Genomic DNA, 72089 nt, shown 5'->3' with positions numbered 1-72089 from the left:
GAGAGAGGACCCCTTTTTGCTTGTAGGAAAAGTGTCAGTTTAAAGGATATTCTTGTACATAATCGCATGGAAGACCCACATAGTAATTGGCTCAATTTGATGCCCCCGAAAGGTAATTATCGATGTGGGCAGTGTCCGTTTTGTTCTCATCACATTCTTGACCGTTGTTTACGTATAGGTGCGGAAACTCATTATGTCAATGATTTTATTTCATGCAAAACCACTCATGTTGTTTATGTATTATTTTGTCCTTGTAAATTTTTTATATAGGGAAAACTATACGCCCTCTTTATGTTAGGTTTAGGGAGCACTTCAATTCTATTTTGACGGGCAAAGTTGTCCCTAGACTTATTAATCATATAAGAGAAGCACACGGTGGCAATCCCGATGTATTATCATTTGCTGGCATAGAAAGGGTTACTCTATCCTCACGGGGAGGTGATGTGAATAGGAATTTACTGAAACGAGAGGCCAGGTGGATTATGCAAACCCGTGCTTTAGAGCGCACGGGACTCAATGAGAGGATTGATATGTCTGTTTTTTTGTGATATGAAAAATTTTTTTTGTGAAAAATCATTATTCTTTCGCCATTTTCTGGCTTGTGTTTTTTTCTCTTTCCTTTTCTATTTATGGTACTATTATATGTATTATATATATTTTTGTTTTCACTTATGTAAACTATGTATATATATATATTTTGTTGATTGACCAGCAGGTGAGCGGCACCGGTGGGAGGGGTCCTGACTTCTGGTTGTGGGTATTTCCTCCTTGGCCGGCTGCAGCTCACCATGTAACCTGTGGAAGCGCCTTTGCAGCGCGAAACGATCGTCGTTGCTATCTCCTTTTTGCACCCGTTCTCCCGCTGATATGCTTTTATAATAAAGCCTTGACTACACTACCCGGTGAGTGCCGTTCTTTTCCACTCTTTTTTGCTATATGAATTAGCTTATTTTCCCTGAATGTGCAACTAAGGGTAAAGCAGTTGTATTGCCGGCTGCGTCTCTTTTATACACGTATGTTGGTTCGGATGTGTGGACTATTGTGATGGTGCTCGCCTTCTATTTCTGGACTTTGTATCATTGTTATTAGTGATGAGCGAACGTGTTGGGATAAAGCGTTATCTGAGCATGCTTGGGTGCTATCCGAGTGTCTTCGGCGTGCTCAAAAAATATGGATGTGTCTTGTCGCTGTTCGACAGGCACAACACATGCAGGGATTCCCTGTTTGTTAGTCAATCCCTACATGTGTTGTGGCTATCAAACATCCACAAGACATGCAGCCACGGGGACTCAAACATATTATTCGAGCATGCCTGAGACACTTGGTTGGCACCCGAGTATGCTCAGATAACACCTTATCCCAGCACGTTCCCTCGTCGCTAATTGTTGTACAAATTTGTGATTGAGGATGATGTCACATTTACATGTAGCTGAAACGTGGGGCCCTAGAGTTGTTTTCTGGTGGGCCCTTAGCACCTCAATCCAAAACTGAACACAGATATTACTGACCTTCTCCATTCCAGTTGTTTTTTGCGCTTTGGCTGAGGTGGAGGGATCACAACTACAGCGCACATCACCTACCATCTATCTGTTATCTATCTAACGATCTATTATCTATCTAACGATCTATCTATAATCTATTTAACTATCTATGTATCCCTTATCTATCATCGATCTATTATCTATCTGTCGATCTATCTATCTCTATCTGTCTATACAGGCTCAATGTGAGTCGATATGTCATCATGATGGGCTATTAAACAGAAGCACTTCTATTTTTTTCACTTTGAATGGTGTGCTGCCTCCATTTTTTAATATCTATCTATTATCTATTTTCAATAAATTTACTCTCTATTATCTATCTATTTATTTGTCTTTCTATTATCTATCTATTAGCTATCTATTAGTCTATCTGTCTATCTATTATCTATCATCTATCTATCATCTATCTAGCTAACTAGCTCATATCTACTTCTTTACCAACCTGGGCAAAACTTGAATGGCCCCAATAAAAAAACTTCAACAGAATTTTGAACTAACAGGAGGTTTTTATTTGTACTGAACTTCTCAGTTGTGAAAAAGGGACCTTCTAGGCCCTCCCAGTCTCCAAAGCTCGGGTGTGACTGCAAACTGCCCCATTATAGTTATGGCCCAGCCGCCACGAACATGCAATAACTTCCTTCTATGACAGAATCACTGACTGAGTGGATCAGGGAAATGCTGTAGATATAGTATATCTTTACTTCAGCAAAGCATTTGACAAAGTATCTCACACAATCCTTATTGAAAAAATGACTAAGTATGGAATGGACAAGGCAACTGTAAGGTGGATTCATAACTGGCTTAGTGATCGGACTCAAAGAGTGGTCGTAAATGGCTGCACATCCAGTTGGAAGAATGTCTCAAGTGGGGTAACACAGGACACAGGCCCTGTATTGTTCAACATCTTTATCAATGATTTAGATGAAGGGATTGAGGGTAAACTGATTACATTTGCTGATGACACAAAGCTAGGAAGGATAGCCAATACTAGAGAAGAGAGACAGAGGATTCAAAAAGATATAAATAAACTGGAGCAGTTGGCAGCAACTAACAGAATTGATTTTAACAGGGAAAAATTTAAAGTACTACATCTGGGCAATAAAAATAAAAAAGCATATACAGAATGCGAGGAATAGGGTTAAATAACAGCACATGTGAAAAAGACTGAACATGAGTCAACAGTGTGATGCAGCAGCAAAAAGGCAAATGCAATTCTAGGATGTATTAACAGAAGCATACAGTCTAGATCATGTGAAGTCATTATTGCCCTCTACTCCTCTTTGGTCAGACCTCATCTGGAATACTGCGTCCAGTTTTGGGCGCCACATTTTAAAAAAGACATCAACAAACTGGAGCAAGTTCAGAGAAGACTGACCAGAATCGTGACCGGTCTGCAAACCCTGTCCTATGAGGAACAGTTGCAGGATTTGGGAATGTTTAGTTTGCAAAAGAGAAGACTGAGAGGAGACTTAATAGCTGTCTACAAATATCTGAGGTATCAACGTACTCAGGACAAATTGCACAATAACTTTTGCAGTCCAATTTCTCCTGTTACCCTTGGTAAAACAAAAAAAATTGGACCTGAAGTAATTTTTTTTGTGAAAAAAAGTTAAATGCTCTTTTTTTTTTTTTTTTTTTAAACATTCAAAAAATTCTTGTGAAGCACCTGAAGGGTTAATAAACTTCTTAAATATGGTTCTGAGCACCTTGAGGGGTGCAGTTTTTAGAATGGTGTCACTTTTCAGTATTTTCTATCATGTGGTACCTAAAAAAATGGTGTTCTAAAAATGAGAAATCGCTGGTCAAATTTTAACCCTTATAACGTCCTAAAAAAACCTATTTTGCTCCAAAATTGTGCTGATGTAAAGTAAACATGTGGGAAATGTTATTTATTAAGTTATTTGTGTGCCGTATCTCTGTGATTTAAGGGCATAAAAATTCAAAGTTGGAAAATTACTACATTTTCAAAATTTTTACCAAATTTCCGTTATTTTCACAAATAAACGCAAGCTACATGAATGAAATTTTACCACTAACATTAAGCACAATATGTCACGAGAAAACAATGTCAGAATCACCAGGATCCTTGGAAGCGATCGGCAGAGTTAGCGCTCCTGTGAATGGAGGAGTCAGGAGAAATATCTGCCGGCTGAACAGATCAGCTGAACCATGGGCCGACAGCTAGGTGTTGTGTATGTGTCCCCTTACTCATAGGAATGATCCTAGGTCTGGTTACATAAATGAGGTGCAAAATATAATGTCTATATTAGTAGCTCCAAATATCTGATGTCTATTCTTTTCTAGAATACTTCATTATGGTTATTCTACATCCTGCCATCTACTTCTTCCTTGGATTCTTCTCCGGTGTCGCCTGTACCATCATCTGTGGGTAAGTCTTATACTGATTTATGGGCTACACGGGAGTCTATAGAAGAAACATCCCATCTTCAGGTCATCACACGATTCAGGAAAGGGAATCATCTAGAGAAGATGTTTAGTGGGTCATAAACTGGCTCTGACCGGTCCGAGCACAATGGACTTTTCTGCATAATTGAAAAAAATGCTGATTGCCATAGATCACAAAAATGACTGCAGATCGGGAGAGACAAAATAGATGGCGAAAAATAAATGTCTTCATAACATTCTGCAGAACACAGATAGACTTCATTTTACAATTTGCTACATGACTTCTGTTTTATCATTTTATAGACTTCTGATAAAGAAATGCTGGAGAAAAGCTACAGAGAATAGGGCTGATCCTGACGGTATGTACAGCCTAACTAATCTGAGAGTAATGCATTTTGCAGCATTTTTTATGCTTTTTTGTGTGTTTCTGGCAGCGGTTTTGGCATGCTCGATTTATCTCTTGTGCATGCTGATAAAGTTTAGTGTTAAAAAAAGTCCTATTCCATAGAATCTGGTTTTAGAATAAAAAAATACAGCAAAACACGATACTTGCATTTTTGGTGCGGATTTTCTGGGGTTTTTCACCACCCATTGAAGTCAATGGATGAAAGAACACTAAAAGAAGTGACGTGCTGTACGTCCAAAGAAACATGCAAAGCACAAAATACCGATGACTAAAAAGAAATGTGTGTGCAGGAGATTTCTGAAATCTCATATGTTTTGCTAGTAATGTAAACCACAACTGAAAATTAGCATGAAAAAACACAAAAGCAACATTTTACACTAAACATAATCTCTTAATAGATCTTGACAGTGAATTTACTGTAGACAAAAAGTAAACAATCTAGAAGAAACATTGAAATCAGCATTTCAAAAGAAAAATATTCTATGTTTTGTGTCACAGGAAAACAGGATAACTCTTCATCTGAACCTGGTAATATGCTCTACACTATAGATTCAGATGAGGATGTGATTATCTTTGACAGTAAGTTCTCAGGCTTTTCATACTTTACAAATTAGCCGTTATGAAACCTGTAAAATGTTGATATTCTTTAACAAACATAGAAGCTTTTATTTTAGTAATGTTAATTTGAATGTTACACCTTACAGGAGAACATTTCGATAATATAAAGATTGTAAATGAAGAAGCTGCTCATGGACCCACTGCCGAAAACACCGACATCTCTACGTCTGGCCCCGATCATGTAACCATCTACATGCCAGATTAGACTGTGGTCGCCGCCTCGGACAGTAAGTTCCTTTTTTCTTCATGTTGATAAGAAGAATGCTTACTACCATAAATATAATCTGTTCTAATCTCCATAACTTGCATAAATTAAAAATCTGCCATCCTAAGCAATATATTATTGAACTGCAGTTCAAGCAATTTCTTAAAATTTCCTGGCCCTCAATCTCAGACTGACAGAGTAGAATCATTGTCCATTAATGAACAACTCATTAATTATACACTATCATTTACAAAACAAGAGGGCAGAGGACTTATTCCGCCTCCTCCTCTGACTCCTCCTTTGTCTACTCCTCCACCTCCTCAAAATTTTGAGAAACATCTTGTCCTGGACAAAGACAGAGAGAAATATTAAGTCGTCATGAAGTTTGTTTTTCAGGAACTTCTGGCTTATGCCAACAAAAACGAAATGTAAGGCTTTAGAGCTTCATAAATATGTTTTATGATCTATGTTATGTATTAGTCTTAACAGGCAATAGGCTAAATAATTAGGAATTGGGCACTAATGGCCTAAATATCAATGCGCTACTTTTCATTACGCAAGCTAAATCATCAGTTTGTGAGCCAAAATTGGCTGGACTACAGGAGAATGGGAGTTGTCATTCTCAAATCACAAATACAATAAAGAATAATATAAATCGTCTTTAACAAATCACAATACATAACAATATTGGATGAGTATATAACTATTGGATGAGCATATAACTACAAATAGAAAGCAAACTACAGTCGGTGGTCATGGCAAAAACAAACAGATAAATATTTAATCACGATCACATTTTATACATAGCAATACTGACTTAAAGTGCAAATGTGAAAAATCAAAAGAGCTGATGGCAGAGTAAAAAGTGTTCTATATCCAATGTACTACCAGATGCCATAAGCAAATACTTGTACAAATGCTAAGCCTTAGTAACACAGAAAACCAATAATAAAAACTAAAGTCAGTACTAAGTACAATTAAGCATGCTATAGTACCAAAACTGCCACTCCACCACTTAACCCTGACATTAGTTTCACCGTCAATCACAGCTTTTTCATGGGGATATAGGAACAAGGTGCAATGAGGTAGGGATTGCTAGTAAGCTGTAATCTAAATATAGAAGATCCTAAAATAATAGGCAGGGTGCTATTCATATCACAGCACTGATAGGATGTAGAACATACCTGAACATAGACATTAAATAATACCCATTATGTATTACATAGTACAGTATTATAACAGATAAAGAATGACATGTAAATGTCTTCTGTTGCCCCTCTCATTATAATCTGTCTGCTTGTACATATATTAATCTTTACTGTTTTACTAATTTTGTGACATTTATATTGCAGGTGAGGCAGAGCAGGGTCTCGCTGTGAACCCACAATGAACATGGGATCCAGCTGGAGATGACAACTTTACATCAGCAAAAAGAGGCAGATTCCAGGCTTGGTCTCTGTTCTCCACCACTGGATACGACATTATTGGACTTTCTGCAGCTAGATGCACTCACTGAACAAGGGGTGTCCTACTGCCCAACGAGGCAGATTCTGGGCTCGGTCTCTGTTCTCCACCATTGGATATGACATTACTGGACTTTCTGCAGCTAGATGCACTTACTGAACAAGTGGGTGTCCTACTGCACTACAAGGCAGATTCCGGGCTCGGTCTCTGTTCTCCACCACTGGATATGACATTACTGGATTTTCTGCAGCTAGATGCACTCACTGAACAAGGGGTGTCCTACTGCCCAACGAGGCAGATTCTGGGCTCGGTCTCTGTTCTCCACCATTGGATATGACATTACTGGACTTTCTGCAGCTAGACGCACTCAATGAACAAGTGGATGTCCTACTGCACAACGAGGCAGATTCTGGGCTCGGTCTCTGTTCTCCACCATTGGATATGACTAGTGTTGAGCTTTCCGATACCGCAAGTATCGGGTATCGGCCGATATTTGCCGTATCGGAATTCCTATACCGAGTACCGATACTTTTTTCGTATCGGATACCGGAATCGGAAGTCCAAAATGCAATGAGACACTTTTGTGGCTCTGATTGGCTGCCGAAATGATGTCATCATGATGCGCTGTCTGTGCGCATCATGATGCGCCATCAGTTCGGGCCTTCGGGGGGGCTGTGCCGACTGTCCTGGGGGCTGTGCCGGCCTGCCGGTGGTCTGTGCAGGCTCCGGTGGTCTGTGCCGGCCTGCCGGGGGGCTGTGCTGGCCTGCCGGTGGTCTGTGCAGGCTCCGGTGGTCTGTGCCGGCCTGCCGATGGTCTGTGCAGGCTCCGGTGGTCTGTGCCGGGGGCTGTGCCGGCCTGCTGGTGGTCTGTGCAGGCTCCGGTGGTCTGTGCCGGCCTGCCGGGGGGCTGTGCCGGCCTGCCGGTGGTCTGTGCAGGCTCCGGTGGTCTGTGCCGGGGGGCTGTGCCGGCCTGCCGGTGGTCTGTGCAGGCTCCGGTGGTCTATGCCGGCCTCCCGGGGGGCTGTGCAGGCTCCGGTGGTCTGTGCCGGCCTGCCGGGGGGCTGTGCCGGCCTGCCGGTGGTCTGTGCAGGCTCCGGGGGTCTGTGCAGGCATCGTCCGATGGGACTATAAGTCCCATCGGGCGATGCCTGCTACCATGACAGTGATTGACACATTAGCCAATGATGGGACAGTAGTAGTCCCATCATCCGGCTAATGTGTTGAATGTAAAAAAAAAAAAAAAAAAAAAAATTACATGCTACATACATGCTACATACATACAACATGCATACTACATGTAACATACATACTACATACATGCTACATACTACATACATACTACATATATACTACATGTATGCAACATACATACTACATATATACTACATGTAACATACATACTACATATATACTACATGTAACATACATACTACATACATGCTACATACTACATGCATGCTACATACTACATACATGCTACATACATACTACATACATAATACATATATACTACATGCATGCAACATACATACAACATATATACTACATGCATGCAACATGCATACTACATATATACTATATATACTACATGTAACATACATACTACATATATACTACATGCTACATACATGCAACATACACACTACATGCTACATGCATGCAACATACATACTACATACATGCTACATACATACACACTACATGCTACATACATACTACATACATTCTACATACATGCAACATACATACTACATACATACTACATACATTTTACATACATACCACATGCATGCAACATGCATACTACATATATACTGCATATATACTACATACATGCAACATACATATATACTACATACAATACATACATATAGACATACAGTACATATAACATAGAGTACATACTCACCGTCACTTGTCACTTTGACCCCCGAAGCCATTGTCACCTGAGGGATAAATATCAAAATAAAAAAACACCAATATACTTACCCCGATCCGCAGAAGTCCACGAGGGTCCCACGTCCATCTTGCGTGGAGAACAGCAGCATCAGCTGATGCTACCGTTCTCTACCAGCTCCAGGAATACAATGACGGGAGGTAGGTATCCTTCCACACTGTATTCCTCCACCACTTTAAAAAAAAAAGTCCCTAGTCTCACTTTATGCCATTGCTGCGTGGGAAATTCCCATGCAGCAATGGCATAAAGTGAGACTAGGGACTTTTTTTTTTACAGTGTTGGAGGAATACAGTGCGGAAGGATACCTACCTCCCGTGTAGCATGTATGTAGTATGTAGCATGTATGTAGCATGCATGTAGTATGTAGCATGTATGTAGTATGTATGTTACATGTAGTATATATGTAGTATGCATGTTGTATGTATGTAGCATGTATGTAGCATGTAATTTTTTTTTTTTTTTTTTTTTTACATTCAACACATTAGCCGGATGATGGGACTACTACTGTCCCATCATTGGCTAATGTGTCAATCACTGTCATGGTAGCAGGCATCGCCCGATGGGACTTGTAGTCCCATCGGACGATGCCTGCACAGACCACCAGAGCCTGCACAGACCACCGGCAGGCCGGCACAGCCCCCCGGCAGGCCGGCACAGACCACTGGAGCCTGCACAGACCACCGGCAGGCTGGCACAGCCCCCCCGGCAGGCCGGCACAGACCACCGGAGCCTGCACAGACCCCCCGGCAGGCCGGCACAGCCCCCTGAAAGGCCCATACAGACCCCAGAGAGGCTGTGCAAGGCAAAAATAGGGTTTTTCTTATTCCGATACCAGAAGTCCCATAGACTTGAATGGGACTTCCGGTATCGGAATCGGCGATACCCGATATTTTTTTTAGATCGGCCAATACCATCCGATCCGATACTTTTAAGTATCGGATGGTATCGCTCAACACTAGATATGACATTACTGGACTTTCTGCAGCTAGATGCACTCACTGAACAAGTGGGTGTCCTACTGCACATCGAGGCAGATTCCGGGCTCGGTCTCTGTTCTCATCAATGAACATCTACAGCTTAAGGGAAGTGCAGCCTTTCAGCCATGGTGCCCAAGAGGTTTCCTCCACTGGAGGTTTTTCCTCTCCTGAGTGCTGAAGGTCAAAAGCGGGACTAACTCCTAGCCGCGGACTACGGACCAAACATTGGGCATGGGCAGGGCCATGGGGGCAGATCCCAAGTGCGCTCAACCATGTGAAATAGCTTACGCTCAGGAACACTGAGGGATAGCGCTATCAGATAGCTCTACCCATTCATTTCCTTTAGGAATAGAGCTATGGGATAGCTCTACCTGTTCACTTTCTTCATGGATAGTGCTATCGGATAGCTCTACCCAAACAGTATTAACGACAGAGCTTTTTCATACACAAGGTAGGAATGGCAAGAGAGGTACACCAGGTATTTATGTTTGCTGTTAGTCTGCATATATGCCAGTCTGGTGCATGGTTATACCCCATTGCGAGGTCAGTCTGGTATGTGATGCAAATTGAGTCTTCAGAGAGGAGGAGGACTTAAACTTTAGCACCACCTATTGGAAGCAGCAATCCTAAAAGTCAATATCGACCCTTTATGAGTCTTGTCACATGACTTAGGACAAAAACCAATCCGCAATCTCTATTTGCAGACACATGTTTTGGTGTGTTGCCCCTCGTCAGTGCAAAGTATGAGATCTGATTTGGTTAAGTAGGAGGCTTAAGACTGGAATAGCTGCTAGTCCTGGCTCATCGTTCTCCACAAGTAGAAATGTTACAGCTTAGATCCCAGTCCTAAGCCTCTCATCTAGTCAAGTCTGCAAGATTTTTTGCAAATTCCTAAAAGAAACATTGTATTAAGTTTGCAAGGGACAGAGGAGCTTCCTGCAAATCTGATTTTGGGTAATTAAATAGTCAGTAACAGTTGAGTAATTTAGATTTTAAGTGTTGGACACCAACTGTCCTGTAGATGGGTCATAAATTTTGGAAGTCTGGACAACCCCTTTAAGTTCAGTGTATACACATTATATAGCATGCTCCCTTTAGTGGCAACTACAGGCATCAACTTTTTTTTTTTTTTTAAGGGAATCCGTCCCCTGATTTTTGCTACCCCATATAAGAGCAGCATGATGTAACGTCAGAGTATGATTCTAGCGATGTATCACTTACTGGGCTACTCGCTGCAGTTTTGATATCATCACTGTTTTATCTACTGCAGATCTAGCAGCTCTCTGAATGCTGAGATTTCTTGATATTTCTAAGCTCTGAGTGCAATATGACAAGATTGGATCAAAGTAGATCTGTCGCCAGATTTCACAATACAAACTGCATACAATATTAAAAAGATCTATTGGACCTGATAGATCTAGCAGGCTAAAGGACCAGTTCCTTCTGCCCACTGGGATTTAGCCTGCTCTCTGTGAGAAAGCTAAATTCCAGTCGCCTAAAGGACCATGTCCTTCTACCAACTTGGATTTAACCTGCTCTCTGTGAGAAAGCTAAATCCCAGTTGGCTAAAGGAGCAGGTGTCTGTGAGTGTTTTAATACTAGATCTAGCAGGCTAAAGGACCAGATACTTCTGCCAACTTGGATTTAGCCTGCTCTCTGTGAGAAAGCTAAATCCCAGTTGGCTAAAGGACCAGGTGCCTGTGAGTGTTTTAATACTAGATATAGCAGGCTAAAGAACCAGGTCCTTCTGCCCACTGGGATTTAGCCTGCTCTCTGTGAGAAAGATTAGCCAACTGGGATTTATCTTTCTCACAGAGAGCAGGCTAAATCCCAGTTGGCTAAAGGACCAGGTCCCTGTGAGTGTTTTAATACTAGATCTAGCAGACTATAGGACCAGGTCCTTCTGCCAACTTGGATTTAGCCTGCTCTCTGTGAGAAAGATAAATCTCAGTCACCTAAAGGACCAGGTCCATCTGCCAACTTGGATTTAGCCTGCTCTCTGTGAGAAAGCAAAATCCCAGTTGGCTAAAGACCAGGTCCTTTAGGGTAGTATAATACCAAACTTAGTAAGCCAAAAGACCTGGTCCTTCTGCCCACTTGGAAATAGCCGACCCTCACTGAGAAAGCTAAATCCAAGTGCCCAGAGGGACCTCTGGTCCTTCTGCCCACTTGGAAATAGCCGGCTCACACTGAGAAAACTAAATCCAAGTGGATTAAATGATTAGGTCCCTCTGTCCACTGGGAAATAGCCGGTTCTCACTGAGAAAGCTAAATCCAAGTGGTTTAAAGGACCAGGTCCCTCTGGCCACTTGGATTTAGCTTTCTCAGTGTGAGCCGGCTATTTCCAAGTGGGCAGAAGGACCATGTCACTCTGGCCACTTGGATTTAGTTTTCTTAGTGTGAGCCAGCTATTTTCAAGTGGGCAGAAGAACCTGGTCCTTTTGTCCACTAAGCACTAAGTCTGGTATTAAACCACTCCAAGGGACCTGGCTCTTTAAACCACTGGGATTTAGCTTTCTCAGTGTGAGTCGGCTATTTCCAAGTGAGCAGAAGGACCAGAGGTCCCTCTTGCCACTTGGAATTAGCTTTCTCATTGAGAGTCAGCTATTTCCAAGTGGGCAGAAGGACCAGGTCCCTCTGGCCACTTGGATTTAGCTTTCTCACAGTGAGCAGGCTAAATCCAAGTGGGCAGAAGGACCTGGTCTTTTAGCTTACTAAGTCTGGTATTAAACCTCTCCAAGGGACCTGGTCCTTTAACCCACTGGGATTTAGCTTTTCTCAGTGAGAAAGCTAAATCCAAGTGGGCAGAAGGTCCTGTTCCTTTCGTCCACTAAGTCTGGTGCTAAACCACTCCAAGGGACCTGGTCCTTTTGCCCACTTGGATTTAGCTTTCTCAGTGAGAGTCATCTATTTCCAAATGGGCAGAAGGACCAGGTCCCTCTGGCCACTTGGTTTTAGCCTGCTCACTGTGAAAAGCTAAATCTGAGGAAGGTGCCAGGAAGGGTGCCGAAACGCGTAGGAAATAAAGGAGTACACTGCTACAACATCTTGCATCCCAGTTGATTTGTGAATCTCCGTAGCGCGGACTGCAACACACCCTGCTTCCCACAACTTTCTGAAGGTTTTTCCACGTGCGAGTGGTTGGTGGAGGTCCTGCAGCAGCTGATTCTGTGATATGCTCTCAAGCCAGTTGTGGGTTACACAACTGGAATAGGTGAGTGGAACTGTATTATACCGCTCATACTTCAAGTGTCACTAGTGATAGGGCACTATTGCGCCTCTTGTTCCCCCCACCATTTTTGTATTGATAAAGTGCAGTGAGATGGAAGATGGGGACGACAAGGAGTTCAGAGTAGTGTAGGGATTCCCTAGCAAGGAGACTTAAGTAATTGTTTTCAATGTTGGGACAGCAATTTTTGGGGAGCACTATACTCTGGTGAATGATATATGGGGCCCACCATACACTGGAGCATTCCAAAGGTGGACATCAGACACTGGAGCAGCATTTACAGGGCCCATTATACACTAGAGCAGTAGAAATGGGGCCCATTATATATGGAGCATTATTTGGGCCCATAAGACAGTGGAGCTTCATCCATTGGGACCAACATATACTGTAGCATTATGTGGAGCTCATCATATACGGTTTGAAACATTATATGGGAATAATGATTCCGTATGGAGAAATATATGGGCCTCATTACTCTGTATAGCGCACTAAGCGCTGGCCATAATACTGTATGGAGTTATATACTGTCCGTTTTTGGAGGTATTTTAGAATTTAAAATGGATATTAGTCATGAGATGTAAGAAGTGAAGTATTTTTCATTGTACTATACTGCTATTTCTCTTCCGTATCGGAGCATCATGAGTTGTGGTATGTGTTAAAGGGGCGCTCTTTGGCTCTGGGCCCACGAAAACCTGGAGCCAGCCCTCCCCCCCCACAACTGTAGCCAAATAACCCCCATTTTTCAGTGCGTAACTAGTATTATGAAGTTAATTGAGGTTGACAAGCTTCAGTAACAAGAATTTATGCTTTTGGCATTCAAATGGGCACTGTTGGTGTGTTTCCTGTCCTCCTCTCACTGCCGACTTTAATTCTCCATTGACTTACATTGGGTTTCATGTTTCGGGACGTCCCCGACTTTTCCCTATAGTCGGCCGATTTTGCTCTACCCGACTTTTGGAAAAGTCGGGTTTGATGAAACGAAACTCGACCCTAAAAAAACAAAAGTCGCTCAACACTATTTATGACCGTGTGATATTTGAGTTTTTCTTTTATAATAAATTTGCAAAAATTTCTACATTATGCTTTATTTTCAGTCAAGATGGGGTGCAGAGTGTGTATTAATGTGAAAAAAATGAACTTTTTTGAATTTACCAAATGGCTGCAATGAAACAAAGTGTGAAAAATTTAAAGGGGTCTGAATACTTTCCATACTCACTATAGCCCTCAAAAACCTCAAAACCTTGTTTAAAAATGTATTAGTATTATATTTTGCTCATCCAAAGACTTTTACATATTTTTGGGTAGAATGTTGTTCTGTCTCCAACATCTGATTTAAAATCGTTGATTATCCGCTTGTTAATGTTTTCAGTGTTTTTGGCTCCCTCTGGTGACCAGTACTGTTGAGCATTCCGATACTGCAAATATCCGGTATTGGCCGATATTTCCGATATTTTTACAATATCGAATACCGGAATCGGAAGTTCCCATAATGCAATGAGCCAGTTGTGTTAGCCATGTTAACTAATGGAATGGCTGTGATTGGCTGCTGAAATGATGTAATCACGATGCGCGGTCTGTGCGGGCCTGCCGGGGGTCTGTGCGGGCCTGCCGGGGGTCTGTGCGGGCTGCCGGGGGTCTGTGCGGGACTGTCTGGGTTCTGTGCGGGCTGCTGGGGGTCTGTGCGGGCATGCCGGGGGTCTGTGCGGGCTGCCGGGGGTCTATATGGGCCTGCCGGGGGTCTGTGCGGGCTGCCTGGGGTCTGTGCGGGCCTGCCGGTGGTCGTGCGGGCTGCCAGGGGTCTGTGCGGGCCTGCCGGGGTCTGTACGGGCCATACTTCATATATACTACATTCATACAACATACATACATACTACATACTACATACATGCTACATATATACTACATTCATACAACATACATACATACTACATACTTACTACATACTGTACATACTACATACATACTACATACAATACATTCATACAATCATACAATACATACATATAGACATACAGTACATATAACATAGAGTACATACTCACTATCACTTGTCACTTTGATCCCCGAAGCCAGTGTCATCTCACTGTAAAAAATATTGTAGTATATATATTATGTAGTATGCATGTATGTTGTATGAATGTAGTATATATGTAGTATGTATGTATGTATGTTGTATGAATGTAGTATATATGTAGTATGTATGTAGTATGTATGTATGTATGTTGCATGAATGTAGTATATATGAAGTATGTATGTAGTATGTAGTATGTATGTATGTTGCATGAATGTTGTATATATGCAGTATTATTGTAGTATGTATGCTTTTTGTTTTTTTTTACATTCAACACATTAGCCAGATGATGGGACTACTACTGTCCCATCTTTGGCTAATGTGTCAATCACTGTCATTGTAGCAGGCATCGCCCGATAGGACTTGTAGTCCCATCGGACGATGCCTGCACACACACACAACCCCTGGCAGGCCCGCACAGACCCCAGGCAGGCCCGCACAGACCCCCGGCAGGCCCGCACAGACCCCCAGCAGCCCACACAGACCCCCCGGCAAGCCCGCACAGACCCCTGGAAGGCCCGCACAGACCCCTGGCAGGCCCGCACAGACCCCCGGCAGGCCTGCACAGACCCCCGGCAGGCCCGCAAAGACCCCCCGAGAGGCCCGTACAGACCCTGCCCTCACACACACATGCACAGTCTCCGCCACGCACCGCCCACACTCTTCCCCCCTCCCGAACTGGATGTGCAAGGAAAGAAAGGGTTTATTTTCATTCCGATATTTGTGCCCCATTGACTTGCATGGGTTTCCGGTATCGGAATCGGAGATACCCGATATTTTTGGGGTATCGGTCCGATCTAATCCGATCCGATATTTCCCGATATCGGAAGATATCGCTCAACACTAGTGACCAGTCATAACCACAGTGTTATTGTGTTATTTTACTTTCACTTTGCTTGTACTTTTCCCTCCGTTGCAGTGCATTCTGGCAGGTTTTGCAAAGCATTATGGTTAGTTCAGCCCCCATTTCCCTCTAGTTCTCCATTTTCCTTTAGCCTGCATTCAGGAAGCATCTCATTTCTCTTCTCTCCTTGTGACAGCATCACTGGTACGTATTTATGCTTCCTGTATCCAATTCCTGTCTCATATTAGCCTGGTGAGCTACTAGTGCAGATGTTGATTTCTAATGTATTATGTATAATATGTATGCCTGATGCACCCCGTACTAACTGATTGCATATATTATGTTTGTTTGTAGTTTCACCACATCAATATACCATCCAGTTCAATAAAAACACAGACTCAACCTACAGTCTCCTTATTGGATCCCCGTATAGTGGTTTAGCTGCCTGTATAGCTACATGAGTATAACATGTTCATGGGTCCATTTTGTTGCTATAAAAGTCTCTAAAACTTGATAAAAAATGTATTGCTATTATATTACTCACTTGTATATTATTTCACCATCTGCAGTACATTTTGATGGAATATACAGTTGTGCTCCAAAGTTTACAAAGCCCGGCAGAATTTTTGCTTTCTTGGCCTTTTTTAAGAGAATATGAAAGACATCTTTTTCTCCACTCATGGTTAGTGGTTGGGTGAAGCCATTTATTGTCAAACTACTGTGTTTTCTATTTTTAAATTATAATGACAATCAAAAACATCCAAATAACTCTGATCAAACGTTTACATACCCTGGTGATTTTGGCTTGATATCATGCACAGAAACAGACACAAATGGGTTTGAATGGCTACTAAAGGTAATATCCTCACCTGTGACCTGTGACAAATGCCAGGTAAATTGTTCAGGATGCAAAGAAAAACCCACAAATAACATCAGCTGAAATACTGGACTCTGAAAACTAGTGGTGAGGCTGTTTCAAGATGTACAATAAGGATGTAATTGAAGAAAAATGTGCTGCATGGTCAAGTTGCCAGAAGAAAGCTAAATTACCCTGATCAAAAGTTCACATACCCCATTTCTTTATCTCTTTTGTGATAGTTGTGGATAAGGCTCTTTATTTTTCTCAGATGGTAAAGCTGCCCACTCTTCTTGGCAAAAAGCCTCCAGTTCCTGCAAATTCTTGTTCTGTCTAGCATGAACTGCACGCTTGAGAACTCCCCAGAGTGGCATAACAAAACCTCCAATGCTTGACAAGTGAGCTCAAGCCATTCTTCCATTTTTGAAGACCAAAATGTAAAATGGTTCAAACCCCCCAGGTGAAATTGATATTGAGCTCCATATACTCCTGCACCATCCTCTGTAGTTATTGACATCATGTCAGACTTGTACTCAGCTCTACTGGCGCATGGGCAGAGCTAAAAAATGTGTTTAATGACTCACAGAAATTGCTTATGACACTTACACTGCTGCTGCTGCTAATGTTTTGGCAATGACGCCTTGATGTTCCCGGGGTTGAACGTCTACAACTGGGATGCACTCTGTGTTCCTCATTGCTGTCTTGGGAAAAAACACTTTTAAGATTGTCTACAAGCATATTTTGATACTCCAGCATGCGCGCATCGCTTTCCAGGGGGGGGAAAATCTGGCTAAATTTATTCTTGTACCGTGGATCTAGCAGAGTGGCAACCCAGTAGTAAGCACAACTTCTAACCCAAACAATACAGGCATGACGTTGAAGATAGAGCAGCAAGAGGGCGTTCAGGTGTTGGATGCTTCCATGAGGTCCAAGTCCATGCTGTGTTGGTGGAGTGGCACTGTAATGCAAAATGTACTGTAAAGATGTTTCTAGAAAGTTCTAGAAGTCTCCCTTTTTTCTTATCAGGACATTGCAGCCTGCCGTGTAGCTGCAAACCCCCCCTTCTCTTCCCCCCCACACACACCAGTGTCTTCATGTGCACAGCTCTGTGAAACCTGAAGCTGTCCATTTCCTGTGAGCTAGGAATGTTAATTAAGCTAGTGGAAAAGATGTTCCTTTGTTCTCAGATCTGTGGCTGAATGAAACTATGGGTGATATTAAAGAGACTGTACCGCAAAAACCATACACCGTAGAGATATAATAAACATATCACGGTGTAGGCAATGAAGCCAGCTGTCTAAACCCCTAAGTTTCACAATTCTCGGACTTCTAGAAAATGAGATATGGATTCCTTCTAAATGGTGTGTCTGAAATACTGCATATTTGGGCTTGAATTATTGTAATCAACAAACTACAAAGAATGCTACCAGGTGCGTGTTTGTGCGAACTTCCTCCTACGAGATACAGTTAAGTTTTGTAGCTTGATTCTAAATCCAAGAGTAGGGGGCAGACCCTCTCCAGACTGCCCCTTCCGTGATGTCACACAGCAGAGGCTATAAGGCATTCCCTTGGAAAAACCAGCGCAGAGCAGCTGAAGTCCTCGTGCCAGAGAGACATGCCGATGAGTGGCGACATTTGGTTACGTGCCCCTCCCCCTCCTGTAGCCACATGGGATGCCTAAAGATTCATAAGCAACCGTGAGTGTACTTTCTGTCTTCATCCACTTTTGTTTTATACTTGTATCTGTACACATGTAATGTCTCAACTTTATAGCAACTTTTATCTGTATAATCACTGCCCTTTTGGGAATAAATCGTAAAAGTATTAGCTCTGTCTCCATGCTCTAAGAAACTAACTATGCACCTTTTTTAGGTAATCGCTACTAATTTGGGGTTTGTCACGGACCCTCTTAATTAACTCTTTGATTAAGTAAAGCATGGCTGGTGGCAGTGTGGTGTGCACAGCTGGCTAAGCTAGCTGGCAGTACAGATGGGTCTTGCATGCTGAATGAGGGACTGCGGCCACAGCATTGATAATTCCCTTACTGCAGTAGTCTAGTGGCCTGCGCACAACAAGCAGCCCGTCCGGCGACTAATTATCCTAGGTGCAGTTCCCTGACTGACCTGAGGGTAAGGGGGGTGCCGGAGAGCTGCGAGTTCCAAAGTGGAACTGAGAAAGTGGGATATACATAAATCCCCACAGTTCTTGGAAGGTTATTAGCAGTGGTGGGGCATCCAAAATAACCCCCCTGCAGTAAATTGTTAGAGCAAGGTTAGCTTGCTGCATTTTTGTCACATGATGCCAGTGGTGGGATAACTAAGATAAGCCCCCACTGTGTCTGTGATAGCCATGTGCCGGCAGTGTGTCGCGTCCCTCCGTCCGCTGATACACCCATGTCAGTGGTGGGGTTGCGACATATTGGTGACACAGGGTCCGCTGTCCGTTGCGTTTTGGTGGCAGCGGGACCCCCTTTCGTCACATATTGGTGGCAGCAGTGGGCTGTTCATCACATATTGGTGGCAGCGGTGGGATGTTCATCACATATTGGTGTCAGAGCGGTGGGATCATCCTAGAGCATTAGTGATTTGGTTTGAGAAATCATTCCTCTCACTAAAATCCTGCACGGTTCCTGTGGGAATCCAGCATCATAGGTTTTGGAGAACAGACTCAGTGGTTACTAGACCTGAGACATTTTTGTGTACATGCAAGTATTCCCTCCCTTTCTCTCCGTTTTTCTTTTCTATCTTTTATTTGGCAACCATGGCTACGCAGGGAGAATCTTATTATAAGCAGCTCAATAAGGACACCCTGAGGTCCCTGTGCACGTCAAAGCAGATTGACGTCGCCGACAAGACCAAAGCCCAGTTGGTTACGGCTCTAGTGCAATGGGATGAGAGTCAGGGCCCAGAAGGCAGCGCCAGTGCTGATGGTGCAGCCACAGGGGTCCAGATGGTGCAGACACGTTTCTGCGAGCCTTTGAGAAAGCCTGCAGACAGTACCAGCTCGAGAAGGTCCAATGGGGACAAACTGCTGGTTTGTGACTGAGGTGCAGGTGGAGATGTTATAGTGGATTGAAAAAGATGTGTTGCGCTAGGTGGCACAAAAACAGGTCATGTTTATTTCTGCATCTGGAACAGCTAACAGCTAACCGGCTCTCACTCACCACGACTGAGGTGGGTAAACAATTGTAGTTTCTGCTGTCGGAGACCTGTGTGTGAACATTTGGGATGGTGATGGAGGAGGAAGAACCAGCAGATGGGGTTGATGGGATGGCCAGTGGTTGGCAAGGCCTGCTAGTTTGCATTTTAGCACAGTGAGATTTCCACACTAAGGCATGTTGATCGTGCTTTTTCCGGTTCATGCATCTAGTTGTCAAATTATTGCAATTTTTGCCTCTATTGAGTTTGTTTTTGCAAACTTGTCAGATAACTAGGCAACTCTTGCTGCTCCTGTGAATTGAACACTCGCGACTGGTGCTGGCCAGAATCAGAGTTGGGGCTGAGGAAGCAGTGCTTGTCGTGGCTGCCTTACTTTGTGTCTGTGTGGGAAGCCACAACATAACCTCCTCATCTTCCTCCTCCTCCACCTCCTCTGCTGAGCTACTCCGCTGCGTACCTCTGGGTTCGCACCAAGAGGGAACTACAACCTCATCGTAATCCTCTCTGTTCTCACACACCCAACCCTCGAAGTCACTCTCCTCCTTTTCCAGCCCTGACACCACAGTAAAGTCTATGTGCACCTCTGGTATCTGAGTCTCATCAGGATCACCTCCTCCCTTGGTGGTTAACGTCTGGTGATGAGGGTCTTGATTCTGCTCGAAGCCTACTTCTTCAAGACCTGGATCCAACATGAAAAAGTTTTGGGCATTGGTGCAGATGCTTTCCTCCTCTGGATTTTGTGATTTTCTGAGCAGACCTCTAATGCCCATGGAATAGAATGTGTGATCAGATCTTCAAATGGCCTATCTGAGATTCCCCATAGCCAGTTGGGCATTTGTAAATTTGTGCCGCAGGAGGAAATATGGGTGATTGGGGGGCCACCTCTGAGGATTGTACTATGTGTGATGTTAAAACGGATGAAGAGGAGGAGAGGCCACTTGATGCAGCGTTCTCCATTCATTGGAGCACATGCTCTTTCTGAGCCTCATCTACAAGGAGTACCGCTGTGCAGCTGCGAAAGAAACAGAGTAGAATAGGCCAGCCAGTAACAGATTTTGTCAGTGGTCTTTGGATAGGATGAGACTGTGTTTGTTCAGTTGAGCTTTCATTCACATTAACACCTAACCCACATATACTTTGAACACAAGCCTATTCCTCCTTCCACAACAACCTTGCTTTTTCCCACTCATGTTGTAAGTAACCTTCCCCTCTTGCACAGCTGTCAATAACCTGTAACTAAATGAACAATCACTAATGATTTTTAAGTAGAAACATAGCCTTCTGATTTGTCACTGAAACAGAGTTTTAACATAAATGATTTGAAGTAGCTAACTGGGCCTCGTGGCTGCACCACTATATTAGGCCTAAGGATTTTTAAGTGGAAATCTGACCTTCTAATTTGCCACTGAAACACAATTTTAGCGCAAATGATTTGGAGTAGTTAATTGGGCCTCGTGGCTGCATCACTATATTAGGCCTAATTATTTTTACGTGGAAAACTGACCTTCTGATTTGCCACTGAAACACAGTGTTGGCACAAACAATTTAGAGTAGCTAATGAAACTGCGGGAGACTGCCACATAGCTTTTGCTAAATCTACTTTGATGCTGAAAGCTCGATTTCACACACAACAAATTCACTTTCAGCAGCACGAGCACTAGTGCACTAGTAACTTCTCTGCACTGTGACACTGAGCAAATGGTGCCAGAAAAACAAGATGTCTGCTTTTTATATTGCCAGGGACATGTGACTGTGGCAGTCAGTCATAGAAGTCCTTGTGTCGTGACTTTGTGGATGGTTCTATCACTCTGATTGGTTGCCTGAATCAACACCCATAAAGTTAAGTGAAAAATAAAATGAGTGCACTGCTCCTGTAATCTCTTCAGAAGTTCCTTTAACGTCACTATGCTCATCGTACAGCTGCACTATCGTAGCCAAATTCATACAAAAGCATTGGTGGAAACGCGATGACTTACTTAACGTTCACCAATTTTGGCTAACTTCTAGCACAAATGCTCGTGAAAGCAAACACGAATCTGAATGTGCTACGTTCATGTCGAATTTGAGGTTCGCGAATGTTTTCTGAAAACTCATCTCTAATCTACACCCTTCAAAAGTGCATAGCCTTTATGAGTCTAAGAGCACCAATACATGAAAATTTGAACAGAATGTGTATTGAGGCCCTCCTTTATGTCTAGTACCGGGTGTATATATCAGAGTCCCTAATTTTTGTCATTTCTTGATTCCTTCATAAATTAAACTGAAATGTCCTATTTTTTAATAAAAATATAAATTTTTGTTCACTTATAATATATTTTTTAATCCTTTTTAAATGTGGCCTTATATACACAAGTCATAATACAGAAAAAAATGTTTATTAACATTTTTTCCTGTAAAATGCAATTTCTTTTTAGTTTGGAATGTTTTATTGTCACTCCTTATAGTGGAGTAAAAGTTTGACACCATTGTCCTCAGCAGCGGTATGAGAGTCAGGGATGATTCCAGTGGTCTTCCCCATGCTGTTCTCCTTCCATTCAGCACTTTTCCCATCCATTTGAACATTTTCACTGCCTCCAGTCCTCTTTGTAAGGTCTGCAGGATAAAAAATTGGCTTTCCCATTGACTTCCATATACTCATTACTCATAATGAGCGTTTGTGTAATAGGAATTGCTCTGTTCGAGCAACAAGCAACTGAGCATTTTAGTGCTCATTCATCATTTTTTAGCACCACAGATGTTTTTAAAAGCTGCTGATTGAGATACCAGATTGCCTGGGTAGTGCAGTATTAGTGTGACATTGCGCAGTACCAAAGTCTACTTTATTTTAGTCTCTTGTACAGTATCTGCATTGGACTCTGTTAGAAGCACTGCAGCAAATCTGCAGCAAAATTGCAGGTATAAAAAGGTTTCCATATTTGCTGCGTATTTGCTGCCAAAAATGCTACGAATTGTCAAAGGTAATGATGTCAGAAGGAGGAAGAGTGTGTGGGAGGAGAATGTGTGTGAGCGGAGAATATGTGCGTGTCTGCGTGTGTCTGTGTCTTTCTGTGTCTGTTTGCGTCTGTCTGTGCCTGTCTGCGGGTGTCTGTGTGTGTGAACCCTTGCGACGAACAACCCATAGTGATTGTACTTAGGCGTCGTCTAATGGGACTATTACCCCAATTAGGCTATGTCTGCTGTCACATATTTTGCAAAAGAAAGGGGAAACAAAAAAGCGCAATAGGGTCTTATCCACGCTACAAAGGAAGGAATTAAACAAGAAAATTGCTCACCTGGTTAGGATGAGATAAGCGCATATAGTCTGGCGATCCACAAGTCCTCAAGGACGAGAAGAAATCATGTATTCAATGGGAATTTGTAGTAAAAACTCCATGCTGCCGCAGGGATAAATTGCAGGAGAGAGATGTCTTAGGGTACCGTTACACTTAGCGATGCACCAGCGATCCCGACAAAGATATGGATTGCTGGTGCATCGCTAAGTGGTCGCTAGTGGGCTGCCACACAGGCAGATCTCACCAGCGACAAAGCAGCGGTCGGGGGTCGCTACATACCTGTCAGACGAGGCGATCCTGGCGTCCTCCCGCCCGCATCCACGTGTCGCTCGTCAGCGCCACAGGAAGCCCAGCAGGAAGCGCCCGACGAGAAATGGTCCAAGACGTTCTCGCGCGACCAGCTATAATCAGTGGGGGAGTCGGTCGGAGGTAAGTATCAGACATAGCGATATCGCTAGCAATATCACTGCTAAGTCACAAAATCGGTGACGTTACAGCGATATTGCTAGCGATATCGCTATGTGTAACGGGGGTTTTAGATTCACAATAAAGCCACTGTGAATCTAAGACATCTCTCTCCTGGAATTTTTCCCTGAGGCAGCGCAGAGTTTTTACTGCAAATTCCCATTGAATACATGCTGTCACATATAACAGAGACAGATTGAGCCGATGATGTGAGAATAGTCCTTGAGGTTTGAGGGACTCCAGAGGCACCAGGAGCTTCAAATTTCTGTTTGCTGGTTTGTAACGGCTTTTTAGCAGCTGCTCTCTTAATTCGATGAACTTGCCTGGCAGAAACCTTCCTTCTGCAAAGAAATACAAGCAGAAACTCTCCAAAAACTCACAAGTTCAATGGATGCAAGAATTGTGAAGGTGATATCAAAGAAGGGTTCCTATATTAACATGTAACTTGGCCTGTTAGGATGTCTTGGAGTTAAATAGCTTTTTTGTTCAGTGAATGTGACCTCCTAATGCTGCAAATTCAACAAATGAGCATTTTCAGTTCTTTAAAATATATAAAATGTTTAGAAATTCTACTGTGCCTAATAATTTGGAACAGTGCATTTTGAATTTTTATTAATTTTGGAGATTATACTCTTATCATTGGGAGGTTTCTTCAATAAAATTCGATGTATATTCTAACGGGTGATAACTTTTATTAGACTGACTGTCATTTGCTCCGACCATTTAGGAAAATCAGAGAAAAATATCAGTTGCATAATAATTTGGAACATGGTGTATAAGATGTGCCATTTCTGGGATGACTGAGAGCTGATGTTTTTAGCCTGGGAGGTGTCAATATGCATGGCTCCTTCCCATGTTATTAATATCAGCACGCAGCTTTCTGCCTAGTCTTTGCTGGTTCGATTTTATAGAGGGACCTCATGTCAATTTTTTTCTGGGGTATATTTGCTTTGTGTGTATAACAATTATAAATTTTAACATGGTATGTAATGATATTATGGTCTTCAATGGAGAATGAAAAAGTAGAGGTTGAACGAGGAAATTATATCACAATTCTTTTATTTTTTTAACAATATAACTTTATTTAGCTCTATGGATTTACAAAAATGTATGAAATCGTGTGCAAAAACTAATAAAAACGCATCAAAAATGTGCATATTTTCCACTGTGTTTTCCTGCCAAGAGATACAGAAACCTTGCAGAAATTTCTGCAAGCAAATACACAACGTGCGCACATAGCCTAAGACTCTCTCAAGCATCTCAGCTTTCCTTACCTCTTCCTAAATGCTGAGTCATTCTGCTGCTTGTGTGAATTACATCTCTGTTAGCCCCCTGTCACACAGCGATCTTGCCAGCGAGATCGCTGCTAAGTCACAAGTTTGGTGATGCAACAGCGATCTCACCAGCGAGATCGCTGTGTGTGACACCTATCAGCGACCGGCCCCCCTGCTGGGTATCGCTGATCATGCTCGAATGGCCTGGCCTTTTTTTTGGTCGTTGGTCTCCTGCTGGCCAGCATGCATTGCTGCGTGTGGTAGGCGAGAGACCAGCGAACAGCGAGCTGGAGCTGGTACCCAAGGTAAACATCGGGTTTCTAAGCGCCGCGCAGCGCTTAGAAACCCGATATTTACCTTGGTCACCAGCTCCCTGCACCAGCGCGCTGGTATCTTAACATACACTGCGGGAAACTAAGCGGCGTGCATCGCTTGTTACCCGCGTGTCGCTGTCCTGATCGCTGGTAGAGCTGCCTGTTTGGCAGCTCACCAGCGATCATGTAGCGACACACCAGCGATCCTGACAAGTTCATATCATTGTCGGGATCGCTGGTGAGTCGCTATGTGTGACGGAGGCCTTACTCCTTTTTCTGCAGCTTTATCTCAGCTGCATTGGATCCTGTTTTTCCAGTTTGCTCCTCCAGTTGTCGTCCTGTCACAGTATCCTTCATTATTCCATCTGGATCGCCCTCCTTCACCAATTCCATCGGTCAATGCTTCATAACAGATGCATTTTTGGACCAAGAGCTTTGAGAAGTTTCTATGTACTGACAATATCTATTTATATAAAAAACTGTATTATAAAATCAACTTGTTCATATCAGAAAGAATTGTGGCTGGAATGCGCGTGATGTATTATATTTTAATATTATTTTTCATTTGTTATAGGTCTCACAAAAGTGGAGGATTTTCAAGAGGATTAAATAGATATAACTTATTTCTTATTATAAATACTGAAATGCTTCTTTTGTTAAAGCACTTTTAGCTTAAAGTCGATTGCTTTTGATTGCCTTAACAATGCAGTGCTGTCCATAAAGAAATGAAAAGAAGTCATATCTTAAAGATCGTATCTTTCTGACAGCTTTCCTGCCTTTACCGCTCTGTAATGAAAGCTGGCCAACACCTGACAATTGAACTCTAGATAAATATTTCAAATATATCATGCAAGAGGTTCACCAATCAATCCCCATCTCCAGGAAACCATCAGACTGAAACGGAATGCCATTTTGAATCGGTTCAGCAAAGCAGAACAGAACTATCTTAAAATCTTGTTTCCTTCCCACAAAATAGTAAGACTTTCATCCAAAAATAAAGCTATTTTTATATTTCATTATGTTCATTGTTTTGGCATGTATATCTTTTATGAATACTGTAAGTAAAATGCTGCTCGTATTTGGATGTGGTGATTTTATGAAGGAGACGAGCCTTTTCCATAATGCAGTGTAAATACAGAGCATTTTTTATTTTTCGCACTTGATATTTAACAACTTGATTTATTGTACATTACCGTATTTTTCGAATTGTAAGACGCACTTTTGTTTCCCCCAAATTGTGGGGGAAATAGGGGTGCGTCTTACAATCGTATAGTGCAAAAAACTGGGGGAGAAAACTTACTTTTGCGGTGGCGGTGGCAGTGGCGGCTGCGGTAGCAATGGCGGCGGTGGTAGCGATGGCGGCGGCTGCTGAGCAGCCTGGTACAAGGCAGGGTCTCCGGTGGGGCAATGCAGCAGGCCTGGAGCTCGGGGTATCGATGCGGTTAACCGGCGGTGCGCGGGCGGCATAGTGCAGGGTGGCGCCATGACACTTCCGGGAACAGGCTGTGAGTTTCCGGTTTCCGATGGAATACCGGTATCACAGCCTGTGTCTGCAGGACTACAAGAAAATGGCCGCCGAACCGGCTTATGCGCAGATGGAGCTCTATCACTGCAGCAACAGGAGGCTCCGCTGCACACGGAGACCTAAAGCAGAGGAGGGAGAGAAGCATGTTTCTCCTCCTCCTTGTTTGCAGTGATGGGTATTGACTGGTGGAGGGAACTGTTGCTGAGCTGCCTCCACCAATCAGGTATCTATCCCTGCAAAATGTATAGTAGCAATTTCTTTTACCACAGTGCACACATTATTCCGAGATCCTTGGGAGAGGTGAGGCAGTGCACACATTGAAGGGAAGTACAACCCCCATCATCCTTCAGAATACTGTATACTCTATCAATGGATGTATTCTGATGGATGATGGGGGTTGTAGCCGTATTTTGGTGTAAATAGGGATAGTGCCCAAAGTGTTTATTGCAACTATGACTACCACCTCCCTCATCTTTCAGAATACACCCATGTATACAGTACATGGGTGTATTCCTATTGATGAGGGGGGTGGCAGTCACAATATATGGTACTACACACACCACACACTGTACTGTGATTCACAGATCCCTATAACAGTGCGTCATCCACAGATCCCCATAACAGTGCGTCATCCACAGATCCCCATAACAGTGCGTTATCCACAGATCCCCATAACAATGCGTCATCCACAGATCCCCATAACATTGCATCATCCACAGATCCCCATAACAGTGCGTCACCACAGATCCCCATAACACTGCGTCATCCACAGATCCCCATAGCAGTGCGTCACCACAGATCTCCCATAATAATAATAATACATTTTATTTTTATAGCGCCGACATATTCCGCAGCACTTTACATTTCAGAGGGGATTTGTACAGACAATAGACATTACAGCATAACAATAATCACATACAGTAGATTATAACAAATACCAAGAGGAAAGAGGGCCCTGCTCGCAAACTTACAGTCTATGAGGAAAGAGGTAGACACGAAAGGTGGGTGGTAACAGTTGCCCTGATTGTATGGACCAGCCATAATGTTAGGTGTGTGACAGTACGGACACAGAGGGCTAATGGATGCATAAAGCATGTGGGAACATGATGCGGGAAATCTGGTTATGGTAAAACTTTTGGCTGTGCCACACAGGGATAGATTAGGTTAATGTGTTGAGGCGATAGGCCAGTCTGAATAAATGCGTTTTCAGGGCATGCTTAAAATTGTGGGGATTGGGGACTAATCGTATTGACCTGGGAAGTGCATTCCAAAGAATTGGCGCGGCACGTGTAAAGTCTTGGAGACGGGAGTGGGAGGTTCTGACTATTGAGGATGCTAACCTCAGGTCATCAGCAGAACGGAGGGCGTGGGTAGGGTGGTATACTGAAACAAGGGAGGAGATGTAGGGTGGTGCTGAGCCATGGAGGGCTTTGTGTGTGAGGGTAATAAGTTTATACTGAATTCTGGAGTGGATGGGTAGCCAGTGTAATGACTGGCACAAGGTAGAGGCATCGGTGTAACGATTGGTGAGGAATATGATCCTGGCTGCAGCATTCAAGACAGATTGGAGAGGGGAGAGTTTGGTAAGAGGGAGACCGATTAGTCTCCCATAACAGTGTGTCTCCACAGATCTCCCATAACAGTGCGTCACAGATCCCTCATAGGAGTGCATCGCCACAGATCCCCATAACAGTGTGTCACCACAGATCCCTATAACAGTGTGCCAACCACAGATCCCCATAACAGTGTGTCACCACAGATCCCCATAACAGTGCGTCATCCACAGATCCCCATAACACTGCATCATCCACAGATCCCCATAACACTGCGTCATCCACCGATCACCCATAGCAGTGCATCACCACAGATCCCCCATAGCAGTGCGTCACCACAGATCCCCATAGTAGTGCATCACCACAGATCCCCATAACAGTGCGTCACCACAGATCACCCATAGCAGTGCATCACCACAAGGTTTTTGCACATTATTTGACTCAAAATATTTTTTTTCTTATTTTCCTCCTCTAAAACCTAGGTGCGTCTTATAATCAGGTGCGTCTTATAGAGCGAAAAATACGGTAAATATTGTACAGTATAATGCTACAAAGGCAATTTTTTTGGATTTTTACAGTTCCTTAATTGCAGGGAAAATCCACATAAAAATGTAATGCTAATGATAATTTGTGTAAAGGTGATAATCTGTGATAAATCACAAATCTGCATTAAACAAGATGATCTAAGAAGATTTTACTTCAATTCTAATGAAGCAAAGAGATGACTGCTTAACCCCTTAGGCCCCAAGGGTGGTTTGCATGTTCATGACCGGGCCAATTTTTACAATTCTGACCACTGTCCCTTTATGAGGTTATAACTCTGAAACGCTTCCATGGATCCTGGTGATTCTGACACTGTTTTCTCATGACATATTATACTTCATGTTAGTGGTAAAATTTTATTCATATAACTTGTGTTTATTTGTGAAAAAAATGGAAATTTGGCGAAAATTTTGAAAATTTCGCAATGTTCCAACTTTGAATTTTTATGCCCTTAAATCACAGATATACGGCACACAAAAAACATAATAAATAACATTTCCCACATGTTTACTTCACATCAGCACAATTTTGGAACCAAAATTTTTTTTTGTTAGGAAGTTATAAGGGTTAAAATTTGACCAGCGATTTCTCATTTTTGCAACACCATTTTATTTTTACGGACCACATCACATTTGAAGCCACTTTGAGGGGTCTATATGATAGAAAATACCCAAAAGTGACACCATTCTAAAAACTGCACCCCTTAAGGTGCTCAAAACCACATTCACAAAGTTTATTAACCCTTTAGGTGCGTCACAGGAATTTTTTGAATATTTAAAAAAAAATGAACATTTAACTTTTTTTCACAAAATAATTCAGGTTCAATTTTTTTATTTTACCAAGGGTAACAGGAGAAATTGGACCCCAAAAGTTATTGTGCAATTTGTCCTGAGTACGCTGATACCTGATATGGTGGGGGGGACAGATGTTTCGGCAGACCTCAGAAGGGAAGGAGCGCTGTTTGACTTTTTCAGTGCAAAATCAGATCGGACGCCATGTCGCGTTTGGAGAGCCCCTGATGTACCTAAAGAGTTGAAACCCCCCACAAGTGACCCCATTTTGGAAACTATACCCCCTAAGGAGTTTATCTAGATATGTGGTGAGAACTTTGAACCCACAAGGGCTTCACAGAAGTTTATAACATACAGCGGTACAATTAAAAAATCATATTTTTTCCACAAAAATGATCTTCTCACCCCCAATTTTTATTTTTCCAAGGGTAACAGGACCCTAAAACATATTGTGCAATTTGTCCTGAGTATGCTGATACCCCATATGTGGGTGTAAATGACTATTTGGGCGCATGGCAGAGCTCGGAAGGGAAGCAGCGTCATTTGACGTTTTTGGCTCGAATTGAGATCGGACACCATGTCGCGTTTGGAAAGCCCCTGATGTACCAAAACAGTAGAAACCCCCCAGAAATGACACCATTTTGGAAACTAGACCCCCCAAGGAACTTATCTAGATGTGTTGTGAGCACTTTGAACCCCCCAGTCCTTCACAGAAGTTTATAACGCCCGGGCATGAAAATAAAAAAATCATATTTTTTCACAAACATGATCTTTTAGTCACCAATTTTTTTATTTTCCCAAGGGTACAAGGAGAAATTGGACCCCAATAGTTGTTGTCCAATTTGTCCTGAGTGCACTGACACCCCATATGTGGGAGAAAACTACTGTATGGGCACACGTCGAGGTTCGGAAGGGAAGTAGTGACGTTTTGGAATGCAGACTTTGATGGAATGGTCTGCAGGTGTCATGTTGCCTTTGGAGAGCCCCTAATGTACCTAAACAGTGGAAACCCCCACAAATGACCCCATTTTGGAAACTAGACCCCCCCAAGGAATTATCAAGATGTGTGGTGAGCACTTTGAGCCCCCCAGTGATTCACAGAAGTTTATAATGACCGGGTGTAAAAATAAAAATATCATATTTTTTCAACAAACATCATCTTTTAGTCCCCATTTTTTTATTTTCCCAAGGGTAACAGGAGAAATTGGACCCCAAAAGTTGTTGTCCAATTTGTCCTGAGTACGCTGACACCCCATATGTGGGAGAAAACTACTGTATGGGCACACTTCGGGGCTCGGAAGGGAAGTAGTGACGTTTTGGAATGCAGACTTTGATGGAATGGTCTGCAGGTGTCATGTTGCCTTTGGAGAGCCCCTAATGTACCTAAACAGTGGAAACCCCCTGCAAATGACCCCATTTTGGAAACTAGACCCCCCACAGAACTTATCTAGATGTGTGGTGAGCACTTTGAACCCCCAAGTGCTTCACAGAAGTTTATAACACCTGGGCGTGAAAATAAAAAAATCATTTTTTTTCCACAAAAATGATATTTTTGCCCCCAATTTTTTATTTTCCTAAGGGTAACAGGAGTAATTGGACCCCAAAAGTTGTTTTGCAATTTATCCTGAGTATGCTAATACCCTATATGTGGGGGTAAAACACTGTTTGGGCGCATGGCAGAGCTTGGAAGGGAAGGAGCACCATTTGACTTTTTCAACGCAGAATTGGCTGAAATTGAGATCAGATGCCATGTTGCATTTGGAGAGCCCCTGATGTGCCCAAACAGTGGAAACCCCCCAATTATAACTCCAACCCTAACCCCAACACACCCCTAACCCTAATGGGAAAATGGAAATAAATGCATTTTTTTTTATTTTATTATTTTTCCCTAACTAAGGGGGTGATAACGGAGGGTTTGATTTACTATTTATGGCGGTTTTTATGTTTGGCAGCTGTCACATGCTAAAAGACGCTTTTTATTGTAAAAATAGTTTTTGCATCACCACATATTGAGAGCTATAATTTTTCCATATTTTGACTCACCGAGTCATGTGAGGTCTTATTCTTTGCGGGATGAGTTGTCGTTTTTATTGGTACCATTTTCGGACATTTTTGATCGCTTTTTATTCTGATTTTTGAGACGCAGAATGAACAAAAACCAGCGTTTCATGAATTTCTTTTGGGGGGGGCGTTTACATCGTTCCGCATGCGATAAAATTGATAAAGCAGTTTTATTCTTCGGGTCAGTACGGTTACAGCGATACCTCATTTAGGTCTTTTTTTATGTTTTGGCGGTTTTATTCAATGAAAACTATTTTTTATAAAAAATAATTATTTTTGCATCGCTTTATTCTGTGAGCTATAAATTTTTATTTTTTTGCAGATGATGCTTTGCAGCTCGTTTTTTGCGGGACAACCTGATGTTTTCGGCGGTGCCATGGATATTTATATGCGTCTTTTTGATCGTGTGTTATTGCACTTTTTGTTCAGTGGTATGATAATAAATCATTATTTTTTGCTTCGTTTTTTATTTTTATTTTTAAGGGGTTCGCTAAAGGGGTTAACTAATGGGACAGTTTTATAGGGCGGGTTGTTACAGACGCGGAGATACCAAATATGTGTACTTTTATTGTTTCTTTTAATTTTATTTTAAAAAAATGTATTTATTGAGGAATATATATTTTTTTTTACTAATTTATTTAGCAATTTTTTTAAAATTATTTTACACTTTTTTTTTTTAAACTTTATTACATTGTCCCAGGTGGGACATCACTGTCCTGTGACAGATCGCTGATCTGTCACATCACAGATCACTGTGACAGATCAGCGATCTGTCACAGGCACTGCTGCAGACTTCCTCATGCCTGCGCTTTGCAGGCAGTGAGGAAGTCAGCTCCCTACAGGCCCCCGAAGGTCGCCGTCGCCATCTTGGATTCGGGGGCCTGCAGGAAAGGAGCCCCCGGCAGCAGCGCTGCACATTGCACTGCCGTGGGGGGCTTAGGGAAGCACGGAGGGAGCCCCCTCCCTGCCGATGCTTCCCTTTAACCCCGGTACACCGCGATCATGTTTGATCGTGGTGTACAAGGGGTTATCGTGTCGGGGGCGGTCCGTGACCGCCCCTGACACATTGTGCCGGATGTCAGCTGTGATAATCAGCTGACACCCGGCCGCGATCAGCGGCGCTCACCACGTGGAATTAAGTCCCAGGGCACATGGACGGGATAGTACGTCTCATGGCAGAAAGGGGTTAAAGAAAAATGCTGCCCTTTTCCATGTTTTTTTATGGCCTGGCTTAGTAACTCATCGTTCAGTCATGCTCCTCCCCAGCTCCAGCCAATTTGGCAGAGCTTCTTGAAACTGAGAAATTAAAAACACAAACATTTTCACAATGTTTAGACAACTCTGCGCTGTGTAAAAATTTTTGCAACTACTCAAAGTATTTTACACAAATGTAAGAGCACTAATATGTCATTCTATAGGTCGCAAAAAAGTAAAGTCTATTCACAAGCAATTTTAGGGACAATGGCCCCAAGTCATCATTCCTTTTGGCTTGTTTTTTGTCAAGTTATGTGTGTTTTGCACTTTTTTTTATTTTGGGTATAAAAATAATTTCTCTATCCTCTGACAAGATATAACATGTCAGAGGAGATAGAAATGATGTCCTTAAGCACCCCACGGTACCTTGTACCGGTGATGCCCTCCACCTCCTCTTCATGAGCCCAAAGGGTGTGCATATGCACTGTGTGCCCTCCGAAATTTGCCTGCCTTCACCTGGCAACCACAGGGATTTTTCCTATTGGTTGCTGACTTTTGATCACTGTGATAGACTCTTATCACAGTAATCAAAAGTTCAATAGTTAATAAATAGGACAGCACTGGAGCTGTGCGTCGCTATGCACCCCTCCTGTAATCCCTCTAGTCAGATTTCTTTTATTCTTTGCCTTAGGTTTAGGCTTATTTTTAGGCTAAGGTTTGGACTTAGGCTTAGGGTTGGGCTTGGGGTTAAGGTTTTTTCAAAAGTTAATGTTATCAAAATGACAGCCGCTTTTTAGGAAATAGTACTCTTTAACCCCTTCATGACCCAGCCTATTTTGACCTTAATGACCTGCCATTTTTTGCAATTCTGACCAGTGTCCCTTTATGAGGTAATAACTCAGGAACGCTTCAACGCATCCTAGCGATTCCGAGAATGTTTTTTCGTGACATATTGGGCTTCATGTTAGTGGTAAATTTAGGTCGATAATTTTTGCGTTTATTTGTGGAAAAAACGGAAATTTGGCAAAAATTTTGAAAATTTTGCAATTTTCAAATTTTGAATTTTTATTCTGTTAAACCAGAGAGTTATCTGACACAAAATAGTTAATTAATAACATTTCCCACATGTCTACTTTACATCAGCACAATATTGGAAACAAATTTTTTTTGTTAGGAAGTTATAAGAGTTAAAATTTCACCAGCGATTTCTCATTTTTACAACATAAATTTTGTTTTAGCATCAATTTTATCATTTTGTCATGGGTCACAGGATAAAATAGAGCCTAAGTTTTGTTGGGCAATTTCTCCTGAGTACACCTATACCTCATATGTGGTCATAAACCACTGTTTGGGCGCACGGGAGGGCTCAGAAGGGAAGGAGCGCCATTTGACTTTTTGAATGGAAAATATGCTTGAATATTTAGTGGTTGCCATGTCACGTTTGGAGAGCCTCTGTGCTCCTAAACATTGGAGCTCCCCCACAAGTGACCCCATTTTGGATACTAGACCCCCCAAGAAACTTATCTAGATGTATAGTGAGCACTTTGAACCCCCAGGTGCTTCACAAATTGATCCATAAAAAAAGTACTTTTTTTCACATAAATTTTATTTAGCCTCAGTTTTTTCATTTTCACATGGGCAACAGGATAAAATGGATCCTAACATTTGTTGGGCAATTTCTCCTGAGCACACCAATACCTCATATGTGGTCATAAACCACTTTTTGTGCGCACGGCAGGGCCCAGAAGGGAAGGAGCACCATTTGACTTTTTGATTGGAAAATTAGCTCCAATCGTTAGCGGACACCATGTCGTGTTTCGAGAGCCCCTGTGTGCCTAAACATTGGAAATCCCCCACAAGTGACCCCGTTTTGGAAACTAGACCCCCAAGGAGCTTATCTAGATGTGTGGTGAGCACTTTGAACCCCCAAGTGCTTCATAGAAGTTTATAACGCAGATCAGTGAAAATAAAAAATCATTTTTTTTGCTCAAAAATGTTTTTTTAGCCCGCTATTTTTTATTTTCACAATAGTAACAGGATAAATTGAACCGCAAAAGTTGCTGTCCAGTTTGTCCTGAGTACGCTGGTACCCCATATGTGGGGGAACCACTGTTTGGGCACACGGCAGGGCGCAGAAGGGAAGGAGCATTATTTGACTTTTTGAATGGAAAATTAGCTCCAATCGTTAGCGGACACCGTGTCGTGTTTGGCGAGCCCCTATGTGCCTAAACTTTGGAGCTCCCCCACAAATGACCCAATTTTGGAAACTAGACCCCCTAAGGAACTTATCTAGATGCATAGTGAGCACGTTGAACCCCAAAGTGCTTCACAGAAGTTTATAACGCAGAGCCGTGAAAATAAAAATATTTTTTTTTCCTCAAAAAATTTTTAGGCCACTATTTTTTATTTTCACAAGGGTAACAGGATAAATTTGGACCCCATAAGCTGTTTTCCAGTTTGTCCTGAGTACGCTGGTACCCCATATGTGGGGGGACCATTGTTTGGGCACATGTTGGGGCTCAGAAGGGAAGTAGTGATGTTTTGAAATGCCAACTTGATGGAATGGTCTGCCGGTGTCATGTTACATTTGCAGACCATCTGCTGTACCTTAACAGTGGAAACCCCCCACAAGTGACCCCATTTTGGAAACTAGACCACCCAAGGAACTAATCTAGATGTGTGGTGAGCACTTAGAACCCCCAAGTGCTTCACAGAAGTTTATAAAGCAGAGCCACGATAATAAAAAAATATTTTTTTCCACAAAAATAATTATTTAGCCCCCAATTTTTTCTTTTCCCAAGGGTACCAGGAGAAATTAGACCCCCAAAGTTGTTGTGCAATTTTTCCTGAGTACGCTGATACCCCATATGTGGGGGTAAACCACTGTTTGGGCGCACATTGGGGCTTGAATTGGAGGGGGCACTGTTTAACTTTTTGAATGCAAAATTGGCTGGGATCAATGGTGGCGCCATGTCGCGTTTGGAGACCCCTAATGTGCCTATACTGTGGAAACCCCTCAACTCTACCTCCAACCCTAACCCCAACACACCCCTAACCCTAATCCCAACCCTAATCATAACCCTAACCACAACCCTAACCCCAACACACCCCTAACCCTAATCCCAACTCTAACCCTAACCACAAGCCTAACCGTAATCCCAACCCCAACCCACCCCTAACCCTAATCCCAATCCTAATTACAACCCTAACCCTAATCCCCACCCTAATTCCAACCCTAACCCTAATTCCAACCCTAATCCTAACCCTAATTCCAACCCTAACCCTAATTCTAACCCTAGCCCTAACCCTAACCCTAGCCCTAACCCTAAGCACTAACCCTGATGGAAAAATAAAAATAAAAATATTTTCTTTATTTTATTATACGTCACTACCTATAGGGGTGATAAGGGGGGCGGTGATTTACTTTTTTATTTATTTTGATCACTGTGACAGTGATCAAAATAAATGAATGGATCTACAGTGCTGCAAATTCCCGACGGGCGCACGGCGCATGCGCCTACCATTTTCCAAGGCGGGACACCGGGACAGCCAGAGGGAGTTCGGAGGCCTCGTGGAGGGTGAGAGGGGGTGATTGGAAGGCGGGGTGGCAGATTTTGACAGCAGTTGCCGATCGGCGCCGTCAGATGATGGTGGCGGCCGATCGGCGCTGTCAGTCAGTTGGGGGGGTCAGTTCAGTGTCTCCAGCCATGCCCAATGCTATTTCAGCATCGGCCATGGTTGGATTTGTAATATTTCATCAAATTTCATTGATGAAATATTACAATTGCTCTGATTGGCAGTTTCTCTTTTAACAGCCAATCAGAGCGATCGTAGGCATGTGGGGGCTAAGCCACGCCCCCTAGGGTTAACTCTAAGGTGTCCTCTGTGTGCGGGTCAGGTGACCTTTCAGTGACCCCAGTCACCCGACCCGCAGGGGGCTTTAAAGTCATAACGCCACATAGGCGTCATGGGTCATTTTGGCTCGACTTTTCATGACGCCTATGTGACGTCAAAGGTCGTGAAGGGGTTAAGTTTATTTCTTCCCTGAAATATTAAGTTTTAAGGGTTCTGAATAAATACTAAAATGTAATATGTCCAGTATACATAACTGTTTTGAGTTTTACTCAACCAATATCATTTCACTAAGGTAATATTTTTTCTTCAAATTTAGCTATTCAAGGACCGTAATTAGCTTGCTTACAAGTCACTAAGCACCCCATAGAACCTGGTACTGGTGATGCCCTCCTACTCCTCTTCATGAAGCAAATGGGTGGGTGCATGCACTATGTGCCCTCCATAATCTGCCTGCGTGCACCTGGCAACCAAAAGGAATTTTCCTATTGGTTGCTGACTTTTGATCACTGTGATAGACCCTATCATAGTAATCAAAAGCCCAAAAATTAATAAATAGGACAGTACTTGGGCTGTGCATCGTTGTGCACCCCCCTTGTCATCCCCCTAGTCAGATTTCTTTTATTCTTTGCCATTAGATTTAGGCTTAGTTTTAGCTTTAGGTTTGGACTTAAGGCCCTGTCACACATAGCAACTCATTAGCAATCCCGACAATGATATGAACTTGTCAGGATCGCTTGTGTGTCGCTACATGATCGCTGGGGAGCTGCCAAACAGGCAGATCTCAGCAGCGATCAGGACAGCGACACGTGGGTAACAAGCGACGCATGTCACTTAGTTACCTGCAGTGTACGTTAAGATACCAGTGTGCTGGTGCAGGGAGCTGGTAACCAAGGTAAACATCGATTTTCTAAGTGCCGCGTGGCACTGGCCTCCCGTCTGTCACACGCAGCGATGCGTGCTGGCCAGCGGGAGACCAATGATCAAAAAAATGTGCAGGCCATTTGAGCATGATCAGCGATACCCGGCAAGGGGGCCGGTCGCTGATAAGTGTCACACACAGTGATCTCGCTGGTGAGATCGCTGTTGCATCACAAAACTTGTGACTCAGCAGCGATCTCGCTAGCTGTGTGATGGGGGCTTTAGGCTGGGCTTAGGGTTAGGGTTTTTTCAAAAGTTAATATTATGAAATTCTGCACAGTACCTGTGGGTTCAAAATATTCACAACACCCTTGGATAAAATCCTTGAGGGGTCTAGTTTCCAAAAGAGTGTCCCTTGTGTTTTTTTTGCTGTTTAGGCACCTTAGAGGCCCTTCAAATGTGACATGGTGCCCCCCACCTCTTTCAGCCAAATTTGTGTTCCAAATTTCAAATATTGCTTTTTCCATTCCGAGCCCTGACGTTTGTCCAAACAGAACTTCTAAAATACTTGTTGGGTAACAAACTGTCAGGACCACATTTTGGTGTTACCTCTTGCAAAAGTTAACAAATTGGGTCGGAAGCAACATTTTAAATGTAAAATTTAAAATTATTTTTTATTATTCCACTTTGCATTAATTCCTGTGTAGCACCTAAAGGTTTAAAAAAAATTCTTGACAACAATTTTGAAGTATTTGAGGGGTTCAGTTTTTAAAATGGAATAACTTTTGGTGAGTTTCCAATGTATAGGTCCCTTGACGCCCATTGAAATCTGAATAGGTCCCTAAAGAAAAGGTTTTGTAAATTTGTCGAAAAAAGAGAAATTGCTGATAAACATTTAATCCCACGAGCATCCTAAAAAAATAAAATAACATTTGAAAAAATGATGCAGATGTAAAGTAGAGATATGATAAATGTTATTTATTAATTATTTTATACAGGATGACAACCTGGTTTAAGGATATATCGATTGAAAGTTTGAAAACTGTGATTTTTTTCAACATTGCCAAAAATAGGTTTATTCCATATACCAACTTATCCATTCATTGTTAGGGTGTAATACCCCTATTCCTGTTTATCATTGGTGTATTTGATGCTTCCATGTCCAGGGGGCTGACCCTATCTTGGTATTTATGTAACTGTTTGTTTTTTAAATGTTTTTAAACTTTTTGGTGTTTTGGTTGACAAATAAAATTAAATTATATCGTTTATACTGTATTGGTGGTCACTGGTAAATAGTCAGTTTCTTGTTTTTTCTGTGTAACACTGAAAAACCTTCACATAGCTGTGTCACCAGACATTACAAAAAAAAGTCATGGCATTTTGTTTAGTTGAGCTTTCTACAGTATGGGTAAGACGGCAATTATTATAAACATATTTTCTAAAAATGCAGATGCTTTTTTTTAAATGTACAGATTTCAAACTGGTCACTAGAGCAGTTGTAGAAGACTTTCCATAGCCCAGCTTTTCTGTATGAACTTTGACACAGAGAAAAATGAGGTGAGCTAGTTGCAGCTACTGTAATTGTACCACTGGAGGTCTAGATGAATAAGTGAGGTATCTAATATATAATTGACAATTGGCTGTGTCACAGCTTCTGGCGATTGTGTCGCTATCCCACAATCCACTGCGCTGCATCAGAAGTACGAAGTACGCCGACCACCATATTGCAATACCCAAGTGATGGGTATTCCAATATGGCACCCGCTGGTGGTACTAGGCCCTTGTGCAGTACCACCAGTGGGACCCCCGCTGGAAAACCCGCCGCTACCGCAGGACTCCGCCACCGGACCCTCGCAGGCACACCCGCCGCCACTGGACCCCCACCGGGACACCAATCGCCACGCCGGACCGGCCCTCTGGTGGCACCGCACTCCATCTCCAGCACAGGCCGCAAACGACCGTCTTTCATGCCGGCTGTGACTGCACGGAGGTGGGTGGGAAGGCAGCTGTGGGACACACACCCCACACACACACTACAGACATGAATGTACACACATACATACATGTACTCACATACATACATGTACTCATATATATATACACATAGACATGCATACATATACACACAGCATAATGACCCCACACACACTTACACATGCACGCATTTACACACAAACGCATACACATACATACACAGAGTATAATGTCCCCACATACACACACAAGCATGCACATACACTCATGTGCATACACACGCATATATATATACATGCAGATACACATATACACACACACAGTGTAATGTCCCCTCACACACATTCATGTGCACACACATACACACATGCAAACACGCACATACAAACAAACACACATACGCACATGCATACACACAAAGTATAATGAAACCACACACACACGCCCGTGCATACACACACACACAGATATACACATGTAGATACACACACGCATATACAAACACACATGCACACACACAGTATACTGTTCCCACACACATACACACAAACACGCATATACCCATAGTACAATGTCCCCACATACTCATACACACACTCACATGCATGCACATATACACACACGCAATCACGCACATACACATGAAAGCACAAACATACACACATACACACGCAAGCGAATAAACGCCTGTGCATACCCACATACAGATACGCACATACACATGCACGCACATACACACATGCATACACATACAAACAGTATAATATCCCCATACACACAAACACACATGCCTGTACATGCACACACAGATACACACGCACTCACAAACACGCATACGCACGCATATACACACAGTATAATGTCCGCACATACACATGCATGCACATACACACATGCCAGCATGAACATACAAACACATACACACAGTATAATGCCCCCACACATGCAGATACACAGATGCACATAAACACGTAAGCATGCACATACCTGCATATGCACACGCATACACAGACACATACACACAGTATAATGTCTGCACACACATATGCACACAAACATGCACATACACACAAACATGCAGATACATGCACACACAAACACGCATATACACACGCAAGCATGCACGTATACACACATATGCAAGCATGCACATACACACAAACGTGCACATATACACAAACGTGCATATATGCATGCAGATACACGCACACATACACGCACATTCACAAACGTGCATACACATACACACAAACACACAGTATAATGTCCCCACACAGATGCAGATACGCACATACACAAACATGCCCATACACACAAACACACGCATGTGCAAACAGCAGAAGTACGCACACACATGCATACACAAAAGCACATGTACTCACGCACATACGCACATGCACAAACACACCCACATGCATGCACATACATTCACACATACACACATTCACATACACAAGTACGCACAAACATACAGACACATACATGCACACATAAGCATACATACACGTGCACACATGCGCAAACATACAAGCATACATGCACACATATGCATACACACGCTAACGCCATCTTTGGACACTCAGGTATACAAAGATGGTGGCCGCGTGACACATCACACCGCCACCCCCAGCGCCACAGAGCTGCCCCCATCATGATGTCACTGCCCTCCTGATGTGTTAGCATCGGACTCACATCTAGTAAATAATAAGACAAGATAACAATATGTATACAGCTAGGGCCATGTTCTCTATGCATTCCTGCCACTCAATCTTAGACTAGGCGCACTGTTCTTGATCATTCTACAACCTTTATTGCTGAACTTCAGATTTCTACACATTGCTTTCCATTTGTTAGGCGTCAGGTTTCTGCGTCTGCTCTGCAGGAATCCAGAGCCTCACATTCTGCGGTCTCCAGCTGTCTATCTACTGCAGAGAAGATTACTTTGCAGCAGTCCGCTCCAGAGACTAAGTTCCTCTGTGCTCTTACTGGGCATGCTCATGAGATGATCTCCCATTGGAGATCAGGAGTCATGTGCCCAGGTCCTGCTCCAGATCTCATTGGTCTTTCTTGGAGATATGGAAGGTCCCGCACGGCTATAAAAAGCGCGCATGACCGTTCGGCCATGTGCTAGTATAGACTATACTTGCTATGCGTGAATGGTGACGGAAGTATGATTCTGGTGACTGACTCATTATAAACCCCTTCCCTCTGATATTATGCATGTGGATAGGGAATTAGTTCAGCAGTCAGCGCCAGTCAGTGGCAAGCCTTAGGCCACTGTGCACACTGCACCTCTGCGCTAGCATCCAACATTGCGCCTGCTTTGTAGCTGTGTCATCCAGCGGCAGTTTCCTACGCCGCGCTGCAGTTGCAGCCCTTCTTGACGCTCGCAGTAGCGACACCGCACACACGTTAGGTCTAGAAGGACGCAGCTCCTCTGTCTTAGTTCCTGCTCCTGTTACCTGATACTGTGTGTGCATTTACCTGAGGCCTGTGACACAAACAGGCTCAGCGTTTTTTATGTTTTTGTTGCGGCGCCTCTGTGTGTGAACAGAGCCCGCTCAGCGCACTTCGGGTGAAGTTGAACCCGTGCGCATTATACCGCCATATTGCTCATCTGTCATTACCTAGCAGCGGTGTAACATCTACTGCACGGTGGACCCCGAGCGGCGAACGCACTTCATTATTTCTTTTTATTTAGTGCGTTCCGCCTTTCCTGACACCATTGTTATTAATAGTAAAAAGCAAGAGTGACAAAAACAAGGAGAGTCCAGACCATGCAAGCATCAGTAACAAATGGACAAATAGCTTCAAAAGCTCTTAGCTGAATCCCCAGACAACAAACACAAATCTCAGCAGGAATAACACTTCCACGAAGGCAATTTCTGCTATGACAGTGACTTTGAAATGTCAGGCACAAGGGAGAATTCTAGCTTCACCCCAATCTCAAGGATATTCTTTTAAAAAAGTACTTTTACCAACTCAATTACATATCGAAAAAAACCCTAAGGCATGAAAGACAACCAAAAGCAACTAGGCCAAAAATTGACAGTAATAAAATGTCTTCCTACAAAGTGACACACTTGTTAGCCAACTCTATACCTGCCAAAGTCAAATCTATTGTTCCCTGTAATGAAAGACTAAAACAATTCTATTTGTCAGAAGAACATTAGAATTAGTGGTATCCCAAAGTCCACTGTGCATAAAGAATTTGCAGCTATGGCCACTCACATTTTTGCACCAGTACTTGGCCAGGAAGCAGCAAACAAAACATTGAAAGTATCCAAATTGCATTGCATTTGGAATCCTTTAGCCACTCTTGCTTACAAGTTTTGCAAGTTTAGGATTACATTTAAGTAAATGGAGTTATGAAATTGGTTAATACTGAGAAATATAGGCAGATAATTATCCAACATGCAATACAATCCAAAAAGAAACAATATGCAAAATTCACATCGTTTCATGGGTGGATCGCAGATCTTCCGTATACCTCTACTCCAATAAAATTTATTTCTGTTTGGTCCAGGAATTTACTGTACTAATTAACTTTCTACAGTGCCACTTTAGTTTACCATGCCTGAATCTGACTGTATGTATTTTTACACTAGACCTCCATCAGCTTGGATTGTGTGCCTCTCCACTCTTCCTCCAGTCTCTGGGACCTTGATTTCCAAGGTCTAGGGTGAAGTATCCACAATCAATGATGATTTCAGGAGCTATGTAATCTGCTGGTGTAGGTCCACTATGTTTTATCAAGACCAAAGTCAATGCAGCCGTCTACCAGGAAATGTTAGAGCACTTCATGCTTCCCTCTGCAGACAAGCTTTTTGGGAAAGGAAATTTCATTCTCCAGCAGGACTTGGTGCCTGACCACACTACCAAAAGTACAAATACCTGGTTTAAAAACAACAGTATCACTGTGCTTGATTGGCCAGCAAACTTGTCTGACATTAACCCCATAGAGAATCTATGAGGTATTGTCAAGAGGCAGATGAGAGACATCTGACTCAACAATACAGATGAGCTGAAGGCTGCTATCAAAGCAACCTGGGCTTCCATAACACCTCAGCAGTGCCACAGGCTGATCACCTCCATGCCACGCCGCATTGATGCAGTAAGTGATGCCAAAGGAGCCCCAACAAAGTATTGAGTGCATTTACAGAACATACATTTCAGTAGGCCAACATTTTGGATGTTAAAATCATTTTTTCAAGCTGGTGTTATAAAGTATTCTAATTTACTGTGATAATGACTTTTGGGTTTTCATTGACTGTAAGCCATAATCATTAACAGAAATAAACACTTGAAAAAGATCACTCGGTTTGTAAAAACTCTACATAATATATGAGCTTCACTTTTGGTATTGAAGAACTGAAATAAATTAACTTTTTGATGATATTTTAATTTTGTGAGATGCATCTGTATATGCCTTTTTTAATTTTGTATTTAACTTCTGTGATGACCTGATCTATTCCTGAATATCATATTGTAACTTTTCTATATTACTGTTCATAACCCTTGCCTTTTCTACTAACCACTGTATCTGTAAACATATCTGGTTCTACTTCATTCTGTTCCATTATTAGCCTATTACCTGCTAACGTTATACCGAATATTTATCTGTCTATTGCGGTTATGACTTAAAAGGCAGAAAAAAACAATAAAATAAATTATAGATGTTGAACTAAAAAAAATTTCAGACTGCAAAATAATTAACTTTGAAAGAATCCAACCCTTGGAAAATGGAGTTAATGGTACAATGAGAACAAAACAAAACACACGAAAAAAGAAAAGGAAAATACATCTTTTGTAGCTTGTAGATGAACAATAATTTCAAAGGGTTCAGTTCAGAAACAATTTTGCTGTGCAATCGGTCTCACAAAAAAGTGTTCTTTATAGTATGCTTTCTTAGAGAAATGTTTGATTGCAGCACTCACAATGCAGGAAGCACATATTTGCAATCCTTTTTGTAGTGAAGTGCTTTAAGAGCTTTCATAGCAACTGTAGAATTTATTTTTTTCAGGCATATCGTCTATAGCAATATTGTTCTGATCAACAGTTTTCATTTTATTTATTTATTTAGTCTGAAATGAAAAAAAACTTGCTGTGCACAGTATCAAATAAAATTGATAATGCAAATTAAATTAAGGAAATGTAGAAAAATTAAATACTGATGATAAAATGTAATGACAAATAATTGATATTTATGCTATATAACACACATTAGTAAATTATTTATTTTCTTTATATTAGCCTACTTATTAAGTATACATATTCATCTAAATTAATTAAGGACACAAAAAGTTATGATTAATAATATAAATCTGTTTTTCATTAGTCACATCCACAGTAAAACGTGGGGAACTTCCCTATCAAATTGATAGGACACATGGAAATTTTAAGTGACACCAGAATTCTATATAAATCACCTCAAACTCCATTTCCTTCTTGTAATTTAAACTTAAGCAGACTAAAAATATTTTAGGGAGGACACTGACAGACTATAGAAAGATAGACATATTCTAAATCATCACTTCTCATATGTTTTCCCTGCAGTACAAAAGGAAGAAAAAAATGTTTATAAAATGGAAAGAGGGAGGCATATCTAAAGAAGAATATAATGCTGTCTGCAGAACCTGCAGGGAACAAATCAGATTAACTAAAGCTGACAATGAATTGAGGCTTGCAAGAGATGTCAAAAGCAATAATAAAGGATTTTGGGGATATGTCAAAAGTAAAAGAAAAGTCAAAGATGCTATAGGATTTTTACAGGATGAAAATGATGAAATGGTAAGACAGGATGTTGAGAAGGCCGAACTTTTAAATTCCTATTTTGCATCTGTTTTCTCTCAGAAAGGAAATGTAACATCAACTGTTCTTCACTGTCCTATTAAGGGAATAGAAGAATCCAGGATATCTATAAACAGAAAGATAGTGAGGAAACACTTAGCTAACCTAAATGAATTCAAGTCTCCAGGTCCAGATGAATTACACCCCAGAGTACTGAAGGAGATAGCAGAAGAAATTTCTGAACCCCTCTCCATAATCTTTGAAAATTCTTGGCGAACAGGAGAAGTCCCAGAAGACTGGAGAAGAGCAAATGTTGTTCCTATCTTCAAAAAGGGGAAGAAGGTGGACCCAGGCAACTATAGGCCGGTGAGTCTGACTTCTATACCAGGAAAGATCTTTGAACAAATTATTAAACAACATGTATGTCAGCACCTGGATAAGAATGAAGTGATTAAACAGAGTCAGCATGGGTTTGTAACTAATAAGTCATGTCAGACTAACTTAATTTCCTTCTATGATGGAATCACTGATTGGGTGGATCAAGGAAATGCTGTAGATATAGTATATCTTGACTTCAGCAAAGCATTTGACAAAGTATCTCATACAATCCTTATTGAAAAAATGTCTAAGTATGGAATGGACAAGGCAACTGTTAGGTGGATTCATAACTGGCTTAGTGATCGGACCCAAAGAGTGGTCGTAAATGGCTGCACATCCAGTTGGAAGAATGTCTCAAGTGGGGTACCACAGGGCTCTGTCCTGGGCCCTGTATTGTTCAACATCTTTATCAACGATTTAGATGAAGGAATTGAGGGTAAACTGATTAAATTTGCTGATGACACAAAGCTAGGAGGGATAGCTAATACTAGAGAAGAGAGAGAGAGGATTCAAAAAGATATAAATAAACTGGAGAAGTGGGCAGCAACAAACAGAATGGTTTTTAACAGGGAAAAATGCAAAGTACTACATCTGGGCAATAAAAATGAAAAAAACATATACAGAATGGGAGGAATAGGGCTACGCAACAGCACATGTGAAAAAGACTTGGGCATACTAATAGATCACAGACTGAATATGAGTCAACAGTGTGATGCAGCAGCAAAAAAGGCAAATGCAATTCTAGGATGTATTAACAGAAGCATACAGTCTAGATCACGTGAAGTCATTATTTCCCTCTACTCGTCTTTGGTCAGACCTCATCTGGAATATTGTGTCCAGTTTTGGGCGCCACATTTTAAAAAAGACATCGACAAACTGGAGCAAGTTCAGAAAAGAGCGACCAGAATGGTGACCGGTCTGCAAACCCTGTCTTATGAGGAAAGGTTGCAGGATTTGGGAATGTTTAGTTTGCAAAAGAGAAGACTGAGAGGAGACTTAATAGCTGTCTACAAATATCTAAAGGGCTGTCACATTGTAGAAGGATCAACTTTATTCTCATTTGCACAAGGAAAGACTAGAAGCAATGGGATGAAACTGAATGGGAGGAGACACAGATTAGATATTAGAAAAAACTTTTTGACAGTTAGAGTGATCAATGAGTGGAACAAGCTGCCACGAGAAGTGGTGAGTTCTCCTTCAATGGAAGTCTTCAAACAGAGGCTGGACAGACATCTGACTGGGATGATTTAGCGAATCCTGCTTTGAGCAGGGGGTTGGACTAGATGGCCCAGGAGGTCCCTTCCAACTCTACGATTCTATGATTCTATGATTCTAACATTCAGTTTTAATGTGTACACCTGTTTCAAATAGTAAAGAATGACAAAATATATTAGGAGCAGTCAACAAGCCATGTTACACATTTGATTCATATTATTATAAAAAAAAATGATGTTTCAGAGTAGACTCCACTGCTGCATGAAGGAAGCAGTTCCAGAATTGAAAAGGTATTTTGAAGCTTTAATTTTTATGCATTTCGTGTTTGCACTGAGCCCGTTTTTAAAAAACAAACTATATAGCACAATCTGCGCTGTGTAGTTTGTTTTTTAAAAAGGGCTCAGTGCGAGTACAACATGCGTAGAAATAAACTCTACAAAATTAATGTTCCATTCTGGAACTGCTACCTTCATACGGCAATGATGTCTACTGTTTTTCTATTAATCGATATGCAAAAGATGGTCTACCTTCATTTGCCACCGCGACTGCAGCAGCTGTTATATTCATGGACAATTATTGGAGTTGTGTCTAGAGATGAGCGAATATTTCCATGTTCGGTTCATATTGCGATTGCCGAGTTTGCAATATTTGTCGATTAATTGCTGAACATAGCCCCAACGCCATTCTAGTTGATGGGAGACAAAAACAAACGCATGCACAACACCTTCCATCAGCCCCAAAAGCTGCCAAAACACATCAAATGTGGGACAGACACCAAGAATGTGGCCTCAATTAACACAATGTGTAAATTGTAGCATTTCACGGCAGCAATCAGCCATGTATGAGGTATCATGGTCTGGGCCAGCATTTACAGCTTTTAACTGAAAGTAAAAGTAAGATGAAGTGGGCGAGGGATCGGTGTAGGCCTGCTGTGCTGGGAGCCCTGATATCACACACAACAGCTCAAATTGCTTTTATGCTGAGCCACACTCAGTTGGTACAATTATCAGTTTCATAGACTATCATTGTCAGAAAAATCGAAGAATAGTAGTAACACAGGTAGTTGACTCCAATGAAGGGGAGGCCTAGCGGTCTCGGAGGTCTACTGCTACAGGAAACACGCATGAAGGAGACCCAACCAGGAGTCTACACATTTCAAAAAAATTAATGGCAGACACCAACAAAGTGGCATCAATTTCACCACAGTATAAATAGTATAATAGGGACCGAGAGATCTTCCACTACACCCAACCTAGCAGACTGACACCCAACCAGGAGTGTTCAAATTTCCAAAAATTATTGGCAGACACCACCAAAGTGACATCAATTTTATCACAGTAGAAATAATATAATAGGGACAGACAGGTCTCCCACTAAAAACTGCCCAGCAGATGGACACCCAACTAGGAGTGTTCACATTTCCAAAAATTAGTGGCAGACACTAGCAGAGTAGCATCAATTTTACCACAGTAGATATAGTATAATAGGGACAGAAAGGTCTTCCACTACACCCAACCCAGCAGATGGACACCCAACCAGGAGTGTTCACATTTCCAAAAATTATTGGCAGACACCACCAAAGTGGCATCAATTTGATCAAAGTATAGATAGCATAATATGGACCAACAGGTCTTCCACTATACCCAACCCAGCAGATGGTCACCCAAAAAGAGTTTTTCAAAAATTGAGTATCAGACTCAGAAAGTAGTAAAATGGAATGGGTATTTTCAAGGACACTGCTTGGGTACCCGGTTTGCTAGGGTGGATACCCAGTCTGTGTTTAGTTACCTGTCGGATTTTGGGGATTTGTTCTCTGAGCAGGGGTGCCAAGATCTTCCTCCCATCATCCTTATGATTGCACCATTAATATTGTTCCTGGTGCCAAGCTGCACAAGAACAGATTCTATAATATCTCTAGTCCAGAGAGATAGACTGTGAAGTACTACATCACAGAAAACCTGGCTAAAGGTCATATCAGACCATCCTCATCCCCCATTGCGGCGGCGTTCTTTTTTGTAAAGAAAAATGATGGGGGATATGCCTTTGCCTGGATTTCCATGAACTCAGTACCATCACTGTCTGTGGTCCTTATCAGCTCCCTCTCATTCCAGACCTCTTTAATCAAATTGTAGAGGCAAAATGGTTCTTTAAGATGGACCTCAGGGGGGTGTATAATCTCATCTGCATTAAAGAGGGGGATAAGTGGAAAACAGTGTTCAATATGCCCAAGGGACACTATGAGTATCTGGTGAAGCCTTTTTGGGCTGAGGAGCGCATCCGCCATCTTAACACTTTATAAATGACATCTTTAGTCACATGGAACTCAGATTCCTGGTTATCTATCTGGATGACATATTAATTTATTCACCTGACCTTGAGTCATACCAGGTACATGTCAGGCAGGTCTTATGTGTACTCCGAGACAATAAATTATATGTAAAACCCAAGAAGTGTATGTTCTCGGTGGAGGAGATCCCTTTCGTAGGATATGTGTTATCTTCTACTGATTTTTGCATGCATCCGGCGAAATTCCGTGTAATATTGGATTGGAATCATCCTGAGGATTTTAAGGAGTTACAATGGTTTTTAGGTTTCAACAACTATTACCGTAAATTCATTAAGAACTTTTCGGTAGTAGCCAAACCTATTATGGATATGACCAGGATGGAGACTGACTTCTCCAAGTGGACCAGTCCTGCCAGGGAGGCATTTGATAAATTGAAGAGTTGTTTTTCTTCTGCAAGGATCTTTATACAGCCTAATGTCTCTCAACCTTTTATCGTTGAGGTCGAAGTATCTGAATTGGGAGTGGGGGTGGTATTGTCGCTGGGTGCATCTCCTGGTAAATGGCAACAATGTGCTTATTTTTATAAAACACTGTCATCTGCTGAGAATAGTTAAAACATTGTTAACAAGGAATTCTTAGCAATCAAATGGACTTTTGAAGAGCGGCATCATTTTTTAGAGGGAGCGGTACACACAGTTATAGAAATCTAGGATCATAAGAATCTGGTATATTTGGAATCGGCGAAAAGACTAACACCTCGATAGGCAAGATGGGCATTGTTGTTTACCAGGTTTAACTTTTTTGTCCCATATATGCCGAAGAACAAAAACATTATTGCACATGCCTTATCCCGGTGCTTTCCTGGGGGAGGAAATAAGTGTGAACCAGTACCTATTCTTCAAAAAGGGTGGTTATTGTGTCTATATGCTCCGATCTGGAAAGAAAACGCTCAGGGGGACATCCCTGCTGCCTGTCCACTTGGCAACCTGTTCCAGTTAACCCCTTTCTGACATTAGACATTTATACCATCCATGTGACCTGGGCTTTACTTCCCATGGATGGAATAGTACATCATTAGCGATCTGCTGTGCACACGGGGATGTGTGCGGCAGGGTGTCAGCTGATTCTTACAGCTGACACCCGGCATGCCTGGATTGGTCACGAACCACTCCCGGCACTTTAACCCCTAGAATACTGAAATCTAAAACGATTGCATCATTATGGGAGCAGGCAGAGGGCTGACAGCCCCTCTGCCTTTGGATCAGAGATCCTGCGGCATGAGGCGGGGTCCCGATCGCTCCCATATTAACCCGATGTCGTCATGACAACATCCAGGTTACCAGAGCTGAGAAACTTCCTTTCATGTGCAGTGCAAGTCAGGATGTCTCTCAGGTCAGTGTGCAGAGTGCAGCGCAGACTACTTCTGTAGCATGCAGATGCTGCTTCATCTGCATGCTATAGAAGTGATCAGCCTGCAGAAAATGAGTGTCCCATAGTGGGACTAAGTGTAAAAACTAGAATTAAGAAAAAAACTTTTTTTTAAATAATTGTAAAAATATTAAAAAATAAATAAATATGTCATGATCCCAGTGCAGGTTTTTGAGCTGCACGTCAGGGGTTAATGTCTGGAGCTCAGTGCAGATTTTGACCTGCACACCTGGGGTTAATGATTGTGACCTCTCTTTGGTTCTGGGAGAGCTTCTTAAACCCCTGGGAAGCTCCAATCCCTGTCAGTTATACTTTTGCATTTGGCCGAGTGTGGTGACCTCTGTGTGCCTGTTCGTTGTTATAGCTTGGGTATATGGTTCTGACCCGGATCTGTTCCCCGTTGTGAGTTTGCCTGTTGATTGTGTACTGCGCTACCCTCTCTGTGTATGACTCATTGCCTGTGATCTGACTACTCTCTGCTCGCCCCTCTTGTACCTTGCAGCTATCTCTGTGTATGACTCATTGGCTACGTCCTGACTATCCTCCATGTCTATGCCCCTTGGTAACTTTGTCTCGCAGTTACCCTGCTAGGAGTTCTCTTGCAGCTCCTAGCTCTCTGGAGTTTAGGCCACACCCCCAGCAGTCACATGCTTCAGGTCCTGCAGTTCTGAAGTACGCACCTACTCGGCTGCTGCCTGCTCCACAGGTATCTTTGAGCACAGTTCGCTTTACTCAGGACACGTGCACTGGCTCAGTGAGCAAGTTCAGTGCTGTGTTCCTGACAAAATAAATATCACTAAATCAATATTTGAATAAAAAAAAAATCTAAACAATAAAATACACAAATTTGGTGTTGCTGTGCCCATAATGACCCGACCTATAAAACTGTCCCACTAGTTAACCCCTTTAGTGAACACCATAAAAAAGAAAGGCAAAAAACAATGCTTCATCATCATACTGTCGAACACATAGTGGAATAACACGCGGTCAAAAAGCAGGATATAAATAAACATGGTACCGCGGAAAATGTCATCTTGTCCTGCAAAAAATGAGCTGCCATACAGCATCAACAGCAAAAAAATAAAAAAGTTATAGCTGTCAGAATAAAGTGATGCAAAACAATTATTTTTTCTATAAAATACAGTAGTTTTTATTATATTAAAGCGCTAAAACATAAAAAACGATAGAAATGAGGTATCGCTGTAATCATACTGACCTGAAGAATAAAACTGCCTTATCAATTTTACCACACTTGGAACGGTGTAAACGCCTCCCCCAGAAGAAATTCATGAATTGCTTTTTTTGCTCATTCTGTCTACCAAATATCGGAATAGAAAGCGATCAAAAAAGTCATGTGCCCAAAAATTATACCAATAAAAACGTCAGCTCATCCCGTTAAAAAAGCAAGATCTCACATGACTCTGTGTGCCAAAATATGGAAAAATTATAGCTCTCAAAATGTGGTTATGCAAAAACTATTTTATGCAACAAAAAGCATCTTTTAGTGTGATAGCTGCCAAATATAAAAACCTGCTATAACGCATCTTTCACATGTTCTGATAATTCCGGTACCGGAGATATCAGTGTCTGTGTGCGTATTACTTGTGGCACAAGTGTAGCATGTGTGTGTCGCATCAGTACCACACAGACGGCTGCCAGGGAAGATGCATTGCAGTAAGCACTTTTCCACAGCTCCGGGTGCTGAATACGGCTCTCGCCATTCTCCCCTGCTATGCCAGCGATTGGCGTGAACAGGGGAGACTGATGAGAGTTACATTTAACCCCTTAACGATCGCAGATACGTCTTTTAACGGTGGCAGTTAAGGTTGCTTACACCACAGCGCTGCTTTTTAACGGAGCTGAGGTTTAAGGTTATAGCGCCCCCAGCAACGGAATTTCTCTGGGATCTCATTTGCCGGGTGTAGCCGACACATGATTCGAGTCAGATTTTACCAACCCCAGTGTTGCAATTGTTAACGGCATAACGGCAACCGCAAAAAAAGTCTGATTTCACATTTAATTTCTCTCTCCTCTGATGTAATCGTACATCAGGGGAGAGAGAAATAGGGTCCCCCAATCACCCACCCGGTACCTCCGTTGTCCTTGCAGGCCCCCCTGAAGTGCCCTGGGCTGCTGGATTCTTCTTCCGGTAGAAAATAGCCAGCGCATGTGCAGTGCACCCGCCGAGATCTGCCGGCTGGCACCCAGCAACAATAAGAGATTTCCTATTGGTTAATTTTGATCACTATTATAGATCATATCACAGTGATCAAAGTTAAAAAAAAATAGTAACTCATTCCACCCTTTATCACCCCCTTAGGGAAAATTAATAAAATTAAAAAAAAGTATTTATTTCCATTTTCCCATTAGCAATAGAGTTGGACTAAAGTGTGTTGGGCTAAAGTTAGGGTTAGGGTTGGGGCTACAGTTAGGGTTAGGGTTGGGGCTAAACTTAGGGTCAGAATTAGGGTTGGGGCTAGAGTTGAGATGAGGGTTTAGATTAGGGTTAGGGTTGGGATTAGGGTTAGGGATGTGTTGGCGTTAGGGTTGGTGTTAGAATTGGGGGGTTTCCACTATTTAGGCACATCAGGGGCTCTACAAATGCAACATGGTGTCCAATCTCATTTTCAGCCAATTCTGCATTGAAAAAGTCAAATGGTGCTCCTTCCATTCTGAGCTCTGCTGTGTGCCCAATCACTGATTTACCCCCACATATGGGGTATCAGTGTACTCAGGACAAATTGGACATCAACTTTTGTGGTCCAATTTCTCCTATTACCCTTGTGAAAATAAAAAATTGTGGGCAAAAAAATCATTTTTATGAAAAAATATGATTTTTTATTTTTACTGCTCAACGATATAAACTTCTGTGAAGCACTTAGGGGTTCAGAGTGCTCTCCACACATATAGATAAGTTCCTTAGGGGGTCTAGTTTCCAAAATGATGTCAAATGTGGGGGGATTTCCACTGTTTAGGCATATCAGGGGCTCTCCAAACGCGACATGGCGTCTGATCTGAATTCCAGCTAATTTTGTTTTGAAAAAGTCAAACGGTGCTCCTTTCCTTCAGGGCTCTGCCGTGTGCTCACAGTGGTTCCTCCCACATATGGGGTATCAATGTACTCAGGACTAGAGTTGAGCGAAACGGGTCAAAAGAATTCAAAAGTCGCTGACTTTCGCCAAAGTCGGGTTTCATGAAATGAAACGTGACCTTAGCGTGAGGTCGGCCACGAGGTCGGCGACCATCGCGCCAAAGTCGCGTCTCAAAAGATGCTTTAGCGCCCTTTTTCAGCCAATCAGGAAGAACGGACACTGCGGGCAACGTGATGACATAGGCAGCGGTCAACACCATCTTTGAGAAGGGCATGTAAGTGATTGGCTTGCTTTGTGTGGCGTCACAGGGGGTATAAAAGGGCGTGCACGCCGACCGTCATGTTACTTATGCTGATCTCAGAATAGGGAGGGCTGCTGCTGCTGCTGCTGATTCTGTAGGGAGAGCGTTAGGAAGGCCAAAAGAAAAAAAAAACGCTTCTGCTGATAGCGCTTTTCACTGTAGTTAGTGTGCAGTGGAAGGTGAAGATTTTTGCTTTTGTGCAGCAGCGCTGGTGGTGATTAGGCTGCCTTTTAAGGCTACCTGCATTGCTGTGTGCACAGTGGTGTTCAAACTGCTTTTTTAAAAGCAATCCAAATTTTATTATTTTGTCCTGGTGAGGTACTGAGCGTTCATTTTTTCACACACTGTACACCGGTGTACGCTCCTCACACAGTACCTGTTATTATGGCCAAATTGAAGCTCTCTGTGTGTGACTCTGAAAAACGGACAAAACTCTAAGGCGTAGGTCTGTAAGAACGGACAAACTCCTCAGCTTTTACTTACAAACAGTTTTGTATATCTGCTGTTTGATTACATTCAAAACTAGAGAGAGACAGCTTGTGTCAGTCCGTATACAAAAACACGGAGCTTGACAATCTGTGTGTGACTCTGTAAGGAAAAGCTGAGGAGTTTGTCCGTTCTTACAGACCTACACCATTGAGTTTTGTCTGTTTTTCAAAGTTTCGTATATCTGCTGTTTGATTACATTCAAAAATAGAGAGAGACAGCGTGTGTCAGTCCGTATACAAAAACACGGAGCTTGACAATTTTACATACACACACCGTACAGCGTTGTATGTGTACGCTCCTCACACAGTACCGTGTACCGGCTGTTATCACGGCCAAATTGAAGCTATCTGTGTGTGACTCTGTAAGGAAAAGCTGAGGAGTTTGTCAGTTCTTACAGACCTACACTCTAGGGAGATTCCAATTCTGCCCAATTCTGTATACACCTTGTAGTTTGTCATACACTAGGCAATTTCTGCCTGTTACATTGCGGTGTAATATACACAGAGCCTGACAGAATACAACTGTGTCCTGAAGTCTGTTGAGAGATTCAATTTCTCCCCAGTCTTCTATACACCTCTTTTACACCATCCAGAATCAGCCTGTTTATTTGAGGCGTAAAATACACAGGGCCTGACAGAATACAACTGTGTTCTGAAGTCTGTAGAGAGATTCAATTTCTCCCCAGTCCTCTTTACACCTTTTTTACACCATCCAGAATCAGCCTGTTACTTTGAGGTGTAATATACACAGGGCCTGACAGAATACAACTGTGTCCGGAAGTCTGTAGAGAGATTCAATTTCTCCCCAGTCCTCTATACACCTGTTTTTCACCATTCAGAATCAGCCTTTTACTTTGAGGTGTAATATACACAGGGCCTGACAGAATAGAACTGTGTCCTGAAGTCTGTAGAGAGATTCCATTTCTCCCCAGTCCTCTACACACTTCTTTTACACCATCCAGAATCGGCCTGTTACTTTGAGGTGTAAAATACACAGGGCCTGACAGAATACATCTGTGTCCTGAAGTCTGCAGAGAAATTCCATTTCTCCCCAGTCCTCTGTACACCTTTTTTACACCATCCAGAATCAGCCTGTTACTTTGAGGTGTAAAACACACAGGGCCTGACAGAATCCAACTGTGTCTTGAAGTCTGTAGAGAGATTCCATTTCTCCCCAGTCCTCTATACACCTCTTTTACACCATCCAGAATCAGCCTGTTACTTTGAGGTGTAAAATACACAGGGCCTGACAGAATACAACTGTGTCCTGAAGTCTGTAGAGAGGTTCCATTTCTCCCCAGTCCTCTATAAACCTTTTATACACCATCCAGAATCAGCCTGTTACTATGAGATATAAAATACACAGGGCCTGACAGAATCCAACTGTGTCCTGAAGTCTGTGGAGAGATTCCCTTTCTCCCCAGTCCTCTATACACCTTTTTTACACCATGCAGAATCAGCCTGTTACGTTGAGGTGTAAAATACACAGGGCATGACGGAATTCAACTGTGTCCTGAAGTCTGTAGAGAGATTCAAATACTCCCCACTACTATATACACCTTGTACCTTGTTTTACAGTACCATATAGTTGGTGGTATTTTGGGTATATTTTCCCCAAAAATGAGGAAGTGTGGTGGAAGAGTCCGTGGAAGTGGGCGGGGGTTGGCAGCTGGTAATGATGGTGTTGGTGGTGGATCTGCTGGTAGTGGCAAAAGCAAAATAGCACCAAATGCAGGAGGTGTTAAGCCTGCGTCATCGTCCGGCTCCACAAGGCCTCGAAGGCTCCCTTTTCTGGGAGTAGGAAAACCGCTTTTAAAGTCGGAGCTTCAGGAACAAGTTTTGGCTTACATTGCTGAATCAGCCTCCAGCTCTATCGCCTCCTCTTCTGAAGTTTTAAAAAATAAAAGCACTGAGTCATCATTGGAGGCTCATGGTCATGAACCACACCATTCCTTGTGTCCTTCACCTCAACCAAAATTGAAGGATGCGGCAGGCCACACTACAGATTACTCCATGGAGCTGTTTTCACATACCATGCCTGGGTTATCAAGTCAAATCGTGAATTACCCAGGCCAAGATGAATCTGACATGGAGTGCACTGATGCACAGCCACTGCTAGATTTATCTGCTGGTACTTTCACTCAGAGCACTACATTGTCCTCGCAGTGTACTGAGCCAGAATCTGACCCTGATGAAACTCAGGTGCCCCTCCCGCATACTATACCACCATACACGGTGACACAGAGGAAGGTGCACATGTCATTGAAGAGGAGGTGATGGATGACCCAGTTGTTGACCCAGATTGGCATCCATTGGGGGAAAAGGGTGCCGCTGCCAATAGCTCAGAAGAGGAGGAGGAGCATCCGCAGCAGGCATTGAAATCGCAACAGCTGTTATCTGGCAGGCCCGGAGCAGTCCAAAAACGGGTTACAAAACCCAAAAGAGTTGCAGGACAGCTTGGCCAGATGGTCAAAATAGCACGGCGTGCAAGGCCTCAAAATGTCTTCCATAGTAGGAAGAGTACAGTGTGGCACTTTTTTGAACAAAATTCTAATGATCTGGCAAAGGTTATCTGGAAGAAGTGCTCAAAGACCTATAGCCGAGGGAAAGATCTGAGAAATTTGAATACCAGTTGCATGCTTAGACATTTAACCACCATGCACTTGCAAGCTTGGACGGACTACCAAACCTCACGGACCACATGTGCACCTGCTCACAAAGAAAGTAGTCAGCAACACTACATTGTTTCCCCCACTGTAAGCCCACCGGTTAGCACACCACCAGCAGCAAATGTTGAGGTGTCGTCGCAAGGCCAAAGCAGTCAGGGAATCACAATGTTATATCAAAGAAAGACTGAATCTAGGCCATCAGAAAGAACACCAACTCCATCACCATCATCAACCCTCTCTCAGTCCGCCTTCTCCACCGCTAGTTCCACCATATGCAGCTCTCAAGTCCAGCTCACCCTACCAGAGACTATGAGTAGGACAAGAAAGTACTCATCCTCTCATCCGCGTACACTGGGTTTGAACGCCCACATTGCCAAAATAATCTCGTTGGAGATGATGCCCTATCGGTTGGTTGAAAGCGCAGCTTTCCACGAACTCATGGCCTACGCAGTACCACGCTATGACCTACCCAGTCGCCACTTCTTTTCTCGCAAAGCCATCCCAGCCCTCCACCTTCATGTGAAAGACCGCATTGTCCATGCACTCAAGCAATCAGTGAGTGGAAAGGTGCACCTCACAACTGATGCATGGTCTAGTAGGCATGGTCAGGGCCGTTATGTGTCCATCACTACGCACTGGGTTAATATGGTGGATGCAGGGTCCATAGGGGACAGCGGTGTGGGACAGTGCTGCCTAGCCCACAGTATAGGAAACAGTTGGCTGTAGGCGTTTGACCCTCCTCCTCCTCCAGAAGCGAAAGCTCATCAACACAGCACTGTCGCATGAGCATTCCATCCGCAGCTACCAGTGTTGCACATGAGGTGTCCCCATATCGATTAGCTAGTGGAAAGCGTCAGCAGGCTTTGTTGAAGATGATGTGTTTGGGCGACAGACACACCGCGTAGGTACTGGCCGACTACTTTCAGCGACAAACTGAGTCATGGCTGGACAGTCTACATCTTGAGGCAGGCAAGGTGGTTAGTGATAACGGCCGGAATTTTGTGGCAGCCATAGGCCTTTCAAAGCTCACACATACCTTGCCTGGCTCACACCTTGAACCTGGTGGTGCAGTGCTTCCTCAATAATTATCCAGAGATAACAGGCCTGCTCCATAAGGTTCGATGACTGTGCTCGAACATCCGCTGGTCGCCGGTACACTCCAGTCGTACGCAGAAGCTGCAGCGATTGCCCCACCTTCCCAAGCACCGCCTAATTATCGACAATGCAACAAGGTGGAACTCCACCCTGCACATGGTTGAGCGGCTGTGTGAACAGAGGCAGGTCGTAATGCATTTGTGGGAGGATACACGGGCAGGCACTTTGAGGGCAGACATGGAGTTGACAGGTGTGCATTGGTCGAAGCTGAAAGACCTCTGTAAAGTCCTTCAGTGTTTTGAGGAATGCACACGGCTGGTAAGCGCAGACGATGCCATCATAAGCATGAGCATCCCACTTATGCATCTGCTCATGCAAACTTTGACGCACATTAAGGAGCAGGCGTCTGCAGCCGAGGAGGAAGAGGAGGAGGGAAGCCTTGATGACAGTCAGCCATTGTCTGGTCAGGGAAGTCTCGTGGACGAGGTGGAGGAAGAAGAGGAGGAGGATGATGATGGGGATGATTATTTAGGGGAAGAGGATGCTTCTCGTGGGGCTAGAGAAAATGTTGGCGTGGCAAGGTCTGGTACAGGGTTTGTGCGTGACTGGAGGGATGTGGATTTGCCAGAAAGTGCTCCTCCACCAGCACTCGCAGTGCATCATTGACACCGGGAACATTGGCCCACATGTCAGATTATGCCTTGCAGATCCTAAAAAGGGACCCCCGCATTGCCAAAATGATGAACTATGATGACTACTGGTTGGGCAGCATCCTGGATCCACGCTATGAAGGCAAATTACAAAACATAATGCCACAGGAGAACCTTGACCTACTAATTGTCAAACAAACAAGCAACTCTGGTAAACCGGTTGGTCGAGGCATTCCCACCACACAGCAGCGGTGATGATTCTCACACGAGCCGTAGGGGCCGGTGGCAGCTTGGAAGAGGTGTTCGTGGTGCACACTGCAGAAGTGGCGTGGAGACAGGGGTTTCATGACCATGTTGTGGACTGATTTTTCAAGTCCGGTTCACATGACTGGTAATATTGCATCGATTGAAAGTGACAGGAGACAGCAGTTGTCAACTATGGTTACAAACGACTTCTCATCCCATATCGATGTTCTCCCTCACAGGCCATTCCCATTTGACTATTGGGCCGCTAAACTGGACACCTGGCCAGAAATGGCACAATATGCCTTACAGGAGCTCGCTTGCCCAGCTGAAAGTGTGCTAACGTAAAGAGTCTTCAGTGCAGCTGGATCAATCCTGACAGAAAAAAGGACCCGTCTGTCGACCGAAAATGTGGATGATCTAACCTTCATTAAAATGAACCATGCATGGGTTTCCAAGGATTTTGACCCACCTTACCGTGATGACACATAGGTTGCCAGAAAAATGGCTTGCTTTTGTCCTCGTCCTCGGACTTGACCAATTTCGCCTTTAGCAGCAGGTTAATGTCCCACATCAACATATGCCATTTTGTAAACCTCCCTAGCTGGGCTGCCTCCCCCTCATGGCCGGGGTCACCACCTAGCGCACGCAACCGTGCGAGTTCCATTGCCCTGGACAGGTGGGTAGACCAACTCTTGGGCGCGGGCACTGGTACAGGGTCCCTCATAGTGCAATCAAGTGTCTCTGATGGTGGGGGTGCACACCCGTCATCAGACACACCGCCATACTATGAGGGGCCCAGTGCCAGTACCGACGCCTACGAGTGTGCCCCCCTTCCTTGGGCAGGGCCACAGCATTTGCAATGTTTACCTCTCCCTGTTTATCCGCTGTGTAGTCTGGGATGTCAAATCCTTCACTGGGACTGCCACTACAAATTTGTTGAACTGATAGATGATGATTAAGATGTAGCTATGCCCAGTCCCGCTGGCCGGGCTCTAGCTTCAGATGATCAATGGCTTCCATTTCTTATGGACATCGACTCACAGTGACATGCAGTGGAGGTTGATCATCAGCTTTCACAGTTTTCCTACTCACAGACGAGTGACATTCCGGCGCACATTTTTAAAGTGGCCCTCTCATGCCAATCCCATAGAATCGCCTGCGGCCTGTGGCTTCTGTCTTTTGCACTCCAAAGTTACGTGACAGTTCATGATAGGCAGTGTGCACCATGTTTACATCTCTCCCTGTGACAAAAATTTGATGGAGATGAGTAACGCTGATGGGATCAACGGTACTGCGATACAGCAACACTTTCTTCACAAAGAAATGTTTTCGCTGTCTCCACACACAAATTAATTGAGGGTCAGCATCGCCTCTGAGAATTGTGACAGAAGTTTTTCCTGTGATTCCTAATTCCTAGATTACTGCAATCACTAGACTTTATGTCAGTAATTGTATGCATCTCATTTCCTATTGCGGAGAGGCTGGACTGTCTTACTGAGACAGAAATATATATGAATATTTAAAAATACCACCAAAAGTGTATACTGGTGTACGCTTCAAATACATTTCCTTTTTTCTACTTTTTAGATTGTTGTCTAATCCATACTCAGAACACGAAGATATTAAATGTTTAAACTATGCTATATATACCTGCTATCCTGTGATAATGTACCCTTTCTCAACTTTGTACTATCTGGTCAAATCCATACTGGGTCTGACACCATCTGAGCCTGCCTCCTGATCTATAGACATAGGTTTTTAATGTGTAAACTATGCTATACATACCTGTAATCCGGTGATACGTTACCCTTTCTCACCTTTGTCCAATCGCGTCTATTCCATACTGGGCCTGAGACCATCTGAGCCTGCCTCCTGATCTATAGAGATATGTTTTTAATGTGTAAACTATGCTATACATACCTGTAATCTGGTGATATGTTACTCTCTCACCTTTGTCCAATCACGTCTAATCCATACTGGTCCTGAGACCGTCTGAGCCTGCCACCTGATCTATAGACATAGGTTTTTAATGTGTAAACTATGCTATACATACCTGTAATCCGGTGATACGTTACCCTTTCTCACCTTTGTCCAATCATGTCTAATCCATAATGGGCCTGAGACCGTCTGAGCCTGCCTCCTGTTCTATAGACACAGGTTTTTAATATGTAAACTATGCTATACATACCTGTAATCCGGTGATACATTACCCTTTCTCACCTTTGTCCAATCACGTCTAATCCATACTGGGCCTGAGACCGTCTGAGCCTGCCTCCTGATCTATAGACATAGGTTTTTAAAGTTTAAACTATGCTATATATACCTTCTATCCAGTGATAATGTACCCTTTCTCACCTTTGTACAATCTGGTCAAATCCATACTGGGCCTGAGACCATCTGAGCCTGCCTCCTGATGTATAGACATAGGTTTTTAATGTGTAAACTATGCTATACATACCTGTAATCCGGTGATACGTTACCCTTTATCAACTTTCTACAATGTTGTCGAATCCATACTGGGCCTGAGAACGGCTGCCGAGCAGTTAAGCAAGCTACAGCACCTGTGGTTTGGACATGTAACTTTTTTCATTTTTTCAGGAATGCCGGTTAGGCCTAATTCCATAATTGCGGTTGACCTGCACTTACTGGGAAATCATCGTTCGCGGGGAATAATTGGAATCCCAGATCTCCATCACTAACAGTGTTCAGCGGGTTATCAGCACCTGTAAGCGACAAAAGAAGGTCCTTTCAGTGTAGCGCGCATTCAGCCCCAGACTTGTAAGGGCATGATAGACTTGTTATTGCTCGATCTCACATGCCAGAGCCTCGCGTATCCCTCTAGCAAGCTTGACGCGTACCGCGGGGGCATGCCGGAGTCTCGGTCGTTAACGGAATAAAGCTGAGAAATCGCTAGCACAACTACAAACGGACATACCACACACAGAATCGACAAAGCTTGCAATCTGACCATCTTTTCTGTAGCTTGTATGGTTGTGGTTTCCCGGGTGGAATCCAATTAAGCCACAGGCGCCACTCCTGGTGGTGCCCTTTTAGACATTCCTGTAAGGTTCAGCTTTGCAATCATACAGCCCCCGGAAACCAAACACTTTGTTTTCATGGACGCTGTTTGGAGGTTCGTGGGAATAACGCCGCCCCATTGGCAGTTGGCATAATTTATTGGTGGGAAGTCCGACAGTATATGATCGTGTTCGATTTCAGAATTTTTTTTTTTTTGGTTTGTATTTTACATTTTTATTCCAGCTTTTCTGGACTTCATAAGGGCATGACTAGCCTATAGCTTTGTCTCCTACACCTCCTCCTTTTACTCTTCCACCTCTTTTCTAAATGTAGCTGCCCTTTTCCATATGTTAATTTAGTCTTCTGAGCATCTTGTCTGCTTTGGGACACCTTTAAAGGTGTTTTGCAATTGTTTTCTATGTGTTTGTATGTGTTTGTGTTTGCCTGCCATTGTTTTCAATGGAGTTCGCCGGTGTTCTTCGAACGTTCAACGAACATTCGACGAACTTGCCTCCTGTGCGACAAACCAAAACACTAGCGGGGTGGCTCAACACTACTCCTGATATATAGACGTACATTGTTAATGTTTAAAGTATGCTATATATACCTGGTATCTGGCGATACTGTACCATTTCTGCCAGGAAGTCCTCCTCCAACCAACACTCTAAGTGTATCATTGACACCTGTAACATTGTTCCACATGTGTGATTATTTCTTGCGGATCTTCTTGTTATATTGTGGTGTAATCCATCCTGAGCGTGTGAGTGTCTATGGGTTACTCCTGCAATTTAGATGTACATTTAAAAATTACCCCAACACTGTATGCAGCTCTACCCTTGTGATACATTACCCATTTACTGCTTGTTATATTCTGGTCTAATCCAAACTGACCAAGTGAGAGTTATTTTCTGACTGTGGAAATAAATACTGAGATTGACAACAATGACATCTACACTGTGTACAGCTGTACTCTTGAGATCCATTACCGTTTTATGGCTTTTTAGATTGTGTTGTAATCCAATACTGAGCCTGAGAGTGTCTGTGTGTGCCTCCTCAAATATCTATGGAGATTTAGAATGTTTAAACTATACTATATATACCAGCTATCTGATGATACTGTACACTTTGTCTAATTTTTATATTCTTGTCTAATCCATACTGAGCCTGTGAGCGTCTCTGTGTGACTGATGGAATATATAGGGAGATTGACAATTATCCTTTGACTGAATAGAGCTGTACGCTGCTGATACAGTGCCATATATCTGATGTTATTTTGGGTCTATTTTCTGCAAAATTTTGAAGTTTGGTGGAAGAGGCCGCGGATGTGGGCGTGGGGGGGCCAGCTGGTGCTGATGGTGGTGGTGCCTCTGCTGGTAGTGGCAAAAGCACAATAGCAGCTAAGGTAGGAGGTGTTGAGCCTGCGTCATGGTCTGGCTCTGGAACGCCTAGAAGGCTACCTTTTCTGGGAGTAGGTTAACCGCTTTTAAAGCCGGAGCATGAGGAACTGGTTTTGGCTTACATTGCCGAAACAGACTCCAGCAAATATGCCCTCCTCTTCTGAAGTTTCAAAAAATGCAAGCACTGAGTCGTCAAGTGCTGGCTCCTGGACAGGAAGAACCCCTTTCCTTGTGTCCTTCACCCCCATCAGAAGTGAATGATGCAGCACGCCACACTTCACATTAGTCCATGTAGCTCTTTCTATCATACCATGCCTGGGTTTATGAAGTCAAATCGTGAATTCCCAAGTCCAAGATGAATCTGACATGGAGTGTGGGTGGCCAGCTAGGGCAGTGGGGTTAATCGGTACCGAGCCGGTGTCTCACAGGGATGTGTCACAGTGGTGGTGACCCATTCCATGGCCCTGGGCGTCCATGCAAAGGGGTGAATTACATTTATATGTGAATGATACGTGATGCCACCAGTGGTTTCTGATTAGATTGACCAGCGCTGCAGTGTTGCTTTTCTGGGACAGATGTTGTGGTGCAGCTAAGATGTAGAAGCCCTGCCCAGGTAGGGCCGTAGTCGCAGGGCAGATGAAAGAGTTGGTAGATGGCGTGCAGTGCAGGATGTAGCAGAGCCGTGTGCCAGGTGCAGGAGAAAGATGATAGACACAGTCGTGCAGTTCCTTTACCTGTACTTGGTAAGTGCCGTCCAGGACCCAGAGTACAGATGGAGAAGGAGTTGGTCAGCCTGAAAGCCAATTTCGAATTCTCTCTCTGCAGATTGGTAGTGTGGCCTCCGTTCTAGCGCTTATCTGAGGTACTCGCAGTGCTGAGTTCAATGAAGTTCCCCCTATTGACTCTCTTTTGGAACTTTCCCATATGGCAGGCAGCCGTAGCCTTTTCCTTCTGGCTCCCACACGTCGATGCTGGGGCCTCCGAGCCTTAGTTGGGTACAGAGCATTTACAGCTGCTACTTCCTCCAGTTTCTGCTGCAGGAACGTCAGTGTCCCTACAAACTCGAAGACCGGAATCCAGACCATGAGCTCCAGCTAGGAGTGAGCCTTAACTCTGCTCATCCTCCAGCTCCCCTTTTCACATCCACACACTTCCCCTTCCCTGCACAGAGTGCCCTAACTTTCCTCCTTCCGACCACAGAGAGCAGCTCCTCAGCAGTCAGGTTCAGAGGTCTCCCTGCTGGCCTGGAGTGGGAAATGTTTTGTGTGTTGTTTTAACTGCTAGAGAGATCCTTCATTGCTCCCAATCATGACATCACACTCCCTAGGAGGAAGGTAATGCCACTTTGGCGACCGTACTCCTGGGGATGCCACAAGTGCACTGATGCCCAGCCACTGCTAGATGATTCTGCTGGTACAATGACCCAGATCACTACATTCCCGTCACACTCTACACAGCCAGAATCGACCCTGAGGAAACTCAGGTTCCCCTTCCCGCATACTATACCACCTTACACGGTGACAAAGAGGAAGATGCAAATGAAAGTGCAGGTTCCTTGACTAGGTGGGGGGCATATTCATGGGCGACGGCACTGGCACAGGGCCCCTCATAGTATGCAAAAGTGTCTCTGCCGGTGGGAGGGCTGGTGGGACAAACCCGCCGTCAGACACACTGCCACACCCTCCCACCATCAGACACACCGCCACACACCGCCGTACTATGAGGGGCCCTGTGCCAGTGACGTCGCCAACGTGTGTGCCCCCCTGCTTGCTTCGGATCACAGCACTTGCAAAGTTGAAATACTTACCTCTCCCTGCTCCACCGCTATGACGTCTTCTGCGTGTCCTGACAGTGATATTCTGATCAGAGAGCGCAATGACATCACGTTTGTACGCCCTCTGCCTAAACAGCCAAGTGCAGTGAGATGGAAGATGAGGACGACGAGGAGTCCAGACTAGTACAGGGATTCCCTAGCGAGGAGACTTATTTAATTGTTTTCAATGTTGGGACAGCAATTTTTGGGGAGCACTATACTCTGGAGAATGATATATGGGGCCCACCATACACTGGAGCATTCCAAAGGTGGACATCAGACACTGGAGCAGCATTTACAAGGCCCATTATACACTAGAGCATTAGAAATGGGGCCCATTATATATGGAGCATTATTTGGACCCAAAAGACAGTGAAGCTTCATCCATGGGGACCAACATATACTGTAGCATTATGTGGAGCTCATCATATACTGTTTCAAACATTATATGGGACCAATGATTCTGTATGGAGAAATATATGGGCCTCATTACTCTGTATAGCACACTATGCGGTGCCCATTAAAATGGATATCAGTCATGAGATGTAGAAAGTGAAGTATTTCTCATTGTACTATACTGCTATTTCTCTGCCGTATCGGAGCATCATGAGTTGTGGTATGTGTTAAAGGGGCGCTCTTTGGCCCAGGAAACATGAAAACATGGAGCCAGCCCTAGCCCCCCACAACTTTAGCCAAATAACCCCCAGTTTTCAGTGCGTAAGGCTAGTTTCACACTTGCTTTTTTTTGCAGCGCGTTTTTCCCGCAAAAAAACGCATTGAAAAAATGCATACAAAAGCATACAACTGCTGCGTTTTTTTCAAGCATTTTTATGAGCATGCATGAAAAAAACGCAGCGTTTTTATGCGTTTGTAAGCGTTTTTAGTGCGTTTTTACCGCGTTTGCGTTTTTTCCAAACATTAGGTGGCCCCTCACACTAACCCAAACCATGACTTTACTAACCCTAACCCTAACCCTAACCCTTAACCAAACCATACCCTATCCCTAACCCTGACCCTAACCCAAACCCTAACCCTTAACCAAACCATAACCTAACCCTAACCCTAACCCTTAACCAAACCATACCCTAACCCTGACCCTAACCCTAACCCTGACCCTAACCCTAACCCTAACCCTTAACCAAACCATACCCTAACCCTAACCCTAACCCTGACCCTAACCCTAACCCTAACCCTTAACCAAACCATACCCTAACCCTGACCCTAACCCTAACCCTGACCCTAACCCTAACCCTGACCCTAACCCTAACCCTTAACCAAACCATACCCTAACCCTAACCCTAACCCTGACCCTAACCCTAACCCTAACCCTTAACCAAACCATACCCTAACCCTAACCCTTAACCAAACCATACCCTAACCCTAACCCTAACCCTGACCCTAACCCTAACCCTAACCCTTAACCAAACCATACCCTAACCCTGACCCTAACCCTAACCCTGACCCTAACCCTAACCCTAACCCTAACCCTTAACCAAACCATACCCTAACCCTAACCCTAACCCTAACCCTTAACCAAACCATACCCTGATCCTAACCCTAACCCTGACCCTGACCCTAACCCTAACCCTTAACCAAACCATACCCTAACCCTAACCCTAACCCTGACCCTGACCCTAACCCTAACCCTTAACCAAACCATACCCTGATCCTAACCCTAACCCTGACCCTGACCCTAACCCTAACCCTAACCCTAAACCCCTTAACTAACCCTAACTCTAACCCAAACCCCTAAATTCCATTGTCTAAACTAATGTTAAAAAAAAAAACGCATGTGCAAAAAAACGCATACATAAGCATGCCAATGCGCACGTATGCGCATCCATAGGCTATAATGGCCATTTTTAGCGCAAAACGTGCGCATACGTGCGCATGCGCTTTTTTGCAGGGCCAAAAAATGCAACATGCTGCGTCTGGAAAATACAAACGCACACCCCAAAAAAACGCAGCGCATGAAAATCGCATACGTGCGCATGCCAGCGCGCAGGTATGCGCACCCATGTTAAATATAGGGGAAAAAACGCATGCGCAGGTATGCGTTTTTTTCCAGCGCAAAAAAACGCAAATGTGAAATCAGCCTTACTATTATTATGAAGAAAAATTAAGGTTGACAAGCTTCAGTAATAAAAATTGATGTTTTTGCCATTCAAATGGGCACTGTAGGTGTGTTTAATGTCCTCCACTCACTGCCGACTTTGCTTCCCCATTGACTTGCATTGGGTTTCGTGTTTCAGTCGGCCTTTGACTTTTCACGATAATCGGCCGATTTCGTTCGACCCGACTTTTGAGAAAGTCGGGTTTCATGAAACCCGAGTCGACCCGAATAAAGGCAGAGTCGCTCATCTCTACTCAGGACAAATTGGACAACAATTTTTGGGGTCCAATTTCTCCTGTTACCCTTGGGAAAATAAAAAATTGGGGGCGAAAAGATCATTTTTGGAAAAAAATGTGAGTTTTTTTACGGCTGTATGTTATAAACTTCTTTGAAGCACTTGGCAGTTCAAGCTGCTCATCACACATCTAGATAAGTTCCGTAGGTGGTCTAGTTTTCAAAATAGTGCCAATTGTGGGGGGTTTCCACTCTTTAGGCATATCAGGGTTTCTCCAAACGTGACATGGTGTCCAATCTCAATTCCAGCCAATTTTGCATTGAAAAGTCAAACGGCGCTCCTTCCCTTTTGATCTCTGCCATGCGCCCAAACAGTGATTTGCCTGCATAAATGGGGTATCAGTGTACTCAAGACAAATTGAACAATGAGTGGAACTGGCTGCCACGAGAGGTGGTGAGTTCTCCTTCAATAGAAGTCTTCAAACAGAGGCTGGACAGATATTTGTTTGGGATGATTTAGCGAATCCTGCTTTGAGCAGGGGGTTGGACCAGATGGCCCAGGAGGTCCCTTTCAACTCTACGATTCTATAATTCTATGACAACAACTTGTGTGGTTGAATTTCTCCTGTTACCTTTGTTGAAATAAAAAATTGGATCTGAAGTAATTTTTTTGTGAATAAAAGTTAAATATTCATTTTTTTAAAACATTCCAAAAATTCCTGTGAAGAGTTAATAAACTTCTTGAATGTGATTTTGAGCACCTTCAGGGGTGCAGTTTTTAGAATGCTGTCACTTTTGGGTATTTTCTATCGTATAAACCCCTCAAAGTGACTTGAAATGTGATGTGGTCCCCCCCAAAAAAATGGTGTTTTAAAGATGAGAAAACGCTGTTTAACGTTTAACCCTTATAACTTCCTAACAAAAAAAAAAATGTTTCCAAAATTGTGCTGATGTAAAGTAAACATGTGGGAAATATTATTTATGAAGTATTTTGTGTGATATATCTCTGTGATTTAAGGGAATGAAAATTCAAAGTTGGAAAATTTCAAAATTTTCAAAATTCTTGCCAAATTTCCGTTTTTTTCACAAATAAACGCAAGTCATATCAAAGAAATTTTACCACTATCATGAAGTACAAAATGTCATGAGAAAACTATCATAATCACCGGGATCCAAGGAAGCGTTACGCAGTTATTACATCAGAAATGGACAGTGATCAGAATTGAAAAATTTGGCCTGGTCATTAACATGCAATCTACCCTTGGGGGTAAAGGTGTTAAACTCCATCTTTAGGGGGTTTTACACATAGCGATATCACTAGCAATATCACTAAAGCATCACCGATTTGGTGACGCAGCAGCGATATCGCTAGCAATATCGCTATGTGTGATACTTACCTCCGACCGGCTCCCCCGCTGTCTGTCGTTGATCGTGCGAGATCGCAAAGCTCCATTTCTCGTCGGGCGCTTCCTGCTGGCACTGACAAGCGACGCGTGGACACGGACGGGAGGACGTCAGGATCACCGCGTCTGAAAGGTAAGTAACGACCGCTGTATCACTGCTGCATCGCTGTGAGATCTGCCTGTGTGGCAGCTCACTAGCGACCATTTAGCGATGCACCAGCAATCCTGACCCGGTCGTATGGTTATCGGGATTGCTGGTGCATCGCTAAATGTAAAGGGGCCTTTAGAGTCCTTAGCAAGCATCACAATTCAGTGTTGGCCGGACACCATGGTAATAAAGCCACTGCTGATCTGCTTACTCATCATTTTTGGTAGCCAGGTGCTCATCAGGGTGTCCAGGAGTATGTAGCTGCCTGCAGTGTCTGTGCACGTTCCAAGGCCTCTCATACTCGCCCGTTGTCTGTCAATTTTATAATGGATCTTCAATATCGGAAGGGAATACTGGTGGTGGTAGAAAGATTCAGTAAGGCTGGTTTCACATTAGCGCTTTTGTGAGCAGCGCATCGGGCGCACCAGTGCGCATGCGCACTGCGCACCTATATTTTACATGATGTGCGCATGGTTTTGCGCATATTTGCGCTTTCGTGCGCATGCGTTTTTTTGTCTTTCGCGCCAGGCGCGTCAGACGCAACATGTTGCATTTTTGGTTCCGCCCTGTCTCGTTAAAACAACGCATGCGCACGGAATGCGCACGGAATGCGCAAAAACACCACATTGGAGCTTATGGGAGCGCAATACTTGCGCATGGTCTTGCGCACGCTTGCGTTTTTATGCGCATGCGTTTTTTAAATAAACATGACTGAAATTTGGTCTAGACAGTAAAAAAAAAAAAAAAAACCAAGGTGATAAAATGGTGTGGGCACTGGGATTCCACAATACTTTAAGGATTGCTCACTAGTGGACACACAGCACAAGCTGCACCAATGTAAGTATGAAAAACCTAATGTCTGGCTGAAATTTCAATACATTTCTATGTACTTATGTCTCTTTTTTTTTTTATTGCAGCATGTCTTCATCTGGTGAAGAATATGTCCCCGGGACAGGGCAAGAGGCAGAAGAAGTGAGTACTATGCTTCCGTATGGATTTGAAAAAATAAACACATGTGATTAATTTTTTCTGTTTAATTTTCAGACCTCATCCTCCATCACGCCACCACCACCGGAGGAACGGCAGGAGCAGCAAGGCCAAGTGCGGGCGGGTAGACGTGATGTAAGTACAGACGGACTGTTTTTTTTTTTTTTTTTTTACTTATTTTCTAGTCTGGTTTATTTATTTTTGTTTTTTTTTTTTTTTTTTTTTTTTAAATTTTCATGGTTGTTTTTTTCGATGTTTGTTTCTTTTTTTGCATTTATTTTCATGTTTGTTTGTTTGGGTATATGGGCATGGGACTATGGGATGGAGGATATATATGATGGGTATATGGGCATGGGATAGAGGATATGTATGATGGTATATGGGCACGGGACTATGGGATGGCGAATATGTATGATGTGTATATGGGCACAGGCATATGAGATGGCGAATATGTATGATGGGTATATGGGCACAGGACTATGGGATGGAGGATATGTATGATGGAATATGGGCACGGGACTATGGGATGGAGGATATATATGATGGGTATATGGGCATGGGATAGAGGATATGTATGATGGTATATGGGCACGGGACTATGGGATGGCGAATATGTATGATGGGTATATGGGCACAGGCATATGAGATGGCGAATATGTATGATGGGTATATGGGCACAGGACTATGGGATGGAGGATATGTATGATGGAATATGGGCACGGGATTATGGGATGGAGGATAATTTTAAATTTCTATAACTAACCACAGTAGTTACTATGCCCGGGCAGCGCCGGGCTCTTCAGCTAGTTTTAGATATTTTTTATTTTAAAATCTTTCAAAGATTAATGTTTGTCTTTCTTTTCTAGGCTCCACAGCGGGAGGAGGACCTCGCCCTGGACAACGACGAGCTCATCCGTCTAGTCCAGGAGCGAGTCCCGTTGTGGGACACCCGTCACCAACTGCACTCGGACAACGTGGTGATCCGGCGGCTCTGGAACGAGGTGGCCGCATCGCTGATGGATGGCTGGGACAACGCCTCTCCCCGGGTCCGCAAGGATTTTCGTAAGTATTTAAATGCAGTGTGATGCAGCAGTGATCTTGGCCGGGATCACCCAACTGTGTGTGATGCTATTAACTCCATGGAGTTTCTATCATCACACACAGTTGGATGATCACAGCCTCCAGTGCGTAGTCTTACTTTTTTTTTTTTTTTTTTTCCATCACAGTGAACAAAGTCAGAACCCGTTGGCGCTCGATGAAGGACCGCTTCAACAGGGATATCCGTCAGGAGAATAAGGTTCGCAGTGGTGCTGCGGCAAGGACCGGCACGAAGTACCGATACCATCGTGCCTTGGCATTTTTAAGACCGGTCCTTGCCTCCCGAACGTAAGTATTTTCTAGTTGTATTGTGTTTTATTCTGTGCTTTTCTATTCCACAGGAGTTGGCGATTGTTAATTTATGGTAGTAATTTCTTTCTTTTCTTTTCACAGCACCTGGAGCAGCACCCTGCAACCTGGTCCCGAAGCGGTCCTTCATCAAGCTGCCCCGGACCCCTCCCAGCCATCCATCAGCGAGGAAGCACCTTGCAGGTCTGCACCACAGTCATCTGGAGACCAGGAAGCTGGTCGCTCAGGTGTTCCCCTGTCCCAGGTCTCTGCCACTGGTTTTGCGGGCACTTCCCGCCAGCAGCGGCAGAGGACCTTGGACAGGCCTCTCATGCCCGAGTTCGTTGAATTGAGCTCGGTCTTTCAGAGTAGCCTCAAGGCACTCTCCGATAGACTTGAGAGTGGTTTCCTCCTTTTGGACCAACGCTACAAGTCTATCGAGGGTCGCCTTGAGCGCCTGGAAGTCGACCTCGCCAGACCAGCGCATCATTTTTACACCCAAATAGCTCGGGACACGGCGGAACACCTTACCCCTGACCT

This window comes from Dendrobates tinctorius, unplaced genomic scaffold, assembly GCF_039654945.1.
Source record: "Dendrobates tinctorius isolate UK_male_01 unplaced genomic scaffold, ASM3965494v1 ptg000108l, whole genome shotgun sequence".
Taxonomy (NCBI): domain Eukaryota; kingdom Metazoa; phylum Chordata; class Amphibia; order Anura; family Dendrobatidae; genus Dendrobates; species Dendrobates tinctorius.
The sequence above is the reverse complement of the archived record's forward strand: the minus strand, read 5'-3'. Positions refer to the sequence as shown.